This window comes from Xylocopa sonorina, chromosome 11 (assembly GCF_050948175.1).
Source record: "Xylocopa sonorina isolate GNS202 chromosome 11, iyXylSono1_principal, whole genome shotgun sequence".
Classification (NCBI taxonomy): domain Eukaryota; kingdom Metazoa; phylum Arthropoda; class Insecta; order Hymenoptera; family Apidae; genus Xylocopa; species Xylocopa sonorina.
Genome location: NC_135203.1, coordinates 267,600 through 338,124, shown reverse-complemented (window position 1 = coordinate 338,124; position 70,525 = coordinate 267,600). Strand labels below are relative to the sequence as shown.

The 70,525-nt window shown below is 57.5% G+C and overlaps 10 pseudogenes; all 10 read left to right on the top strand.

Moving 5' to 3' along the window:
- The first annotated feature begins 1,733 nt into the window (after positions 1–1,733).
- LOC143429491 (U2 spliceosomal RNA) lies at positions 1,734–1,911 on the top strand (annotated as a pseudogene).
- Positions 1,912–9,352: 7,441 nt separating this feature from the next.
- LOC143429524 (U2 spliceosomal RNA) lies at positions 9,353–9,527 on the top strand (annotated as a pseudogene).
- A 7,109-nt stretch (positions 9,528–16,636) lies between these two features.
- Positions 16,637–16,816, top strand: LOC143429522 (U2 spliceosomal RNA; annotated as a pseudogene).
- A 7,290-nt stretch (positions 16,817–24,106) lies between these two features.
- On the top strand, positions 24,107–24,313 carry LOC143429504 (U2 spliceosomal RNA; annotated as a pseudogene).
- Positions 24,314–31,622: 7,309 nt separating this feature from the next.
- On the top strand, positions 31,623–31,798 carry LOC143429512 (U2 spliceosomal RNA; annotated as a pseudogene).
- Positions 31,799–39,036: 7,238 nt separating this feature from the next.
- Positions 39,037–39,214, top strand: LOC143429529 (U2 spliceosomal RNA; annotated as a pseudogene).
- A 7,120-nt stretch (positions 39,215–46,334) lies between these two features.
- Positions 46,335–46,514, top strand: LOC143429518 (U2 spliceosomal RNA; annotated as a pseudogene).
- Positions 46,515–53,686: 7,172 nt separating this feature from the next.
- LOC143429537 (U2 spliceosomal RNA) lies at positions 53,687–53,864 on the top strand (annotated as a pseudogene).
- Positions 53,865–61,321: 7,457 nt separating this feature from the next.
- On the top strand, positions 61,322–61,499 carry LOC143429490 (U2 spliceosomal RNA; annotated as a pseudogene).
- Positions 61,500–68,834: 7,335 nt separating this feature from the next.
- On the top strand, positions 68,835–69,009 carry LOC143429495 (U2 spliceosomal RNA; annotated as a pseudogene).
- The last annotated feature ends 1,516 nt before the right edge of the window (positions 69,010–70,525 follow it).

The window sequence follows — 70,525 nt, the reverse complement described above, 5'->3', positions numbered from 1 at the left end:
GCGTTGCCGGCGTTGCGGGCATGAGTTCGAGGGCCTTCCCCACGTGCTCTCCCACTGCGGTCCTCACTCCGCTGCCCGGCAGCTGCGGCATGACGGCCTCGTTCATAGGCTCGTGGCGGCTGCCCGTCTGCCGGGGGAGATCCGGGTCAATAAGCGCGTCCCGGGAGTCGACGGCGAGCTGGCAGCCCTGCGTCCCGACATCGTCGTGGAGCACGGGCTGTCGAAAAACATCGTCGTGGTCGACGTGGCCGTGCCTTTCGAGAACACTCTCGAGGCAATTGAGGAGGCGAGGATGGCGAAGATACGTAAGTATCAGCCCCTCGCCGAATCATTGCGGAGGCGCGGCTACCGAGTCCACGTAGATGCGTTCGTCGTCGGCGCCCTGGGCGCGTGGGACCCGGGAAACGAGTTTGTCCTGGACCTGCTGCGCGTCTCTCAGCGTTATGCAGCGCTGATGAGGCGTCTCATGATATCTGAGACAATAGCCTGGTCCAGGGATATTTACGTGGAGCACGTATCCGGGGTGCGTCAGTACCGGGCTCCACGGGGTACGTCCGAGGCGGGGTCGACATCGGCGGCGCTGAGCGGGAGCAGTGGAGGCGCCCGCGTCCCTGGGGTGGTGTCGCCCGCGGATCCTTAGTGCCTCCACACCTGTGAGCTGAGAGGACTGGCCACGAGAGTCTGGAGCAAGTTTGGGTTCGATCGTGATTTTGATTTTGTTTTTCTTTTCTTTTCTTTGTTTGCGCGCTACGTAGCCTCCACTTGAAGTGGGAAGGGGGAAAAGTACATATTATTAGTACTTATATCTGGTTCGAGACAAAAGCAGATCTGGTTAACAAACGACCGTGGTTTCCAGAATCTGTGTTTTCTTATTTTATTCAGTAACTGACTTTAGCTCACCGTATTTTATCTTATTCTACTTTATCTTACCTTATTCTATTTTATCTATTTCACTCTATGATATTGGACTTTATGGTATTTTAATTTTCGTAACGTATCGCAGTCTCTTTTATCATAACTTATTCGTATCCTTTCCCGCTTCAATCTATCTTAGCTACTTACTTTTATTCTCTTTCATACGTCGCGCGCCTAGCTTACTGAACCCTATCTTATGTTATTTTAATCTTAACTTATTTTATCTGTTTATTTATTATTTTATTTACTATTCTATTTATTTTAATTATCTATGTATCTATCTATTCATCTATTTATTTATCTATTTTAATTCATTTTACTCTATCTTAAGTTGAGCACTAATTAGTGATTCTCCGGACCTCTCGGCGGCGGCTGGTACCTCTTGGCTCATCATGAGTGACTACAGTAAGGCGTGTGTCCGCACACTGGCGTCTAAATCCATCTAGTCCATTGAGCTGTGCACTATGCTTATATAATATAATATAATATAATATGATATAATATTACTATGTTTGTTATGTGTATAAGACACATTTAATTTTATTCTATTCTTACTGTTCTTTATTCTACGCTATTATTATTCCATTGAAAAGCTAGTTGCTAATACGTGCCCTATGCCACGTCATTGTCTTAAATTAACTGGATGAACGACACTATGTTCGCCTCATAGTGAGGTTGTTGTAAAATTGATGGACGCTGTGGGGATTTATCCCCCAGCATGATTGTAGTTAGACGGTTTATAATTGAATTCGTGCGGAATCAATGCGAATCTATTGTATAAAACAAGTGTATACCCCTGGGGCCTCGGCCTCAGGGGAACATTTATTGTCAAATAAACGTCTTATCTGTTCTTATCAGCTTAATATCTGATACACTCCTCATTAGGAGTCAGAATATTAACCTGATTTTTGGAAAAAGGCGGACCGCTGGGGCTTGCTCCACCTCCGCCGCGAGTCGACCCAGTATTGCAGTGCCTCTGGGACCGGCTCAATAAGAGTTTCCAAAGATCAGATATATTCTTTTAAACCAATAAACCCACACACTTGGTCTTTCCCATCAGTAGCTTAAGTATTTATTTTATTTGTGTTTTTCCGACTCGCTCACCGGAGTGTCGCGTCTTCATCCGCGTCGCGCGTGCTGTGCTCGTGTTTGGTGCAGTGTTCAGTGCGTTCGGCTTGCTGGTGGACTTCGGACTTGGTAAGTCTGACACTTGGAATTTCGGTGGAGGTCCCATTTCGCGTGATTAGTTTAAAGTGCTCCCGATGCGGTGGTGTTGAACGCATCGGGTAGACGTTAGACGTCCATACGTGACGTCCCTCCTCCTAGGTCGACCATTTCGACCTCCGAGGAGTTTGAATCCGAGTAGATTCGGTTTGTTCGTCCTTGTACCCGGTTATAAGTGTAAATTTTACACTTATAGCCGGTGGGTTTGAATTCGACCTCTCCGTGTTTTGGGTGTTAGACTTTGCACGTACGCCCGTAATTCGAGTTTTTTGCTCGATTTTACGGGTCGTCGCTGCGAAATAGCAGCAATTAGTTAATTAAATTCACCGTTTATTTGTTTTAATTAAGAGATCGGGGTACACGGAGGCCCTTTACACCCCGTGTAACTCGATACGTCGCGGTCCGGAGTTTTCCAGGCCGTGTGGAGTGTCGTGGAAAGTTAAACCGTTTGCGGTTACTAGTCACGTACGCGAAGCACGGTTCGTTCGTGCGGGGCTGTGTCCACCGGGCACAGCGGAATTGTTTTATATTAATTTATTTTAGTTTATTTTATTTTATTAGATTCTCCGTCGTTACTTCGTATTAATATATTAATTTATTCGCGTTCGCGTTCGGGATTGTCCGTTGTGATAAGTGTATATAGTCTTATTTATTCAACCTTGTCCTTTGTCTTCTGTATACGTTTCGTATCGACCGTTACCGTCTGTGTTTCGCTCCGGTGAGCGTATTGTTTTATATCATAACTTATTTATTTTATCGAGACGAGCCGTGTGTTGCGTTGCGACACTATCTTCACGATGGCGGGTAATAGCAGCAAAAACGATAGTACAAATAGTAATAGTGAGCGCGTGGTGTTGCTGCATTACCCGTTCCCGGCAGAATTTCCTTGCCCGTTCTGCTACCTTGGCAGAACCGTGTGCAAAAAGGGAGCGTGTGTCTATCTGAGACACACGGATCTATTCAAACATTTAAAGATCCATCACCCCGGTGCGATCAAAAGGTGGGTGTGCGGTGAGTGCGGCTTCACCGACGAAAGTGCGTATGCACTGAAGCGTGTGAAGTCGCACCACCAAACAAAACACCCGTCCACCGGGGGTCCGTGTGTTCCCGTTAGACACAACTCCCTTGCAGGGAGCGCCGCCCGCGCAACGCCCGGCGATAGCGTTGCCGAGTCGCGACCCGTTGACGCGGTGGAGGTGTTCTCCACCGAGAACGAGGCCTCTTTTCCCCCTCTGGGGGCGTCCCCGGTGACCTGTGGGGGCACGACGACCTGTGCCTCCACAACAACAAAGACAATAACAACAACAACAACGACAACACCAACAATAACAGCCAACACTCGAATTGCTGTTTCTAGAGTATCGGTGACGGCTGCCTCCACTGCAGCCAAGACGACATCGAGAGGGGCCTCCTCCACTAAGTCAACGAGGAGCATTACCACCACGCAACCCCGGCGAGGAACTCGTCCACCCACCGCCGGGATAACAAGGACTACAAGGAACTCCACCACCACAGCAATAACGACCACGACAACGACGGTGGTGGGGAGCAGCGCCGCGACGAGAAGCTCCGTCACCCTCGCGGCGTTCTTACAACGAAGCCGGCGCTCCTCCGCGGACGAGGCGAGCCCCAACTCCACCAGGACCAGCAGCGGGTCGGGGCCCAAGGGGAGGATTTCAGGGGGCTCTACCACCACGCCCCCTGCCCCCGCAAGGGGGAAGAAGAGCCCGGCGGCGCCCGCAGCAGCTGGGAGGAAGAGGCGGGCGTCGACCGAGCCTCCCCAACCCGACCCGCCCCGACGCATTCTACCGGCAAGGAGGGTGACCCCCACAACCACCTTCGCGGAGGTCACCCGGGGCAGCCCGTCCGCCGTGGCTGGAGCGGCGGTGGTGTCAAGGAGTACAAGAGCGACGTCTCTCCCGCCCGCGTTGCCCAGGATAACGCGGGCGGCAGCGAAGAGGATGGGGGGCGCGTCCACCACCTCCAGCGCCCCCCCAGCGACACCACCACTGCAGGGCCCTCCACCAACGCCCTGCAGCGCTCCGGCCACGCTTACTACCACGACGATGACGACATCGGTCCGTGGCTCGCCTATAATGACGGTGGCCGTCGTGTCACCTGTGGCGGTCACCGTCGCGGCGCGGACGCCGCCAGCCACGGGCCGCGCCTCCACCCCGCCAGCCAGGACGACTCGGGCGACGTCCCTCCCGCCCGGGTCGTCCGCGAAGAGGCCCATTCGGGGACGCCTGTCCCCTCCGGGGGTCAGAGGGGGCACCCAGACCACCGGGGTGTCCCTTCGGGTGGAGGCGCGTGGGGAGGGGACCGAGAAGAGGAGGTCCCTACCTTCGCCCAGGCCCCTCCCCACCATCCATGAGTCATCGTCGTCATCGTCGGACGATGAGAGAGCGCCGGCGGCCGTCCCCAAGGAGGGACCGGCCCGGACAAGGCGGAGGCGCCGCTGCTTGGGGAGCAGCGGCAGCAGCAGCAGCAGTAGCAGTAGCAGCAGCAGCAGCAACAGGAACAGGAGCAATACGAGCGCCGCGAGGGGACGGTCTGGAACAACACCAGGAGCGGCGAGGAGGCGGTGGGTGGACCGCACCATTACCTCCACCACGGATTCGTCGGGGGAAGAGGAGGCCCCAAGGCAGCCGTCCCCGCGGGTGGAGGGAACCGGTCCCTCCACTCGAAGGTCACCGAGGCTCCCCAGGGAGGAGGAAGGGGGCCTCAATTTAGATAATTTATTACTAGAAAATAGATTTTATTCGTTGACTGACCGGGCAACTAGTCCGGTCAATAATGACAATTGTACTGACTCCCCCGGGCGAAACCGGGGGTGTATTTGTGTGTGCAGGTGTGGAGGCGCGCGGGACCCGCCCGCGTCATCATCCCGGGGCAGCGTCGTCGTGGAGGCTCCGGTGAGGACGGCCCCGTCGAGCATTCGGGAAAGCCACCCGGTGAGTGTGACACGTGGGTATCGTGCGGGTACCAGAGGCGGTCGTGCACCTGCAGCGACCGTGGGGCGGCGGCGCGGGACAGCGACATCGGGCCTCCCGGCTGCTTGCGAGCGGGTAGGCGGGGCGTTTCAGCCTCGGGCCCCGCGGCAATCCAGGGTGCCCCATCCCCGAGGTGGAGGTCGCGACGCTGCGTCCGGCGCGCCACCAACCGGTAGACCCCGATCTAGGGGACGCCGGGAGGTGGACGTTGCCGCAAGGGCGCGGTTAGTGGCCTTCGCGGAGGGGGTGGGATCACCCGAGCAACTGGAGGCGCTCGCCACGAAGGTGGACGAGTACTTTCAGGGGCGGAGGGCCGCGGGACCCGGGGCTGGCGCACGGAGTGCCGCCTCCAACGGGGGGGCCGGTCGGCGCCGGCCAGTCGCGGGGAGTGAGGGGCGTCGGGGTGATGTGGCCAATTCGATGGTGAGCGATGGCCCTCCCAGCGTCCCGGATCGCGTAGGGGAGGCTACCCGAATCCAACGTCTTTTCAGGGCGGATCGGAAGCGCGCGGTGCGGGAGATTCTCGCCGGAGAATCTCCCCATTGCAGTGTGCCCCTGGAACGGGTCCAGGAGCACTTTACGAACGTTTACTCGCTCCGAGCCCGCCCTGGTAGCCTTCCCTCTCTCTATGGGGAGGACCCGACCACTGAGTCGAACGATGCCCTGGTTTCCCCCTTCACGGAAGCCGAGGTCAGCCGTCGGTTAAAGCGGATGAAGCTTGCTTCTTCCGCCGGACCCGACGGTCTGACCTATGGTGACCTACGGAGGGGGGACCCAGGAGCGGTCCTCCTTACGGCGGTATTCAACACCTGCCGCCGCATGGAGAAGATTCCGGGGCGCTGGAAGCAGTCCAACACCGTCCTCCTTTTCAAGAAGGGTGATCGCGAGGACCTATCGAATTGGAGGCCTATCGCCCTGGGTGATGTCACCCCCAAGCTCTTCGCGGCGGTCGTCGCCGATCGGCTCACTCGTTGGGCCGTAGTCAACAAGCGGCTCAGCCAAGCACAGAAGGGCTTCTTGCCCTTCGAAGGCTGTCTGGAGCACAACTTTGTGCTTCAGCAGGCCATGGCTGCCGCTCGTAAGCAGCGTAGGGAGGTGGTGGTGGCGTGGTTGGATCTGGCCAACGCTTTCGGATCGGTTCCCCACGCCACCATCATCGATTCGCTGGCCGGTGCCGGCGCTCCCCGGCCGCTCATCAACATCGTCGCCAGCCTTTACGACGGCGTGGCGACGCGGGTCCGTACCGCTGAAGGGTACACGCCCTGGATCCCCATGAAGTCGGGGGTGAGGCAGGGCTGCCCACTTAGCCCGATCCTATTCGACCTTTCCATTGAGGCCATGGTTCGCGGGGCCGTGGACTCGGTGGAGGGTCTGAGTGTGAGAGGGCATAGGGTGACAGCCCTGGCGTACGCAGACGACGTGGCACTCGTCGCGTCATCCGTCGACGGAATGGGAAGGCTATTGCAAGCAGCAGAGGGGACGGCTCGGCAGCTGGGGCTCTCCTTCAACCCCTCGAAGTGTGCAACCCTGCACATCAGAGGGGACGGGAGGGTTTCTAGCACCGAGTTCCGTCTAGTCGGGGGACTCGTTCCTGCCCTGTCGGGGGGGCAGAGTTACGAGCATCTGGGAGTGCCGACCGGGGTTCGGATCGACCAAACCCCGTATCCGACGATCCAAGCCTTATTAGTAGATCTTCGCGCGGTCGACGATTCCTTGCTCGCCCCCTGGCAAAAAATCGAGACCGTGGCGACATTCCTGTTGCCACGCCTCGATTTCGCGTTCAGGGGAGGCCACGTGCGAAGAACCGCTTTAGCCGATGCCGACAGGGTCATCAAACGCACGGTAAAGAGGTGGTTGCACCTCCCGCAGCGTGCCAGTGCGGAGCTGGTCTATATCCCCCCCGCTTGGGGTGGGTGCGGCCTTCTCCCGCTGGTGGATCTGGCCGACGTGGCGGCCGTGTCGCACGCGTTCAGGTTATTGAATGCGAGCGATCCGGTCGTTGCGGACTTGGCCAGGTCAGCGCTGTGTGACGCCGTGCGGGAGAAGGCCGGTCGGACCCTTGGGAGCAGGGGCCTTGCCGACTATCTCTCCGGCTCTTTGTCGGGCGAGATGGCGAGGCCATCGGCGGGCCGAGCTTCGTTCTGGTCGCGAGTAAGGAACGTCGGAATTCGTTCATGTGCGCGGCTTGGATTTAGTTGGAGATGGGACGAGGTCCGTGAAGAGCTCTCGGTTGTGTGCCGCTCCCGGAATGGGCGTAGCGTTGTTGTGCCGCCTGCTGCCAAGGGCCAAGTCACGCGGAGGCTGAGGGCAGCAGTGGGAGAGTGCTACCTGGAAAGGCTTCTTCGGAAGCCCGACCAGGGGAAGGTTTTCGACGCGACCTCCCGTTGCGCGGTCAGTAACCACTTTCTGCGCACCGGGGGGTTTGTCCGCTTCGCTGATTGGCGCTTCGTTCACCGGGCCCGCCTCGACGTGTTGCCGCTAAATGGAGCACGTCGGTGGGGGACCGGTGACAAGCGTTGCCGGCGTTGCGGGCATGAGTTCGAGGGCCTTCCCCACGTGCTCTCCCACTGCGGTCCTCACTCCGCTGCCCGGCAGCTGCGGCATGACAACCTCGTTCATAGGCTCGTGGCGGCTGCCCGTCTGCCAGGGGAGATCCGGGTCAATAAGCGCGTCCCGGGAGTCGACGGCGAGCTGGCAGCCCTGCGTCCCGACATCGTCGTGGAGCACGGGCTGTCGAAAAACATCGTCGTGGTCGACGTGGCCGTGCCTTTCGAGAACACTCTCGAGGCAATTGAGGAGGCGAGGATGGCGAAGATACGTAAGTATCAGCCCCTCGCCGAATCATTGCGGAGGCGCGGCTACCGAGTCCACGTAGATGCGTTCGTCGTCGGCGCCCTGGGCGCGTGGGACCCGGGAAACGAGTTTGTCCTGGACCTGCTGCGCGTCTCTCAGCGTTATGCAGCGCTGATGAGGCGTCTCATGATATCTGAGACAATAGCCTGGTCCAGAGATATCTACGTGGAGCATGTATCCGGGGTGCGTCAGTACCGGGCTCCACGGGGTACGTCTGAGGCGGAGTCGACATCGGCGGCGCTGAGCGGGAGCAGTGGAGGCGCCCGCGTCCCTGGGGTGGTGTCGCCCGCGGATCCTTAGGGCCTCCACACCTGCGGGCTGAGAGGACTGGCCGCGAGGGTCTGGAGTAAGCTCTGGGTTATGCTGACCTATTTATTTATTCACCCTACCTTGTTTCATTAGTTATTCTACTTTGTGTTGTTCTGTTAGTTGCTCTGGTTCGCGCCTATATTGCCTCCACGCGAAATGAGGAGTTAATTGACCTATTCTATCTATCTAATTTAAGTTAGCTATTCTATTTCATTTTATTTCATTTTACTTCACTGGACCTTATTCTTTTCTATTTTATCTTTTTCTTTATCTTTTTCTAGCTATTTATTTTACTCACCTGACTATTCTATTTTAGTCCTGTCTACTCACCTCACTCTATGGTGATTTATCTTATAATAAGTTACTTTTCCTCATTTCGCCTTTCAATGCTTTTCTTCTTTCTTCTTTTATCTCTTACGCGCGTACCTTACTCTACAGTACCATATAATATTGTATTTTACTTTACCTGACTTTACCTTCTTACTCTATTTTACTTTATTTTATTTATTTTATTTTATTACATTTATTGGTTTGTCTTACTTTTGGCCACAATCCGAGCACTAATTGCTAATAGCTGTTCCTCTGGACCTCTCGGTGGCGGCTGGTACCTCCTAACCCCACTCGACTGACTACAGGAAGGCGTATATCCGCACACTGACGCTATAAACACGCCAAGTCCATACATATACTTTATGTTACGTTAATATTGCACTTATTATATTTTATTTATCGGCATTAACCATATTTTATAGTTTATACTCTATACTTATTATTTATGTAGTTTACTATATTGACATCTTATTTCATCTATTGAGAAGTTAAGTTGCCTATCCGTGTCTTCTAGCACACGGCTCGTATTATACCTAAGCCAACTTATTGAATGGTGCAATGCTCACCTGATTACAACTATGTCACAATCACAATGGACGCTTTAGGGAGGGATCCCATAGCATTATCCTACGTTATATATTATTCTTATAACCAAATTCGTGCGGAAGCAACATGAATTACTTTGTACTACAAGTGTATACCCCTGGGGCTTCGGCCCCGGGGGAACATTAACTTTTAAATAAACGTCTTATCTGTTCTTATCAGCTTAATATCTGATACACTCCTCATTAGGAGTCAGAATATTAACCTGATTTTTGGAAAAGGGCGGACCGCTGGGGCTTGCTCCACCTCCGCCGCGAGTCGACCCAGTATTGCAGTGCCTCTGGGACCGGCTCAATAAGCCTTTTCCAAGGATCAGATATATTCTTTTAAACCAATAAACCCACACACTTGATCTTCCCCATCAGTAGCTTTTAAGTATCATTTTACTTTGTGTCTTTCCGACTCGCTCACCGGAGTGTCGCGTCTTCATCCGCGTCGCGCGTGCTGTGCTCGTGTTTGGTGCAGTGTTCAGTGCGTTCGGCTTGCTGGTGGACTCTGGACTTGGTAAGTCTAACACTTGGAATTTCGGTGGAGGTCCCTTCCGCGTGATTAGTTTAAAGTGCTCCCGATGCGGTGGTGTTGAACGCATCGGGTAGACGTTAGACGTCCATACGTGACGTCCCTCCTCCTAGGTCGACCATTTCGACCTCCGAGGAGTTTGAATCCGAGTAGATTCGGTTTGTTCGACCTTATACCCGGTTATAAGTGTAAACTTTACACTTATAGCCGTTGGTTTTGAATTCGACCTCTCCGTGTTTTGGGTGTTAGACTTTGCACGTACGCCCGTAATTCGAGTTTTTTGCTCGATTTTACGGGTCGTCGCTGCGAAATAGCAGCATTTAGTTTGATTAAATTCACCGTTTATTTGTTTTAATTAAGAGATCGGGGTACACGGAGGCCCTTTACACCCCGTGTAACTCGATACGTCGCGGTCCGGAGTTTTCCAGGCCGTGTGGAGTGTCGTGGAAAGTTAAACCGTTTGCGGTTACTAGTCACGTACGCGAAGCACGGTTCGTTCGTGCGGGGCTGTGTCCACCGGGCACAGCGGAATTGTTTTATATTATTTTATTTTATTTAATTTATTAAATTCCGCTTCGTTTCGTTAATTCGTATTGTGTGATTTATTGATTTATTAATCGGGTTCGCGTTCGCGTTTGTCCGTTGTGTTCAACTGTATATAGTTTTATTTATTTAACCTTGTCCTTCGTCTTAAGTGTTCCGTTCGTTCCGAATTACCGTTAGTGTTTTGCTCCGGTGAGCGTATTGTTTTATTATCTCGACTATTTGTTTTATTAGACGAGCCGTGTGTTGCGTTGCGACACTATCTTCACGATGGCGGGTAATAGCAGCAACAATTCTAGTAATTCTGAGTGCGTGGTGAAGCTGCTTTACCCGTTCCCGGCAGAATTTCCTTGCCCGTTCTGCTTTGTCGGCAGAACCGTGTGCAAAAAGGGAGCGTGTGTCTATCTGAGACACACGGATCTATTCAAACATTTAAAGATCCATCACCCCGGTGCGATCAAAAGGTGGGTGTGCGGTGAGTGCGGCTTCACCGACGAAAGTGCGTATGCACTGAAGCGTGTGAAGTCGCACCACCAAACAAAACACCCGTCCACCGGGGGTCCGTGTGTCCCCGTTAGACACAACTCCCTTGCAGGGAGTGCCGCCCGCGCAACGCCCGGCGATAGCGTTGCCGAGTCGCGACCTCTTGACGTGACGGAGTTATCCGTCGAGAGCGAGGTCTCCTTTCCCCCCCTGGGTGTTTCCCCGGTGACCTGTGGGGGCGCAACGACGTGCGCCTCCACCAGACCACGAACAACTACTGCTCGCTTAAACGTTTTCAGAGCAACGGGGACGGCTGCCTCAACTGCAGCAACAACAACCACGACGACAACAACAACAACAACAACAACGACATCGTCGAGAGGGGCCTCCTCGACTACGTCAAAGAGGACAACAGCCAATACCACCACGCAACCCCGGCGAGGAACTCGTCCACCCACCGCCGGGACAACAAAAAGGACAACAGGATCCACCCCAACAACAACAACAACAACAACCACGGTGGGCTCGAGTGCCGCTACCAGGAGCACCGTTACCCTCGCGGCGCTATTTCAACGTAGCCGGCGCTCCTCCGCGGACGAGGCGAGCCCCAATACCACGAGGACCAGCAGCGGGTCGGGGGTCAAGGGGAGAAGTTCAGGGGGCACTTCCACCACGCCCCCTGCCCCCTCTAAGGGGAAGAAGAGGAGTCCGGCGGCGCCCGCAGCAGCTGGGAGGAAGAGGCGGGCGTCGACCGAGCCTCCCCAACCCGACCCGCCCAGACGCATTTTACCGTCAAGGAAAGTGACCCCAACCACCACCTTCGCGGAGGTCACAAGGGGCAGCCCGTCCGCCGTGGCCGGAGCGGCGGTGGTGTTGAGGAATACAAGAGCAACGTCTCTTCCGCCCGCGTTGCCCAGGATCACGCGGGCGGCAGCGAAGAGGATGGGGGGCGCGTCCACCACCTCCAGCGCCCCCCCAGCGACACCACCACTGCAGGGCCCTCCACCAACGCCCTGCAGCGCTCCGGCCACGCTTACTACCACGACGATGACGACATCGGTCCGTGGCTCGCCTATAATGACGGTGGCCGTCGTGTCACCTGTGGCGGTCACCGTCGCGGCGCGGACGCCGCCAGCCACGGGCCGCGCCTCCACCCCGCCAGCCAGGACGACTCGGGCGACGTCCCTCCCGCCCGGGTCGTCCGCGAAGAGGCCCATTCGGGGACGCCTGTCCCCTCCGGAGGTCAGAGGGGGCACCCAGACCACCGGGGTGTCCCTTCGGGTGGAGGCGCGTGGGGAGGGGACCGAGAAGAGGAGGTCCCTACCTTCGCCCAGGCCCCTCCCCACCATCCATGAGTCATCGTCGTCATCGTCGGACGATGAGAGAGCGCCGGCGGCCGTCCCCAAGGAGGGACCGGCCCGGACAAGGCGGAGGCGCCGCTGCTTGGGAAGCAGCGGCAGCAGCAGCAGCAGCAGTAGCAGCAGCAGCAGCAACAGCAGGAACAGCCACACGAGCGCCGCGAGGGGACGGACTGGACCAACACCAGGAGCGGCGAGAAGGCGGTGGGTGGACCGCACAATAACCACCACGGATTCGTCGGGGGAAGAGGAGGCCCCAAGGCAGCCGTCCCCGCGGGTGGAGGGAACCGGTCCCTCCACTCGAAGGTCACCGAGGCTCCCCAGGGAGGAGGAGGGGGGCCTCAATTTAGATAATTTATTGGCTAGTAATAGATTTTATTCGTTGACTGACCGGGCAGCTAGTCCGGTCAATAATGACAATTTTATTGACTCCCCCGGGCGAAACCGGGGGTGTATTTGTGTGTGCAGGTGTGGAGGCGCGCGGGACCCGCCCGCGTCATCATCCCGGGGCAGCGTCGTCGTGGAGGCTCCGGTGAGGACGGCCCCGTCGAGCATTCGGGAAAGCCACCCGGTGAGTGCAACACGTGGGTATCGTGCGGGTACCAGAGGCGGTCGTGCACCTGCAGCGACCGTGGGGCGGCGGCGCGGGACAGCGACATCGGGCCTCCCGGCTGCATGCGAGCGGGTAGGCGGGGCGTCTCAGCCTCGGGCCCCGCGGCAATCTAGGGTGCCCCATCACCGAAGTGGAGGTCGCGACGCTGCGTCCGGCGCGCCACCAACCGGTAGACCCCGATCTAGGGGACGCCGGGAGGTGGACGTTGCCGCAAGGGCGCGGCTAGTGGCCTTCGCGGAGGGGGTGGGATCACCCGAGCAACTGGAGGCGCTCGCCACGAAGGTGGACGAGTACTTTCAGGGGCGGAGGGCCGCGGGACCCGGGGCTGGCGCACGGAGTGCCGCCTCCAGCGGGGGGGCCGGTCGGCGCCGGCCGGTCGCGGGGAGTGAGGGGCGTCGGGGCGATGTGGCCAATTCGATGGTGAGCGATGGCCCTCCCAGCGTCCCGGATCGCGTAGGGGAGGCTACCCGAATCCAACGTCTTTTCAGGGCGGATCGGAAGCGCGCGGTGCGGGAGATTCTCGCCGGAGAATCTCCCCATTGCAGTGTGCCCCTGGAACGGGTCCAGGAGCACTTTACGAACGTTTACTCGCTCCGAGCCCGCCCTGGTAGCCTTCCCTCTCTCTATGGGGAGGACCCGACCACTGAGTCGAACGATGCCCTGGTTTCCCCCTTCACGGAAGCCGAGGTCAGCCGTCGGCTAAAGCGGATGAAGCTTGCTTCTTCCGCCGGACCCGACGGTCTGACCTATGGTGACCTACGGAGGGGGGACCCAGGAGCGGTCCTCCTTACGGCGGTATTCAACACCTGCCGCCGCATGGAGAAGATTCCGGGGCGCTGGAAGCAGTCCAACACCGTCCTCCTTTTCAAGAAGGGTGATCGCGAGGACCTATCGAATTGGAGGCCTATCGCCCTGGGTGATGTCACCCCCAAGCTCTTCGCGGCGGTCGTCGCCGATCGGCTCACTCGTTGGGCCGTAGTCAACAAGCGGCTCAGCCAAGCACAGAAGGGCTTCTTGCCCTTCGAAGGCTGTCTGGAGCACAACTTTGTGCTTCAGCAGGCCATGGCTGCCGCTCGTAAGCAGCGTAGGGAGGTGGTGGTGGCGTGGTTGGATCTGGCCAACGCTTTCGGTTCGGTTCCCCACGCCACCATCATCGATTCGCTGGCCGGCGCCGGCGCTCCCCGGCCGCTTATCAACATCGTCGCCAGCCTTTACGACGGCGTGGCGACGCGGGTCCGTACCGCTGAAGGGTACACGCCCTGGATCCCCATGAAGTCGGGGGTGAGGCAGGGCTGCCCACTTAGCCCGATCCTATTCGACCTTTCCATTGAGGCCATGGTTCGCGGGGCCGTGGACTCGGTGGAGGGTCTGAGTGTGAGAGGGCATAAGGTGACAGCCCTGGCGTACGCAGACGACGTGGCACTCGTCGCGTCATCCGTCGACGGAATGGGAAGGCTATTGCAAGCAGCAGAGGGGACGGCTCGGCAGCTGGGGCTCTCCTTCAACCCCTCGAAGTGTGCAACCCTGCACATCAGAGGGGACGGGAGGGTTTCTAGCACCGAGTTCCGTCTAGTCGGGGGACTCGTTCCTGCCCTGTCGGAGGGGCAGAGTTACGAGCATCTGGGAGTGCCGACCGGGGTTCGGATCGACCAAACCCCGTATCCGACGATCCAAGCCTTGTTAGTAGATCTTCGCGCGGTCGACGATTCCCTGCTCGCCCCCTGGCAAAAAATCGAGACCGTGGCGACATTCTTGTTGCCACGCCTCGATTTCGCGTTCAGGGGAGGCCATGTGCGAAGAACCGCTTTAGCCGATGCCGACAGGGCCATCAAACGCACGGTAAAGAGGTGGTTGCACCTCCCGCAGCGTGCCAGTGCGGAGCTGGTCTATATCCCCCCCGCTTGGGGTGGGTGCGGCCTTCTCCCGCTGGTGGATCTGGCCGACGTGGCGACCGTGTCGCACGCGTTCAGGTTATTGAATGCGAGCGATCCGGTCGTTGCGGACTTGGCCAGGTCAGCGCTGTGTGACGCCGTGCGGGAGAAGGCCGGTCGGACCCTTGGGAGCAGGGGCCTTGCCGACTATCTCTCCGGCTCTTTGTCGGGCGAGATGGCGAGGCCATCGGCGGGCCGAGCTTCGTTCTGGTCGCGAGTAAGGAACGTCGGAATTCGTTCATGTGCGCGGCTGGGATTTAGTTGGAGATGGGACGAGGTCCGTGAAGAGCTCTCGGTTGTGTGTCGCTCCCGGAATGGGCGTAGCGTTGTTGTGCCGCCTGCTGCCAAGGGCCAAGTCACGCGGAGGCTGAGGGCAGCAGTGGGAGAGTGCTACCTGGAAAGGCTTCTTCGGAAGCCCGACCAGGGGAAGGTTTTCGACGCGACCTCCCGTTGCGCGGTCAGTAACCACTTTCTGCGCACCGGGGGGTTTGTCCGCTTCGCTGATTGGCGCTTCGTTCACCGGGCCCGCCTCGACGTGTTGCCGCTAAATGGAGCACGTCGGTGGGGGACCGGTGACAAGCGTTGCCGGCGTTGCGGGCATGAGTTCGAGGGCCTTCCCCACGTGCTCTCCCACTGCGGTCCTCACTCCGCTGCCCGGCAGCTGCGGCATGACAACCTCGTTCATAGGCTCGTGGCGGCTGCCCGTCTGCCAGGGGAGCTCCGGGTCAATAAGCGCGTCCCGGGAGTCGACGGCGAGCTGGCAGCCCTGCGTCCCGACATCGTCGTGGAGCACGGGCTGTCGAAAAACATCGTCGTGGTCGACGTGGCCGTGCCTTTCGAGAACACTCTCGAGGCAATTGAGGAGGCGAGGATGGGGAAGATACGCAAGTATCAACCCCTCGCCGAATCATTGCGGAGGCGCGGCTACCGAGTCCACGTAGATGCGTTCGTCGTCGGCGCCCTGGGCGCGTGGGACCCGGGGAACGAGTTTGTCCTGGACCTGCTGCGCGTCTCTCAGCGTTATGCAGCGCTGATGAGGCGTCTCATGATATCCGAGACAATAGCTTGGTCCAGGGATATTTACGTGGAGCACGTATCCGGGGTGCGTCAGTACCGGGCTCCACGGGGTACGTCCGAGGCGGGGTCGACATCGGCGGCGCTGAGCGGGAGCAGTGGAGGCGCCCGCGTCCCTGGGGTGGTGTCGCCTGCGGATCCCTGAAGCCTCCACATCTGCGGGGCGGGCGTGCCGGCTGCTGGGTGACTGGAGCGGTTATTGAGGGCCTCCACGTGATAAGGAAGTTTTGTATTGTATTCTATTTTACTCTACTTACTTAATTTATCTTATTTTATGCACTTGCTCAATTATTATTTTTATTTATATTAACCTACTCTATTTTTACTTATTTTTACTTATTTTAACTTATTTACTTTATTATATATATATATTTTATTCCAAGGTATCCTGATTCTTCTGCTATACTTCCTCTCTTTCTACTCTATTATGACTGTATGGCAGCTATTGGTACCTTAATACCTTAATACCGCTTTGGGAGACCTAAAGGTGGCCGGTACCTTCGGCCCTGACTTGTGTGACTGCAGTAAAACGCCTAATCCGCACACTGAACCGTTGTGATACACACGTCGAAGATACCTATCGTATGACTACTGTAGAGTAATATACATATATAGATTATTATTTTTTTTTATTTATTAATATGACTGATTACGATCCTGTGCAATATGTTATGCACCAGTCGTTGTTAAGTTAAAACTTAAATTTTTCCTTTATATTATATACACACACCAATGTGAGGATAGTAGTTTATAGCTGACGTTGTGTGGGGCTATTCCCCATCATTGTTATGTTATTACCATGTATACTATGTACTTAATTTGTGCGGTAAATACACAAATTGATATTGTAAGACAATTGTATACCCCTGGGGCTTCGGCCTCAGGGGAACATTAGTTGAAAATAAAGAAGCGTTTATCTGTTCTTATCAGCTTAATATCTGATACACTCCTCATTAGGAGTCAGAATATTAACCTGATTTTTGGAAAAAGGCGGACCGCTGGGGCTTGCTCCACCTCCGCCGCGAGTCGACCCAGTATTGCAGTGCCTCTGGGACCGGCTCAATAAGCCTTTTCCAAGAATCAGTTTTTATCTAGTCAAACCCACGCACTTTGATTTATCCATCAGTAGCTATAAGTATTCGTTTTAACCTGTGTTCGACTCGCTCACCGGAGTGTCGCGTTATCATCCGCGTCGCGCGTGCTGTGTCCGTGAGTGGTGCAGTGTTCAGTGCGTTCGACTTAGCTGGTGGAACCCCGGACTTGGTAAGTCTAACACTTGGAACTTCGGTGGAGGTCCCTTTCGCGCGTAGTTAGTTTAAAGTGCTCCCGATGCGGTGGTGTTGAACGCATCGGGTAGACGTTAGACGTCCATACGTGACGTCCCTCCTCCTAGGTCGACCATTTCGACCTCCGAGGAGTTTGAATCCGAGTAGATTCGGTTTGTTCGTCCTTATACCCGGTTATAAGTGTAAACTTTACACTTATAGCCGTTGGGTTTGAATTCGACCTCTCCGTGTTTTGGGTGTTAGACTGTTTGCACGTACGCCCGTAATTCGAGTTTTTTTGCTCGATTTTACGGGTCGTCGCTGCGAAATAACAGCTATTAGATTAATTAAAATCACCGATTTATTTGTTTTAATTAAGAGATCGGGGTACACGGAGGCCCTTTACACCCCGTGTAACTCGATACTTCGCGTTTCCGGAGTTTTCCAGGCCGTGTGGAGTGTATCGTGAAAAGTTAAACCGTCGCGGTTGCTGGTCACGTACGCGAAGCACGGTTCGTTCGTGCGGGGCTGTGTCCACCGGGCACAGCGGAATTGTTTTATATTATTTTATTTTATTTTACTTTATTTTATTAGATTCCGCTTCGTCCGTTAATTCGTGTTAATATATTAATTTATTCGCGTTCGCGTTCGCGTTGTCCCTTGTGATAATTGTATATACTTATTTATTCAACTTGTCCTTCGTCTTACGTGTTCGTCCCGTTCCGACCGTTACCGTCTGTGTTTGCTCCGGTGAGCGTTTTGTTTTATTACTTTGATTATTTATTTTATTTCGACGAGCCGAGTGCTTGCGTTGCGACACTATCGTAACGATGGCGGGTACAAGCAATGGTAATTCGAGCAACAGTGAGTGCGTGGTGAAATTGCTGTACCCGTTCCCTGCCGAATTTCCCTGCCCCTTCTGCTTTGTAGGCAGAACGGTGTGCAGAAAGGGAGCGTGTGTCTATCTGAGACACACGGATTTATTCAAACATCTAAAATTACATCACCCCGGTGCTATCAAAAGATGGACCTGCGCTGAGTGCGGCTTCTCCGACGACAGCGCGTATGCGCTGAAGAAGGTGAAGGCGCACCACCAGGTCCGCCATCCAGCCACCGGGGGTCCGTGTGTCTCCGTTAGACACAACTCCCTTGCAGGGAGTGCCGCCCGCGCAACGCCCGGCGATAGCGTTGCCGAGTCGCGACCTCTTGACGTGGTGGATCTCTCCACCGAGAGTGAGGTCTCCTTTCCCCCCCTGGGTGTTTCCCCGGTGACCTGTGGGGGCGCAACAACGTGCGCCTCCACCAGGCCGCGAACAGTTACTGCTCGTTTAAATGTTTCCAGAGCATCGGGGACGGCTGCCTCAACTGCAGCAACAACAACAACAACAACGACGACAACAACAACAACAACATCTACAGCGTCGAAGGGGGCCTCCTCGAGTACGTCAAAGAGGACAATCGCTAACACCACCACGCAACCCCGGCGAGGAACTCGTCCACCCACCGCCGGAAAAACGACAAGGACAGTGAGATCCACCACCACTACCACTACTACTACTACCACGGTGGGATCCAGCGCCGCGACGAGAAGCTCCGTCACCCTCGCGGCGCTATTCCAGCGAAGCCGGCGCTCCTCCGCGGACGAGGCGAGCCCCAACTCCACCAGGACCAGCAGCGGGTCGGGGCCCAAGGGGAGGATTTCAGGGGGCACTTCCACCACGCCCCCTGCCCCCGCAAGGGGGAAGAAGAGCCCGGCGGCGCCCGCAGCAGCTGGGAGGAAGAGGCGGGCGTCGACCGAGCCTCCCCAACCCGACCCGCCCCGACGCATCCTCCCATCGAGGAAGGTGACCCCCTCCACAACCTTCGCGGAGGTCACCCGGGGCAGCCCGTCCGCCGTGGCTGGAGCGGCGGTGGTGTCAAGAAACACCAGAGCTACGTCTCTCCCGCCCGCGTTGCCCAGGATAACGCGGGCGGCAGCGAAGAGGATGGGGGGCGCGTCCACCACCTCCAGCGCCCCCCCAGCGACACCACCACTGCAGGGCCCTCCACCAACGCCCTGCAGCGCTCCGGCCACGCTTACTACCACGACGATGACGACATCGGTCCGTGGCTCGCCTATAATGACGGTGGCCGTCGTGTCACCTGTGGCGGTCACCGTCGCGGCGCGGACGCCGCCAGCCACGGGCCGCGCCTCCACCCCGCCAGCCAGGACGACTCGGGCGACGTCCCTCCCGCCCGGGTCGTCTGCGAAGAGGCCTATCAGGGGACGCCTGTCCCCTCCGGGGGGCAGAGGGGACACCCAGACCACCGGGGTGTCCCTTCGGGTGGAGGCGCGTGGGGAGGGGACCGAGAAGAGGAGGTCCCTACCTTCGCCCAGGCCCCTCCCCACCATACGGGAATCTTCGTCGTCATCGTCGGACGATGAGAGAGCGCCGGCGGCCGCTCCCAAGGAGGGACCGGCCCGGACGAGACGGAGGCGCCGCTGCCTGGGAAGCAGCGGCAGCAGCAGCAGCAACAGTGGCAGCAGCAGCAGCAACAGCAGGAACAGCCACACGAGCGCCGCGAGGGGACGGACTGGACCAACACCAGGAGCGGCGAGAAGGCGGTGGGTGGACCGCACCATAACCACCACGGATTCGTCGGGGGAAGAGGAGGCCCCAAGGCAGCCGTCCCCGCGGGTGGAGGGAACCGGTCCCTCCACTCGAAGGTCACCGAGGTTCCCCAGGGAGGAGGAGGGGGGCCTCAACTTAGACAATTTAATTGAGAATAATAGATTCTATCCACTGACTGACCGGGCATCCAGTCCGGTCAATTTTAATCATGTTACTGACTCCCCCGGGCGAAACCGGGGGTGTACTTGTGTGGGCAGGTGTGGAGGCGCGCGGGACCCGGCCGCGTCATCATCCCGGGGCAGCGTCGTCGTGGAGGCTCCGGTGAGGATGGCCCCGTCGAGCATTCGGGAAAGCCACCCGGTGAGTGTGACACGTGGGTATCGTGCGGGTACCAGAGGCGGTCGTGCACCTGCAGCGACCGTGGGGCGGCGGCGCGGGACAGCGACATCGGGCCTCCCGGCTGCTTGCGAGCGGGTAGGCGGGGCGTCTCAGCCTCGGGCCCCGCGGCAATCTAGGGTGCCCCATCCCCGAGGTGGAGGTCGCGACGCTGCGTCCGGCGCGCCACCAACCGGTAGACCCCGATCTAGGGGACGCCGGGAGGTGGACGTTGCCGCAAGGGCGCGGTTAGTGGCCTTCGCGGAGGGGGTGGGATCACCCGAGCAACTGGAGGCGCTCGCCACGAAGGTGGACGAGTACTTTCAGGGGCGGAGGGCCGCGGGACCCGGGGCTGGCGCACGGAGTGCCGCCTCCAACGGGGGGGCCGGTCGGCGCCGGCCAGTCGCGGGGAGTGAGGGGCGTCGGGGCGATGTGGCCAATTCGATGGTGAGCGATGGCCCTCCCAGCGTCCCGGATCGCGTAGGGGAGGCTACCCGAATCCAACGTCTTTTCAGGGCGGATCGGAAGCGCGCGGTGCGGGAGATTCTCGCCGGAGAATCTCCCCATTGCAGTGTGCCCCTGGAACGGGTCCAGGAGCACTTTACGAACGTTTACTCGCTCCGAGCCCGCCCTGGTAGCCTTCCCTCTCTCTATGGGGAGGACCCGACCACTGAGTCGAACGATGCCCTGGTTTCCCCCTTCACGGAAGCCGAGGTCAGCCGTCGGCTAAAGCGGATGAAGCTTGCTTCTTCCGCCGGACCCGACGGTCTGACCTATGGTGACCTACGGAGGGGGGACCCAGGAGCGGTCCTCCTTACGGCGGTATTCAACACCTGCCGCCGCATGGAGAAGATTCCGGGGCGCTGGAAGCAGTCCAACACCGTCCTCCTTTTCAAGAAGGGTGATCGCGAGGACCTATCGAATTGGAGGCCTATCGCCCTGGGTGATGTCACCCCCAAGCTCTTCGCGGCGGTCGTCGCCGATCGGCTCACTCGTTGGGCCGTAGTCAACAAGCGGCTCAGCCAAGCACAGAAGGGCTTCTTGCCCTTCGAAGGCTGTCTGGAGCACAACTTTGTGCTTCAGCAGGCCATGGCTGCCGCTCGTAAGCAGCGTAGGGAGGTGGTGGTGGCGTGGTTGGATCTGGCCAACGCTTTCGGTTCGGTTCCCCACGCCACCATCATCGATTCGCTGGCCGGTGCCGGCGCTCCCCGGCCGCTCATCAACATCGTCGCCAGCCTTTACGACGGCGTGGCGACGCGGGTCCGTACCGCTGAAGGGTACACGCCCTGGATCCCCATGAAGTCGGGGGTGAGGCAGGGCTGCCCACTTAGCCCGATCCTATTCGACCTTTCCATTGAGGCCATGGTTCGCGGGGCCGTGGACTCGGTGGAGGGTCTGAGTGTGAGAGGGCATAAGGTGACAGCCCTGGCGTACGCAGACGACGTGGCACTCGTCGCGTCATCCGTCGACGGAATGGGAAGGCTGTTGCAAGCAGCAGAGGGGACGGCTCGGCAGCTGGGGCTCTCCTTCAACCCCTCGAAGTGTGCAACCCTGCACATTAGAGGGGACGGGAGGGTCGCTGGCACCGAGTTCCGTCTAGTCGGGGGACTCGTTCCTGCCCTGTCGGAGGGGCAGAGTTACGAGCATCTGGGAGTGCCGACCGGGGTTCGGATCGACCAAACCCCGTATCCGACGATCCAAGCCTTACTAGTAGATCTTCGCGCGGTCGACGATTCCCTGCTCGCCCCCTGGCAAAAAATCGAGACCGTGGCGACATTCTTGTTGCCACGCCTCGATTTCGCGTTCAGGGGAGGCCACGTGCGAAGAACCGCTTTAGCCGATGCCGACAGGGTCATCAAACGCACGGTAAAGAGGTGGTTGCACCTCCCGCAGCGTGCCAGTGCGGAGCTGGTCTATATCCCCCCCGCTTGGGGTGGGTGCGGCCTTCTCCCGCTGGTGGATCTGGCCGACGTGGCGACCGTGTCGCACGCGTTCAGGTTATTGAATGCGAGCGATCCGGTCGTTGCGGACTTGGCCAGGTCAGCGCTGTGTGACGCCGTGCGGGAGAAGGCCGGTCGGACCCTTGGGAGCAGGGGCCTTGCCGACTATCTCTCCGGCTCTTTGTCGGGCGAGATGGCGAGGCCATCGGCGGGCCGGGCTTCGTTCTGGTCGCGAGTAAGGAACGTCGGGATTCGTTCATGTGCGCGGCTGGGATTCAGTTGGAGATGGGACGAGGTTCGTGAAGAACTCTCGGTCGTTTGTCGCTCCCGGAATGGGCGTAGCGTTGTTGTGCCGCCTGCTGCCAAGGGCCAAGTCACGCGGAGGCTGAGGGCAGCAGTGGGAGAGTGCTACCTGGAAAGGCTTCTTCGGAAGCCCGACCAGGGGAAGGTTTTCGACGCGACCTCCCGTTGCGCGGTCAGTAACCACTTTCTGCGCACCGGGGGGTTTGTCCGCTTCGCTGATTGGCGCTTCGTTCACCGGGCCCGCCTCGACGTGTTGCCGCTAAATGGAGCACGTCGGTGGGGGACCGGTGACAAGCGTTGCCGGCGTTGCGGGCATGAGTTCGAGGGCCTTCCCCACGTGCTCTCCCACTGCGGTCCTCACTCCGCTGCCCGGCAGCTGCGGCATGACAACCTCGTTCATAGGCTCGTGGCGGCTGCCCGTCTGCCAGGGGAGATCCGGGTCAATAAGCGCGTCCCGGGAGTCGACGGCGAGCTGGCAGCCCTGCGTCCCGACATCGTCGTGGAGCACGGGCTGTCGAAAAACATCGTCGTGGTCGACGTGGCCGTGCCTTTCGAGAACACTCTCGAGGCGATTGAGGAGGCGAGGATGGCGAAGATACGTAAGTATCAGCCCCTCGCCGAATCATTGCGGAGGCGCGGCTACCGAGTCCACGTAGATGCGTTCGTCGTCGGCGCCCTGGGCGCGTGGGACCCGGGAAACGAGTTCGTCCTGGACCTGCTGCGCGTCTCTCAGCGTTATGCAGCGCTGATGAGGCGTCTCATGATATCTGAGACAATAGCCTGGTCCAGAGATATCTACGTGGAGCATGTATCCGGGGTGCGTCAGTACCGGGCTCCACGGGGTACGTCTGAGGCGGAGTCGACATCGGCGGCGCTGAGCGGGAGCAGTGGAGGCGCCCGCGTCCCTGGGGTGGTGCCGCCTGCGGATCCTTAGTGCCTCCACACCTGGGTTGGGAGAGTGTGTCGATATGGTCTGGAGTGAGCTTTCTTTTCTTTTCCTTTCTTTGCTTTACTTTCTTTATTTTCTTTATTTTCTTTTTCTTATTCCTTTTCTTTTTCTATATACATAGCCTCCACACTAAGAGATTAATGGCGCCTAGACACAGTCGGTGAAGGACTTTATTAATTAATTTATAATTTGTACTGTATGATATTCTTTTATATTTTACTGTATCCTATTTTACCTTATCTGACTGTTATCTTATTCTGTTTTACTGTTTGGACATTTATCGTAAATTTTAACCACTAACTTATACTATCGCATTTTACTGCAGTAGCCTATTTTATGTTCACTCTTCTTTGTTCTACGCGCCTGTGGGTGTCAATTAAATTATGATTGCACTATTTTATTATTTTACACTATTATTTTACTCATTTAGTGCGAATCATTCTTCTGATTTAGACAATGCATTAATTAATTAAACTATTTATTTCTGCCTAATTTATTCTTGCTGCTCTGGACCGATTGATGGCGCCTAATACCTCCCAACCGGACTCGTATGACTAGGATGAGGCGTATATCCGCACATTGATGCTCTGCTCTAGGCTTTCAAGTGCTGCGTGATACATGGTGTGCCAAATTCTTATAAATGTTATATATATAAAATATGCTTTATACTTTGTATATACTATCTTATTATATTGTTACTTTGTTGTTAAATTAATTTACCGATCCGTGCCTCATGTAACACGGTTGTTATTATATGTACTCAATTTATTGAATGTTATAATTCTCACCTCATTGTAATAGGGGTACGCTCGTAATGGACGCGGAAAAAACTTTCTCCCGCAAGCCTTATATTATAAATGATATATAACTAAATTCGTGCGGAAGCGATGCGAATTATTCTGTAAAATAAGTGTATACCCCTGGGGCTTCGGCCCCGGGGGAACATTAATTGCTAAAATAAACGTCTTATCTGTTCTTATCAGCTTAATATCTGATACACTCCTCATTAGGAGTCAGAATATTAACCTGATTTTTGGAAAAAGGCGGACCGCTGGGGCTTGCTCCACCTCCGCCGCGAGTCGACCCAGTATTGCAGTGCCTCTGGGACCGGCTCAATAAGAGTTCCAAAAATCAGTTTTATCTAGTCAAACCCACACACTTGATCTTTCCCATCAGTAGCTTAAGTATTTATTTTATTTGTGTTTTTCCGACTCGCTCACCGGAGTGTCGCGTCTTCATCCGCGTCGCGCGTGCTGTGCTCGTGTGTGGTGCAGTGTTCAGTGCGTTCGACTTAGCTGGTGGAACCCCGGACTTGGTAAGTCTAGCACTTGGAATATCGGTGGAGGTCCCTTCTCGCGTGATTAGTTTAAAGTGCTCCCGATGCGGTGGTGTTGAACGCATCGGGTAGACGTTAGACGTCCATACGTGACGTCCCTCCTCCTAGGTCGACCATTTCGACCTCCGAGGAGTTTGAATCCGAGTAGATTCGGTTTGTCTGACCTTATACCCGGTTATAAGTGTAAACTTTACACTTATAGCCGTTGGTTTTGAATTCGACCTCTCCGTGTTTTGGGTGTTAGACTTTGCACGTACGCCCGTAAATCGAATTTTTTGCTCGATTTTACGGGTCGTCGCTGCGTAATAGCAGCTCTAGATTAATTAAATTCACCGATTTATTTGCTTTAATTAAGAGATCGGGGTACACGGAGGCCCTTTACACCCCGTGTAACTCGATACGTCGCGGTCCGGAGTTTTCCAGGCCGTGTGGAGTGTCGTGGAAAGTTAAACCGTCGCGGTTGCTGGTCACGTACGCGAAGCACGGTTCGTTCGTGCGGGGCTGTGTCCACCGGGCACAGCGGAATTGTTTTATATTATTTTATTTTATTTTATTTTATTCTATTAGATTCCGTTTCGCCGTTAATCCGTATTAAGATATTTATTTAATCGCGTTCGCGTTCGCGTTGTCCCTTGTCTTCTCTAGTGTATATACTTATTTATTATTGTCCCTTGTCTTACGTGTTCGTCTCGATCGACCGTTAACCGTCTGTGTTTGCTCCGGTGAGCGTATTGTTTTATTATTTTAACTCATAATTTTATTGAGACGAGCCGTGTGTTGCGTTGCGACACTATCGTAACGATGGCGGGTAATAGCAGCAAAAACGATAGTACAAATAGTAATAGTGAGCGCGTGGTGTTGCTGCATTACCCGTTCCCGGCAGAATTTCCTTGCCCGTTCTGCTACCTTGGCAGAACTGTGTGCAAAAAGGGAGCGTGTGTCTATCTGAGACACACGGATCTATTCAAACATTTAAAGATCCATCACCCCGGTGCGATCAAAAGGTGGGTGTGCGGTGAGTGCGGCTTCACCGACGAAAGTGCGTATGCACTGAAGCGTGTGAAGTCGCACCACCAAACAAAACACCCGTCCACCGGGGGTCCGTGTGTCTCCGTTAGACACAACTCCCTTGCAGGGAGTGCCGCCCGCGCAACGCCCGGCGACAGCGTTGCCGAGTCGCGACCCGTTGACGCGGTGGAGGCGTTCTCCACCGAGAACGAGGCCTCTTTTCCCCCTCTGGGGGCGTCCCCGGTGACCTGTGGGGGCACGACGACCTGTGCCTCCACAACAACAAAGACAACAACAACAGTAACTAATACTCGTACCACAACTTCTAGAGTATCGGGGACGACTGCTTACACTGCAGCTAAGACGACAACGAAAGGGGCCTCCTCCACTTCGTCAACAAGGACCAGAGCCACCACCACGCAACCCCGGCGAGGAACTCGTCCACCCACCGCCGGGACGACAGCATCAAGGACCCCAACAACAACAACAACAACGACAGTGGGTTCCAGCGCCGCAACGAGGAGCACCGTCACCCTCGCGGCGCTATTCCAACGAAGCCGGCGCTCCTCCGCGGACGAGGCGAGCCCCAATGCATCGAGGACCAGCAGCGGGTCGGGGCCCAAGGGGAGGACATCAGGGGGCAAATCCATCACGCCCCCTGCCCCCGCAAGGGGGAAGAAGAGCCCGGCGGCGCCCGCAGCAGCTGGGAGGAAGAGGCGGGCGTCGACCGAGCCTCCCCAACCCGACCCGCCCAGAAGAATACTACCGTCCAGGAAAGTGACCCCCAATACCACCTTCGCGGAGGTCACTAGGGGCAGCCCGTCCGCCGTGGCTGGAGCGGCGGTGGTGTCAAGAAACACCAGAGCTACGTCTCTCCCGCCCGCGTTGCCCAGGATAACGCGGGCGGCAGCCAAGAGGATGGGGGGCGCGTCCACCACCTCCAGCGCCCCCCCAGCGACACCACCACTGCAGGGCCCACCACCCACGCCCTGCAGCGCTCCGGCCACACTTACCACCACGACGGTGACGACATCGGTCCGTGGCTCTCCAATTATGACGGTGGCCGTCATTACACCTACGGCGGTCACCGTCGCGGCGCGGACGCCGCCAGCCACGGGCCGCGCCTCCACCCCGCCAGCCAGGACGACTCGGGCGACGTCCCTCCCGCCCGGGTCGTCCGCGAAGAGGCCGATTCGGGGACGCCTGTCCCCTCCGGGGGGCAGTGGGGACACCCAGACCACCGGGGTGTCCCTTCGGGTGGAGGCGCGTGGGGAGGGGACCGAGAAGAGGAGGTCCCTACCTTCGCCCAGGCCCCTCCCCACCATCCATGAGTCATCGTCGTCATCGTCGGACGATGAGAGAGCGCCGGCGGCCGCTCCCAAGGAGGGACCGGCCCGGACGAGACGGAGGCGCCGCTGCATTGGGAGCAGCGGCAGCAGCAGTAGCAGTAGTAGTAGCAGCTCCAGCAGTAGCAACAACAACAACAGGAGCAATACGAGCGCCGCGAGGGGACGGCAGAGCACGACACCAGGAGCGGCGAGAAGGCGGTGGGTGGACCGCACCATAACCACCACGGATTCGTCGGGGGAAGAGGAGGCCCCAAGGCAGCCGTCCCCGCGGGTGGAGGCTCCGGTTACCTCCACCCGAAGGTCACCGAGGCTCCCCAGGGAGGAGGAAGGGGGCCTCAGTAGTGATAATTTATTATTGCAAAATAGATTTTATCCATTGACTGACCGGGCTTCCAGTCCGGTCATTAATGACAATTTTATTGACTCCCCCGGGCGAAACCGGGGGTGTGTATGTGTGTGCAGGTGTGGAGGCGCGCGGGACCCGCCCGCGTCATCATCCCGGGGCAGCGTCGTCGTGGAGGCTCCGGTGGGGACGGCCCCGTCGAGCATTCGGGAAAGCCACCCGGTGAGTGCAACACGTGGGTATCGTGCGGGTACCAGAGGCGGTCGTGCACCTGCAGCGACCGTGGGGCGGCGGCGCGGGACAGCGACATCGGGCCTCCCGGCTGCTTGCGAGCGGGTAGGCGGGGCGTCTCAGCCTCGGGCCCCGCGGCAATCTAGGGTGCCCCATCCCCGAGGTGGAGGTCGCGACGCTGCGTCCGGCGCGCCACCAACCGGTAGACCCCGATCTAGGGGACGCCGGGAGGTGGACGTTGCCGCAAGGGCGCGGTTAGTGGCCTTCGCGGAGGGGGTGGGATCACCCGAGCAACTGGAGGCGCTCGCCACGAAGGTGGACGAGTACTTTCAGGGGCGGAGGGCCGCGGGACCCGGGGCTGGCGCACGGAGTGCCGCCTCCAGCGGGGGGGCCGGTCGGCGCCGGCCGGTCGCGGGGAGTGAGGGGCGTCGGGGCGATGTGGCCAATTCGATGGTGAGCGATGGCCCTCCCAGCGTCCCGGATCGCGTAGGGGAGGCTACCCGAATCCAACGTCTTTTCAGGGCGGATCGGAAGCGCGCGGTGCGGGAGATTCTCGCCGGAGAATCTCCCCATTGCAGTGTGCCCCTGGAACGGGTCCAGGAGCACTTTACGAACGTTTACTCGCTCCGAGCCCGCCCTGGTAGCCTTCCCTCTCTCTATGGGGAGGACCCGACCACTGAGTCGAACGATGCCCTGGTTTCCCCCTTCACGGAAGCCGAGGTCAGCCGTCGGCTAAAGCGGATGAAGCTTGCTTCTTCCGCCGGACCCGACGGTCTGACCTATGGTGACCTACGGAGGGGGGACCCAGGAGCGGTCCTCCTTACGGCGGTATTCAACACCTGCCGCCGCATGGAGAAGATTCCGGGGCGCTGGAAGCAGTCCAACACCGTCCTCCTTTTCAAGAAGGGTGATCGCGAGGACCTATCGAATTGGAGGCCTATCGCCCTGGGTGATGTCACCCCCAAGCTCTTCGCGGCGGTCGTCGCCGATCGGCTCACTCGTTGGGCCGTAGTCAACAAGCGGCTCAGCCAAGCACAGAAGGGCTTCTTGCCCTTCGAAGGCTGTCTGGAGCACAACTTTGTGCTTCAGCAGGCCATGGCTGCCGCTCGTAAGCAGCGTAGGGAGGTGGTGGTGGCGTGGTTGGATCTGGCCAACGCTTTCGGTTCGGTTCCCCACGCCACCATCATCGATTCGCTGGCCGGCGCCGGCGCTCCCCGGCCGCTTATCAACATCGTCGCCAGCCTTTATGACGGCGTGGCGACGCGGGTCCGTACCGCTGAAGGGTACACGCCCTGGATCCCCATGAAGTCGGGGGTGAGGCAGGGCTGCCCACTTAGCCCGATCCTATTCGACCTTTCCATTGAGGCCATGGTTCGCGGGGCCGTGGACTCGGTGGAGGGTCTGAGTGTGAGAGGGCATAAGGTGACAGCCCTGGCGTACGCAGACGACGTGGCACTCGTCGCGTCATCCGTCGGCGGAATGGGAAGGCTGTTGCAAGCAGCAGAGGGGACGGCTCGGCAGCTGGGGCTCTCCTTCAACCCCTCGAAGTGTGCAACCCTGCACATCAGAGGGGACGGGAGAGTCGCTGGCACCGAGTTCCGTCTAGTCGGGGGACTCGTTCCTGCCCTGTCGGAGGGGCAGAGTTACGAGCATCTGGGAGTGCCGACCGGGGTTCGGATCGACCAAACCCCGTATCCGACGATCCAAGCCTTACTAGTAGATCTTCGCGCGGTCGACGATTCCCTGCTCGCCCCCTGGCAAAAAATCGAGATCGTGGCGACATTTTTGTTGCCACGCCTCGATTTCGCGTTCAGGGGAGGCCACGTGCGAAGAACCGCTTTAGCCGATGCCGACAGGGTCATCAAACGCACGGTAAAGAGGTGGTTGCACCTCCCGCAGCGTGCCAGTGCGGAGCTGGTCTATATCCCCCCCGCTTGGGGTGGGTGCGGCCTCCTCCCGCTGGTGGATCTGGCCGACGTGGCGACCGTGTCGCACGCGTTCAGGTTATTGAACGCGAGCGACCCGGTCGTCGCGGACTTGGCCAGGTCAGCGCTGTGTGACGCCGTGCGGGAGAAGGCCGGTCGGACCCTTGGGAGCAGGGGCCTTGCCGACTATCTCTCCGGCTCTTTGTCGGGCGAGATGGCGAGGCCATCGGCGGGCCGGGCTTCGTTCTGGTCGCGAGTAAGGAACGTCGGGATTCGTTCATGTGCGCGGCTGGGATTCAGTTGGAGATGGGACGAGGTTCGTGAAGAACTCTCGGTCGTTTGTCGCTCCCGGAATGGGCGTAGCGTTGTTGTGCCGCCTGCTGCCAAGGGCCAAGTCACGCGGAGGCTGAGGGCAGCAGTGGGAGAGTGCTACCTGGAAAGGCTTCTTCGGAAGCCCGACCAGGGGAAGGTTTTCGACGCGACCTCCCGTTGCGCGGTCAGTAACCACTTTCTGCGCACCGGGGGGTTTGTCCGCTTCGCTGATTGGCGCTTCGTTCACCGGGCCCGCCTCGACGTGTTGCCGCTAAATGGAGCACGTCGGTGGGGGACCGGTGACAAGCGTTGCCGGCGTTGCGGGCATGAGTTCGAGGGCCTTCCCCACGTGCTCTCCCACTGCGGTCCTCACTCCGCTGCCCGGCAGCTGCGGCATGACAACCTCGTTCATAGGCTCGTGGCGGCTGCCCGTCTGCCAGGGGAGCTCCGGGTCAATAAGCGCGTCCCGGGAGTCGACGGCGAGCTGGCAGCCCTGCGTCCCGACATCGTCGTGGAGCACGGGCTGTCGAAAAACATCGTCGTGGTCGACGTGGCCGTGCCTTTCGAGAACACTCTCGAGGCAATTGAGGAGGCGAGGATGGCGAAGATACGTAAGTATCAGCCCCTCGCCGAATCATTGCGGAGGCGCGGCTACCGAGTCCACGTAGATGCGTTCGTCGTCGGCGCCCTGGGCGCGTGGGACCCGGGAAACGAGTTTGTCCTGGACCTGCTGCGCGTCTCTCAGCGTTATGCAGCGCTGATGAGGCGTCTCATGATATCTGAGACAATAGCCTGGTCCAGAGATATCTACGTGGAGCATGTATCCGGGGTGCGTCAGTACCGGGCTCCACGGGGTACGTCCGAGGCGGGGTCGACATCGGCGGCGCTGAGCGGGAGCAGTGGAGGCGCCCGCGTCCCTGGGGTGGTGCCGCCCGCGGATCCTTAGGGCCTCCACACCTGTGAGCTGGGAGGACTGGCCACGAGAGTCTGGAGCAAATTTGGGTTCGATCTTGATTTTGATTTTGTTTTTCCTTTCTTTGTTTGCGCGCTACGTAGCCTCCACTTGAAGTGGGAAGGGGGAAAAGTATATTGACTTTAGCTTACCATATTTTATTTTATCTTATTTTACTTTATTTTACTCTATTTTACCTTATTCTATTTTATCTATTTCACTCTATGATATTGGACTGCATGTATTTTAATTTTCGTAATGTATCGTAGTCTCTTTTATCATAACTTAATCGTACCCTTTCCCGCTTCACTCTATCTTAGCTACTTACTTTTATTCTTTCTCATACGTCGTGCGCCTAGCTTACTGAACCCTATCTTATGCTATTTTAATTTTTTAACTTATTTTATCTGTTCGTTTATTTTAATTATCTATTTATTTATCTACTCATCTATTTATTTACCTATTTTATTTTATTCTACTTTATCTTAAGCTGAGCACTAATTAGTGCTTCTCCGGACCTCTCGGCAGCGGCTGGTACCTCTTGGCTCATCATGAGTGACTACAGTAAGGCGTGTGTCCGCACACTGGCGTCTAAATCCATCTAGTCCATTGAGCTGTGCACTACGCTTATATAATATAATATAATATAATATAATATAATATTACTATGTTTGTTATGTGTATAAGTCACATTCAATTTTATTCTTACTGTTCTTTATTTCACGCTATTGTTATTCCATTGAAAAGCTAGTTGCTAATACGTGCCCTATGCCACGTCATTGTTTTATATTAACTGGCTGAATGACACTATGTTCACCTCATAGTGAGGTTGCTATAAAATTAATGGACGCTGCGGGGATTTATCCCCCAGCATGATTGTAGTTGGACGGTTTATAATTGATTTCGTGCGGAATTAATGCGAATCTATTGTATAAAACAAGTGTACACCCCTGGGGCTTTGGCCCTGGGGGAACATTAATTGCTAAATAAACGTCTTATCTGTTCTTATCAGCTTAATATCTGATACACTCCTCATTAGGAGTCAGAATATTAACCTGATTTTTGGAAAAAGGCGGACCGCTGGGGCTTGCTCCACCTCCGCCGCGAGTCGACCCAGTATTGCAGTGCCTCTGGGACCGGCTCAATAAGCCTTTTCCAAAGATCAGTTTTCTTATCTAGTCAAACCCACACACTTTGATTTATCCATCAGTAGCTTTAAGTATTCGTTTTACTCTGTGTTCTTCCGACTCGCTCACCGGAGTGTCGCGTTATCATCCGCGTCGCGCGTGCTGTGTCCGTGTGTGGTGCAGTGATCAGTGCGTTCGACTCAGCTGGTGGAACCCCGGACTTGGTAAGTCTAGCACTTGGAATATCGGTGGAGGTCCCTTTCGCGTAGTTAGTTTAAAGTGCTCCCGATGCGGTGGTGTTGAACGCATCGGGTAGACGTTAGACGTCCATACGTGACGTCCCTCCTCCTAGGTCGACCATTTCGACCTCCGAGGAGTTTGAATCCGAGTAGATTCGGTTTGTTCGTCCTTGTACCCGGTTATAAGTGTAAACTTTACACTTATAGCCGTTGGTTTTGAATTCGACCTCTCCGTGTTTTGGGTGTTAGACTGTTTGCACGTACGCCCGTAAATCGAATTTTTTGCTCGATTTTACGGGTCGTCGCTGCGAAATAGCAGCAATTAGATTAATTAGAATCACCGTCTATTTGTTTAATCAAGTGATCGGGGTACACGGAGGCCCTTTACACCCCGTGTAACTCGATACGTCGCGGTCCGGAGTTTTCCAGGCCGTGTGGAGTGTATCGTGAAAAGTTAAACCGTCGCGGTTGCTGGTCACGTACGCGAAGCACGGTTCGTTCGTGCGGGGCTGTGTCCACCGGGCACAGCGGAATTGTTTTATATTATTTTATTCTATTTATTTTATTAGATTCCGTCCCGTCGTTAACTAGTATTATCTAATTAATTTATTCGCGTTCGCGTTCGCGTTGTCCCTTGTGATAATTGTATATACTTATTTATTCAACTTGTCCTTCGTCTTACGTGTTCGTCCCGTTCCGACCGTTACCGTTTGTGTTTGCTCCGGTGAGCGTTTTGTTTTATTATTTTGATTTATTTATTTTATCTAGACGAGCCGTGTGTTGCGTTGCGACACTATCTTCACGATGGCGGGTACAAGCAATAACAGTAATACTAGTGGAGGTGAATGCGTGGTGAAATTGCTGTACCCGTTCCCTGCCGAATTTCCCTGCCCCTTCTGCTTTGTAGGCAGAACGGTGTGCAGAAAGGGAGCGTGTGTCTATCTGAGACACACGGATTTATTCAAACATCTAAAATTACATCACCCCGGTGCTATCAAAAGATGGACCTGCGCTGAGTGCGGCTTCTCCGACGACAGCGCGTATGCGCTGAAGAAGGTGAAGGCGCACCACCAGGTCCGTCATCCAGCCACCGGGGGTCCGTGTGTCTCCGTTAGACACAACTCCCTTGCAGGGAGTGCCGCCCGCGCAACGCCCGGCGACAGCGTTGCCGAGTCGCGACCCGTTGACGTGGTGGATCTCTCCACCGAGAGTGAGGTCTCCTTTCCCCCCCTGGGTGTTTCCCCGGTGACCTGTGGGGGCGCAACAACGTGCGCCTCCACCAGGCCGCGAACAGTTACTGCTCGTTTAAATGTTTCCAGAGCATCGGGGACGGCTGCCTCAACTGCAGCAACAACAACAACAACAACGACGACAACAACAACAACAACATCCACAGCGTCGAGGGGGGCCTCCTCGAGTACGTCAAAGAGGACAACCGCTAATACCACCACGCAACCCCGGCGAGGAACTCGTCCACCCACCGCCGGAAAAATAAGGACTACAAGGAGCTCCACCACTACAGCTACAACGACCACGACAACGACAGTGGTGGGGAGCAGCGCCGCAACGAGGAGCACCGTCACCCTCGCGGCGTTCTTACAACGAAGCCGGCGCTCCTCCGCGGACGAGGCTAGCCCGAACACAACGAGGACTAGCAGCGGGTCGGGGGTCAAGGGGAGAAGTTCAGGGGGCACCTCCATCACGCCCCCTGCCCCCTCTAAGGGGAAGAAGAAGAGCCCGGCGGCGCCCGCAGCAGCTGGGAGGAAGAGGCGGGCGTCGACCGAGCCTCCCCAACCCGACCCGCCCAGACGCATTTTACCGTCAAGGAAAGTGACCCCAACCACCACCTTCGCGGAGGTCACAAGGGGCAGCCCGTCCGCCGTGGCCGGAGCGGCGGTGGTGTCGAGGAATACAAGAGCGACGTCTCTCCCGCCCGCATTACCAAGGATCACGCGGGCGGCAGCCAAGAGGATGGGGGGCGCGTCCACCACCTCCAGCGCCCCCCCAGCGACACCACCACTGCAGGGCCCACCACCCACGCCCTGCAGCGCTCCGGCCACACTTACCACCACGACGGTGACGACATCGGTCCGTGGCTCTCCAATTATGACGGTGGCCGTCATTACACCTACGGCGGTCACCGTCGCGGCGCGGACGCCGCCAGCCACGGGCCGCGCCTCCACCCCGCCAGCCAGGACGACTCGGGCGACGTCCCTCCCGCCCGGGTCGTCCGTGAAGAGGCCGATTCGGGGACGCCTGTCCCCTCCGGGGGTCAGAGGGGGCACCCAGACCACCGGGGTGTCCCTTCGGGTGGAGGCGCGTGGGGAGGGGACCGAGAAGAGGAGGTCCCTACCTTCGCCCAGGCCCCTCCCCACCATCCATGAGTCATCGTCGTCATCGTCGGACGACGAGAGAGCGCCGGCGGCCGTTCCTGAGGAGGGACCGGCCAGGACAACGAGGAGGCGCCGCTGCATCAGGAGCAGCGGCAGCAGCAGCAGCAGCAGTAGCAGCAGCAGCAACAACAGCAGGAACAGCCATACGAGCGCCGCGAGGGGACGGACATCCACGACACCAGGAGCGGCGAGGAGAAGGCGGTGGGTGGACCGTACAATAACCACCACGGATTCGTCGGGGGAAGAGGAGGCCCCAAGGCAGCCGTCCCCGCGGGTGGAGGGAACCGGTCCCTCCACTCGAAGGTCACCGAGGCTCCCCAGGGAGGAGGAGGGGGGCCTCAATTCAGATAATTTATTACGTAGTAATAGTTTTTATTTGTTGACCGACCGGGCGTCTAGTCCGGTCAATTCTGAACATTTTATTGACTCCCCCGGGCGAAACCGGGGGTGTACTTGTGTGTGCAGGTGTGGAGGCGCGCGGGACCCGCCCGCGTCATCATCCCGGGGCAGCGTCGTCGGGGAGGCTCCGGTGAGGACGGCCCCGTCGAGCATTCGGGAAAGCCACCCGGTGAGTGTGACACGTGGGTATCGCGCGGGTACCAGAGGCGGTCGTGCACCTGCAGCGACCGTGGGGCGGCGGCGCGGGACAGCGACATCGGGCCTCCCGGCTGCTTGCGAGCGGGTAGGCGGGGCGTCTCAGCCTCGGGCCCCGCGGCAATCCAGGGTGCCCCATCCCCGAGGTGGAGGTCGCGACGCTGCGTCCGGCGCGCCACCAACCGGTAGACCCCGATCTAGGGGACGCCGGGAGGTGGACGTTGCCGCAAGGGCGCGGTTAGTGGCCTTCGCGGAGGGGGTGGGATCACCCGAGCAACTGGAGGCGCTCGCCACGAAGGTGGACGAGTACTTTCAGGGGCGGAGGGCCGCGGGACCCGGGGCTGGCGCACGGAGTGCCGCCTCCAACGGGGGGGCCGGTCGGCGCCGGCCGGTCGCGGGGAGTGAGGGGCGTCGGGGCGATGTGGCCAATTCGATGGTGAGCGATGGCCCTCCCAGCGTCCCGGATCGCGTAGGGGAGGCTACCCGAATCCAACGTCTTTTCAGGGCGGATCGGAAGCGCGCGGTGCGGGAGATTCTCGCCGGAGAATCTCCCCATTGCAGTGTGCCCCTGGAACGGGTCCAGGAGCACTTTACGAACGTTTACTCGCTCCGAGCCCGCCCTGGTAGCCTTCCCTCTCTCTATGGGGAGGACCCGACCACTGAGTCGAACGATGCCCTGGTTTCCCCCTTCACGGAAGCCGAGGTCAGCCGTCGGCTAAAGCGGATGAAGCTTGCTTCTTCCGCCGGACCCGACGGTCTGACCTATGGTGACCTACGGAGGGGGGACCCAGGAGCGGTCCTCCTTATGGCGGTATTCAACACCTGCCGCCGCATGGAGAAGATTCCGGGGCGCTGGAAAAAGTCCAACACCGTCCTCCTTTTCAAGAAGGGTGATCGCGAGGACCTATCGAATTGGAGGCCTATCGCCCTGGGTGATGTCACCCCCAAGCTCTTCGCGGCGGTCGTCGCCGATCGGCTCACTCGTTGGGCCGTAGTCAACAAGCGGCTCAGCCAAGCACAGAAGGGCTTCTTGCCCTTCGAAGGCTGTCTGGAGCACAACTTTGTGCTTCAGCAGGCCATGGCTGCCGCTCGTAAGCAGCGTAGGGAGGTGGTGGTGGCGTGGTTGGATCTGGCCAACGCTTTCGGTTCGGTTCCCCACGCCACCATCATCGATTCGCTGGCCGGCGCCGGCGCTCCCCGGCCGCTTATCAACATCGTCGCCAGCCTTTACGACGGCGTGGCGACGCGGGTCCGTACCGCTGAAGGGTACACGCCCTGGATCCCCATGAAGTCGGGGGTGAGGCAGGGCTGCCCACTTAGCCCGATCCTATTCGACCTTTCCATTGAGGCCATGGTTCGCGGGGCCGTGGACTCGGTGGAGGGTCTGAGTGTGAGAGGGCATAAGGTGACAGCCCTGGCGTACGCAGACGACGTGGCACTCGTCGCGTCATCCGTCGACGGAATGGGAAGGCTGTTGCAAGCAGCAGAGGGGACGGCTCGGCAGCTGGGGCTCTCCTTCAACCCCTCGAAGTGTGCAACCCTGCACATCAGAGGGGACGGGAGGGTTTCTGGCACCGAGTTCCGTCTAGTCGGGGGACTCGTTCCTGCCCTGTCGGAGGGGCAGAGTTACGAGCATCTGGGAGTGCCGACCGGGGTTCGGATCGACCAAACCCCGTATCCGACGATCCAAGCCTTATTAGTAGATCTTCGCGCGGTCGACGATTCCCTGCTCGCCCCCTGGCAAAAAATCGAGACCGTGGCGACATTCCTGTTGCCACGCCTCGATTTCGCGTTCAGGGGAGGCCACGTGCGAAGAACCGCTTTAGCCGATGCCGACAGGGTCATCAAACGCACGGTAAAGAGGTGGTTGCACCTCCCGCAGCGTGCCAGTGCGGAGCTGGTCTATATCCCCCCCGCTTGGGGTGGGTGCGGCCTTCTCCCGCTGGTGGATCTGGCCGACGTGGCGACCGTGTCGCACGCGTTCAGGTTATTGAATGCGAGCGATCCGGTCGTTGCGGACTTGGCCAGGTCAGCGCTGTGTGACGCCGTGCGGGAGAAGGCCGGTCGGACCCTTGGGAGCAGGGGCCTTGCCGACTATCTCTCCGGCTCTTTGTCGGGCGAGATGGCGAGGCCATCGGCGGGCCGAGCTTCGTTCTGGTCGCGAGTAAGGAACGTCGGAATTCGTTCATGTGCGCGGCTTGGGTTTAGTTGGAGATGGGACGAGGTCCGTGAAGAGCTCTCGGTTGTGTGCCGCTCCCGGAATGGGCGTGGCGTTGTTGTGCCGCCTGCTGCCAAGGGCCAAGTCACGCGGAGGCTGAGGGCAGCAGTGGGAGAGTGCTACCTGGAAAGGCTTCTTCGGAAGCCTGACCAGGGGAAGGTTTTCGACGCGACCTCCCGTTGCGCGGTCAGTAACCACTTTCTGCGCACCGGGGGGTATGTCCGCTTCGCTGATTGGCGCTTCGTTCACCGGGCCCGCCTCGACGTGTTGCCGCTAAATGGGGCACGTCGGTGGGGGACCGGTGACAAGCGTTGCCGGCGTTGCGGGCATGAGTTCGAGGGCCTTCCCCACGTGCTCTCCCACTGCGGTCCTCACTCCGCTGCCCGGCAGCTGCGGCATGACGGCCTCGTTCATAGGCTCGTGGCGGCTGCCCGTCTGCCAGGGGAGATCCGGGTCAATAAGCGCGTCCCGGGAGTCGACGGCGAGCTGGCAGCCCTGCGTCCCGACATCGTCGTGGAGCACGGGCTGTCGAAAAACATCGTCGTGGTCGACGTGGCCGTGCCTTTCGAGAACACTCTCGAGGCAATTGAGGAGGCGAGGATGGCGAAGATACGTAAGTATCAGCCCCTCGCCGAATCATTGCGGAGGCGCGGCTACCGAGTCCACGTAGATGCGTTCGTCGTCGGCGCCCTGGGCGCGTGGGACCCGGGAAACGAGTTTGTCCTGGACCTGCTGCGCGTCTCTCAGCGTTATGCAGCGCTGATGAGGCGTCTCATGATATCTGAGACAATAGCCTGGTCCAGAGATATCTACGTGGAGCATGTATCCGGGGTGCGTCAGTACCGGGCTCCACGGGGTACGTCTGAGGCGGAGTCGACATCGGCGGCGCTGAGCGGGAGCAGTGGAGGCGCCCGCGTCCCTGGGGTGGTGCCGCCTGCGGATCCTTAGGGCCTCCACATCTGCGGATCGGGGAGTCTAGCCGCCGGGAGGGGAGCTGGATCTGTATGGCCTCCACGTAACGTATTTATTGGATCTCATTGTATCCTATTTTATTCCATTATATCTTGTCTTAATTTATCTTACTTCACTTAACTTATTTTATATTTATTTTACCTTAGTCTATCTTATTCTATCCTATTTTATTTTACTTTACTTACCTATTCTACTTTGTTTTACCTTACCTTACTTTATTCTATTCTTATTTTTATCTATTTTACCTCATCTATTTTATCCTACCCTATTTTATTTTAACCTGACCAGTTCATTTTAAGATACCTATATACTAGTCAGCTATTTATTTATCTATTCATTTATTTATTTATTTACTCTTCTCTTTCAATTTAGTTAGTAACAGATCCACGTAAATAACTACTATACCCACTATATGGCGGCCTGAATTCTCCCGACCCAACATCTTTGACTTGGATAAAAGCGTACATCCGCACTACGATTGTGAACGAGGACGCTTACATCTAGGGTGCTAGAGCTAGATGCATATTAAACCTACAGTTTGTGTACATATTATGCGATAGACCAATACGCACTGTGCAACACTCTATTTATGGTTATTAATGGTTATCCTGATTTATATATGACTATCTATAAGTCATTTGGTTATATTTATTGAAACATTATGGAGTTTATACTTTGTACACCAAATTCATTGTTATAATTATGCATAAGATGATGCGTCAGGGGTTAGTCCCCAGCATAACTTATGATAAAATATTGTATATCTGTTAAAATTCGTGCGGACAAAACACGGAGTTATATTGTAAATTGACTGTATACCCCTGGGGCTTCGGCCTCAGGGGAACATTAATTGATAAATAAACGCTTTTAATCTGTTCTTATCAGCTTAATATCTGATACACTCCTCATTAGGAGTCAGAATATTAACCTGATTTTTGGAAAAAGGCGGACCGCTGGGGCTTGCTCCACCTCCGCCGCGAGTCGACCCAGTATTGCAGTGCCTCTGGGACCGGCTCAATAAGCCTTTTCCAAAGATCAGATATATTCTTTTAAACCAATAAACCCACACACTTGATCTTCCCCATCAGTAGCTTTTAAGTATCATTTTACTTTGTGTCTTTCCGACTCGCTCACCGGAGTGTCGCGTTATCATCCGCGTCGCGCGTGCTGTGCTCGTGTGTGGTGCAGTGTTCAGTGCGTTCGACTTAGCTGGTGGAACCCCGGACTTGGTAAGTCTAACACTTGGAATTTCGGTGGAGGTCCCTTTCGCGCGTAGTTAGTTTAAAGTGCTCCCGATGCGGTGGTGTTGAACGCATCGGGTAGACGTTAGACGTCCATACGTGACGTCCCTCCTCCTAGGTCGACCATTTCGACCTCCGAGGAGTTTGAATCCGAGTAGATTCGGTTTGTTCGACCTTATACCCGGTTATAAGTGTAAACTTTACACTTATAGCCGTTGGTTTTGAATTCGACCTCTCCGTGTTTTGGGTGTTGGACTGTTTGCACGTACGCCCGTAAATCGAATTTCTTGCTCGATTTTACGGGTCGTCGCTGCGAAATAGCAGCAATTAGTTAATTAAATTCACCGTTTTATTTGTTTAATCAAGAGATCGGGGTACACGGAGGCCCTTTACACCCCGTGTAACTCGATACGTCGCGGTCCGGAGTTTTCCAGGCCGTGTGGAGTGTCGTGAAAAGTTAAACCGTCGCGGTTGCTGGTCACGTACGCGAAGCACGGTTCGTTCGTGCGGGGCTGTGTCCACCGGGCACAGCGGAATTGTTTTATATTATTTTATTTTACTTTATTCTATTAGATTCCGCTCCGTTTCGTTAATCTGTGCTAATATATTAATTTATTCGCGTTCGCGTTCGGGATTGTCCGTTGTGATAAGTGTATATAGTCTTATTTATTCAACCTTGTCCTTTGTCTTCTGTATACGTTTCGTATCGACCGTTACCGTTTGTGTTTCGCTCCGGTGAGCGTATTGTTTGATATCATAACTTATTTATTTTATCGAGACGAGCCGTGTGATTGCGTTGCGACACTATCTTCACGATGGCGGGTAATAGCAGTAATAATACAAGTTCAAGTGAGAATAGCGTGGTGATACTGCATTACCCGTTCCCTGCCGAATTTCCCTGCCCCTTCTGCTTTGTAGGCAGAACGGTGTGCAGAAAGGGAGCGTGTGTCTATCTGAGACACACGGATTTATTTAAACACCTAAAATTACATCACCCCGGTGCGATTAAAAGGTGGACCTGCGCTGAGTGCGGCTTCGCCGACGATAGCGCTTATGCGCTAAAGAAGGTGAAGGCGCACCACCAGGTCCGCCATCCAGCCACCGGGGGTCCGTGTGTCTCCGTTAGACACAACTCCCTTGCAGGGAGTGCCGCCCGCGCAACGCCCGGCGACAGCGTTGCCGAGTCGCGACCCGTTGACGCGGTGGAGGCGTTCTCCACCGAGAACGAGGCTTCCTTTCCCCCTCTGGGGGCGTCCCCGGTGACCTGTGGGGGCACTACAACGTGTGCCTCCACTACAACAAAAACAACAACAACAACAACAACAACAATAACAACACCGACAATAACAGCTAATACTCGACCCGCTGTTTCTAGAGTATCGGGGACGGCTGCTCCTACTGCAACCAAGACGACTACGAGAGGGGCCTCCTCCACCAAGTCAACGAGGATAAATGCAACCACTACCACGCAACCCCGGCGAGGAACTCGTCCACCCACCGCCGGGACAACAAAAAGGACTAATACGACCACGACCACAACAACAACAACGACAGTGGGTTCGAGCGCCGCAACACGAAGCTCCGTCACCCTCGCGGCGCTATTCCAGCGAAGCCGGCGCTCCTCCGCGGACGAGGCGAGCCCCAATACCACGAGGACCAGCAGCGGGTCGGGGGTCAAGGGGAGAAGTTCAGGGGGCACCTCCACCACGCCCCCTGCCCCCTCTAAGGGGAAGAAGAGGAGTCCGGCGGCGCCCGCAGCAGCTGGGAGGAAGAGGCGGGCGTCGACCGAGCCTCCCCAACCCGACCCGCCCCGACGCATTCTACCGGCAAGGAGGGTGACCCCCTCTACAACCTTCGCGGAGGTCACCCGGGGCAGCCCGTCCGCCGTGGCTGGAGCGGCGGTGGTGTCACGCAACACCAGAGCAACGTCTCTCCCGCCCGCGTTGCCCAGGATAACGCGGGCGGCAGCGAAGAGGATGGGGGGCGCGTCCACCACCTCCAGCGCCCCCCCAGCGACACCACCACTGCAGGGCCCACCACCCACGCCCTGCAGCGCTCCGGCCACACTTACCACCACGACGGTGACGACATCGGTCCGTGGCTCTCCAATTATGACGGTGGCCGTCATTACACCTACGGCGGTCACCGTCGCGGCGCGGACGCCGCCAGCCACGGGCCGCGCCTCCACCCCGCCAGCCAGGACGACTCGGGCGACGTCCCTCCCGCCCGGGTCGTCCGCGAAGAGGCCGATTCGGGGACGCCTGTCCCCTCCGGGGGGCAGAGGGGACACCCAGACCACCGGGGTGTCCCTTCGGGTGGAGGCGCGTGGGGAGGGGACCGAGAAGAGGAGGTCCCTACCTTCGCCCAGGCCCCTCCCCACCATCCATGAGTCATCGTCGTCATCGTCGGACGATGAGAGAGCGCCGGCGGCCGTTCCTGAGGAGGGACCGGCCAGGACAACGAGGAGGCGCCGCTGCATCAGGAGCAGCGGCAGCAGCAGCAGCAGTAGCAGCAGCAGCAACAACAGCAGGAACAGCCATACGAGCGCCGCGAGGGGACGGATATCCACGACACCAGGAGCGGCGAGGAGAAGGCGGTGGGTGGACCGCACCATTACCTCCACCACGGATTCGTCGGGGGAAGAGGAGGCCCCAAGGCAGCCGTCCCCGCGGGTGGAGGGAACCGGTCCCTCCACTCGAAGGTCACCGAGGCTCCCCAGGGAGGGGGAAGGGGGCCTCAACCTAGATAATTTATTATCAGAAAATCGTTTTTATCCTTTGACTGACCGGGCAATTAGTCCGGTCATTAATGACAATTTTATTGACTCCCCCGGGCGAAACCGGGGGTGTGTTTGTGTGTGCAGGTGTGGAGGCGCGCGGGACCCGCCCGCGTCATCATCCCGGGGCAGCGTCGTCGTGGAGGCTCCGGTGAGGATGGCCCCGTCGAGCATTCGGGAAAGCCACCCGGTGAGTGCGACACGTGGGTATCGCGCGGGTACCAGAGGCGGTCGTGCACCTGCAGCGACCGTGGGGCGGCGGCGCGGGACAGCGACATCGGGCCTCCCGGCTGCTTGCGAGCGGGTAGGCGGGGCGTCTCAGCCTCGGGCCCCGCGGCAATCTAGGGTGCCCCATCACCGAAGTGGAGGTCGCGACGCTGCGTCCGGCGCGCCACCAACCGGTAGACCCCGATCTAGGGGACGCCGGGAGGTGGACGTTGCCGCAAGGGCGCGGTTAGTGGCCTTCGCGGAGGGGGTGGGATCACCCGAGCAACTGGAGGCGCTCGCCACGAAGGTGGACGAGTACTTTCAGGGGCGGAGGGCCGCGGGACCCGGGGCTGGCGCACGGAGTGCCGCCTCCAGCGGGGGGGCCGGTCGGCGCCGGCCAGTCGCGGGGAGTGAGGGGCGTCGGGGTGATGTGGCCAATTCGATGGTGAGCGATGGCCCTCCCAGCGTCCCGGATCGCGTAGGGGAGGCTACCCGAATCCAACGTCTTTTCAGGGCGGATCGGAAGCGCGCGGTGCGGGAGATTCTCGCCGGAGAATCTCCCCATTGCAGTGTGCCCCTGGAACGGGTCCAGGAGCACTTTACGAACGTTTACTCGCTCCGAGCCCGCCCTGGTAGCCTTCCCTCTCTCTATGGGGAGGACCCGACCACTGAGTCGAACGATGCCCTGGTTTCCCCCTTCACGGAAGCCGAGGTCAGCCGTCGGCTAAAGCGGATGAAGCTTGCTTCTTCCGCCGGACCCGACGGTCTGACCTATGGTGACCTACGGAGGGGGGACCCAGGAGCGGTCCTCCTTACGGCGGTATTCAACACCTGCCGCCGCATGGAGAAGATTCCGGGGCGCTGGAAGCAGTCCAACACCGTCCTCCTTTTCAAGAAGGGTGATCGCGAGGACCTATCGAATTGGAGGCCTATCGCCCTGGGTGATGTCACCCCCAAGCTCTTCGCGGCGGTCGTCGCCGATCGGCTCACTCGTTGGGCCGTAGTCAACAAGCGGCTCAGCCAAGCACAGAAGGGCTTCTTGCCCTTCGAAGGCTGTCTGGAGCACAACTTTGTGCTTCAGCAGGCCATGGCTGCCGCTCGTAAGCAGCGTAGGGAGGTGGTGGTGGCGTGGTTGGATCTGGCCAACGCTTTCGGATCGGTTCCCCACGCCACCATCATCGATTCGCTGGCCGGTGCCGGCGCTCCCCGGCCGCTCATCAACATCGTCGCCAGCCTTTACGACGGCGTGGCGACGCGGGTCCGTACCGCTGAAGGGTACACGCCCTGGATCCCCATGAAGTCGGGGGTGAGGCAGGGCTGCCCACTTAGCCCGATCCTATTCGACCTTTCCATTGAGGCCATGGTTCGCGGGGCCGTGGACTCGGTGGAGGGTCTGAGTGTGAGAGGGCATAAGGTGACAGCCCTGGCGTACGCAGACGACGTGGCACTCGTCGCGTCATCCGTCGACGGAATGGGAAGGCTGTTGCAAGCAGCAGAGGGGACGGCTCGGCAGCTGGGGCTCTCCTTCAACCCCTCGAAGTGTGCAACCCTGCACATCAGAGGGGACGGGAGAGTCGCTAGCACCGAGTTCCGTCTAGTCGGGGGACTCGTTCCTGCCCTGTCGGAGGGGCAGAGTTACGAGCATCTGGGAGTGCCGACCGGGGTTCGGATCGACCAAACCCCGTATCCGACGATCCAAGCCTTACTAGTAGATCTTCGCGCGGTCGACGATTCCCTGCTCGCCCCCTGGCAAAAAATCGAGACCGTGGCGACATTCTTGTTGCCACGCCTCGATTTCGCGTTCAGGGGAGGCCACGTGCGAAGAACCGCTTTAGCCGATGCCGACAGGGTCATCAAACGCACGGTAAAGAGGTGGTTGCACCTCCCGCAGCGTGCCAGTGCGGAGCTGGTCTATATCCCCCCCGCTTGGGGTGGGTGCGGCCTCCTCCCGCTGGTGGATCTGGCCGACGTGGCGACCGTGTCGCACGCGTTCAGGTTATTGAACGCGAGCGACCCGGTCGTCGCGGACTTGGCCAGGTCAGCGCTGTGTGACGCCGTGCGGGAGAAGGCCGGTCGGACCCTTGGGAGCAGGGGCCTTGCCGACTATCTCTCCGGCTCTTTGTCGGGCGAGATGGCGAGGCCATCGGCGGGCCGGGCTTCGTTCTGGTCGCGGGTAAGGAACGTCGGGATTCGTTCATGTGCGCGGCTGGGATTCAGTTGGAGATGGGACGAGGTTCGTGAAGAACTCTCGGTCGTTTGTCGCTCCCGGAATGGGCGTAGCGTTGTTGTGCCGCCTGCTGCCAAGGGCCAAGTCACGCGGAGGCTGAGGGCAGCAGTGGGAGAGTGCTACCTGGAAAGGCTTCTTCGGAAGCCCGACCAGGGGAAGGTTTTCGACGCGACCTCCCGTTGCGCGGTCAGTAACCACTTTCTGCGCACCGGGGGGTTTGTCCGCTTCGCTGATTGGCGCTTCGTTCACCGGGCCCGCCTCGACGTGTTGCCGCTAAATGGAGCACGTCGGTGGGGGACCGGTGACAAGCGTTGCCGGCGTTGCGGGCATGAGTTCGAGGGCCTTCCCCACGTGCTCTCCCACTGCGGTCCTCACTCCGCTGCCCGGCAGCTGCGGCATGACGGCCTCGTTCATAGGCTCGTGGCGGCTGCCCGTCTGCCAGGGGAGATCCGGGTCAATAAGCGCGTCCCGGGAGTCGACGGCGAGCTGGCAGCCCTGCGTCCCGACATCGTCGTGGAGCACGGGCTGTCGAAAAACATCGTCGTGGTCGACGTGGCCGTGCCTTTCGAGAACACTCTCGAGGCAATTGAGGAGGCGAGGATGGGGAAGATACGCAAGTATCAACCCCTCGCCGAATCATTGCGGAGGCGCGGCTACCGAGTCCACGTAGATGCGTTCGTCGTCGGCGCCCTGGGCGCGTGGGACCCGGGGAATGAGTTTGTCCTGGACCTGCTGCGCGTCTCTCAGCGTTATGCAGCGCTGATGAGGCGTCTCATGATATCCGAGACAATAGCTTGGTCCAGGGATATTTACGTGGAGCACGTATCCGGGGTGCGTCAGTACCGGGCTCCACGGGGTACGTCCGAGGCGGGGTCAACATCGGCGGCGCTGAGCGGGAGCAGTGGAGGCGCCCGCGTCCCTGGGGTGGTGTCGCCTGCGGATCCTTAGGGCCTCCACACCTGCGGTTGAGGAGCGCTGGCACTGACTATGGACGGGAAGGATCGCCACAGCCTCCACGACTACTCAGATAAATTCTTTCCTTTATTTATTTTAATTATCTTATTCTTTACCTATTTATTTTATTTTCGCTTATTTTCGTTCTCTTTCATTTATGTTTGTAGTTGCTTATCTATTTATTCTATTTATATATATACTTATCCATGATTTACCTGGTTGGTTAGCTAACTATTCACATATATTTACCCCTTTAGGGATAAACAAAACTAAGCTAAACCAATAGATATGCACGTGTAAACACAAGCAGTGGCGATCCAGTATCAAATCGAGTTTCTTGCCTATTTAGTGAATATGGAGATATGCACTCAACAGCCGTCGCTATGGGATTGCACGCGCCCCTTGACCATGACTGGTTGACTACAGTAAGCGCAGTTCCGCACTTTCGTGACCAGAGGATTATATTATTATTGTTATTACTATTAATATGTTTCGTTCTTCTTGGCTCTATGCCCCCTTCCTTGTTACGTTAACTGTGTAACTTACCAAAGATTCTATATACTTCATACATATTATATTTACCATCGTTAATAATATTGTAATACATAAGACGTTGTTAAGGGGCTACTCCCCCTACAAAGTGTTATTAAAATTATATAAGTATCCATATCGTGCGGAATACCCACGAAATCAAATTGTATAACTCATGTATACCCCTGGGGCTTCGGCCTCAGGGGAACATTAGTTGAAAATAAAGAAGCGTTTATCTGTTCTTATCAGCTTAATATCTGATACACTCCTCATTAGGAGTCAGAATATTAACCTGATTTTTGGAAAAAGGCGGACCGCTGGGGCTTGCTCCACCTCCGCCGCGAGTCGACCCAGTATTGCAGTGCCTCTGGGACCGGCTCAATAAGCCTTTTCCAAAGATCAGTTTTTATCTAGTCAAAACCCACACACTTGATCTTTCCCGTCAGTAGCTTTAAGTGTCATTTTACTTTGTGTTTTTCCGACTCGCTCACCGGAGTGTCGCGTCTTCATCCGCGTCGCGCGTGCTGTGTCCGTGAGTGGTGCAGTGTTCAGTGCGTTCGGCTTGCTGGTGGACTCTGGACTTGGTAAGTCTAACACTTGGAATATCGGTGGAGGTCCCATTTCGCGTGATTAGTTTAAAGTGCTCCCGATGCGGTGGTGTTGAACGCATCGGGTAGACGTTAGACGTCCATACGTGACGTCCCTCCTCCTAGGTCGACCATTTCGACCTCCGAGGAGTTTGAATCCGAGTAGATTCGGTTTGTTCGTCCTTGTACCCGGTTATAAGTGTAAACTTTACACTTATAGCCGTTGGTTTTGAATTTGACCTCTCCGTGTTTTGGGTGTTAGACTGTTTGCACGTACGCCCGTAAATCGAGTTTTTTGCTCGATTTTACGGGTCGTCGCTGCGAAATAGCAGCAATTAGTTTAATTAAATTCACCGTTTATTTGTTTTAATTAAGTGATCGGGGTACACGGAGGCCCTTTACACCCCGTGTAACTCGATACTTCGCGTTTCCGGAGTTTTCCAGGCCGTGTGGAGTGTCGTGAAAAGTTAAACCGTTTGCGGTTGCTAGGCACGTACGCGAAGCACGGTTCGTTCGTGCGGGGCTGTGTCCACCGGGCACAGCGGAATTGTTTTATATTAATTTATTTTAGTTTATTTATTAGATTCATCCGTCCGTTAACCCGTATTAAGTGATTAATTTATTCGCGTTCGCGTTCGCGTTGTCCCTTGTCTTCTCTAGTGTATATACTTATTTATTATTGTCCTTTGTCTTACGTGTTCGTCCCGTTCCGACCGTTATACCGTCTGTGTTTGCTCCGGTGAGCGTTTTGTTTTATTATTCTGATTATTTATTTTATTAGACGAGCCGTGTGTTGCGTTGCGACACTATCTTCACGATGGCGGGTAATAGCAGCAAAAATGATAGTACAAATAGCAATAGTGAGCGCGTGGTGTTGCTGCATTACCCGTTCCCGGCAGAATTTCCTTGCCCGTTCTGCTACCTTGGCAGAACTGTGTGCAAAAAGGGAGCGTGTGTCTATCTGAGACACACGGATCTATTCAAACATTTAAAGATCCATCACCCCGGTGCGATCAAAAGGTGGGTGTGCGGTGAGTGCGGCTTCACCGACGAAAGTGCGTATGCACTGAAGCGTGTGAAGTCGCACCACCAAACAAAACACCCGTCCACCGGGGGTCCGTGTGTCTCCGTTAGACACAACTCCCTTGCAGGGAGTGCCGCCCGCGCAACGCCCGGCGACAGCGTTGCCGAGTCGCGACCTCTTGACGCGACGGAGTTATCCGTCGAGAGCGAGGTCTCTTTCCCCCCCTTGGGTGTTTCCCCGGTGACCTGTGGGGGCGCAACGACGTGCGCCTCCACCAGACCACGAACCGTCATTGCTCGTTCCTCTGTTTCCAGAGCATCGGGGACGGCTGCCTCCACTGCAGCAACAACAACCACGACGACAACAACAACAACAACAACAACGACATCGTCGAGAGGGGCCTCCTCGATTACGTCAAAGAGGACAACAGCCAATACCACCACGCAACCCCGGCGAGGAACTCGTCCACCCACCGCCGGGACAACAAAAAGGACAACAGGATCCACCACCACTACCACTACTACTACTACCACGGTGGGATCCAGCGCCGCGACGAGAAGCTCCGTCACCCTCGCGGCGCTATTTCAACGAAGCCGGCGCTCCTCCGCGGACGAGGCTAGCCCCAAGTCGACGAGGACAAGTGGCGGGCCGGTGTCAATGGGGAGGGCCTCAGGGGGCAAAACCACCACGCCCCCTGCCCCTGCAAGAAACAGGAAGAGTCCGGCGGCGTCCGCGTCAACCGCAAGGAAGGCGCGGGCGTCGACCGAGCCCCCCCAACCCGGTCCGCCCCGACGAACTGGACCAGCCCGGAAAGTGACCCCAACCACCACCTTCGCGGAGGTCACAAGGGGCAGCCCGTCCGCCGTGGCCGGAGCGGCGGTGGTGTCGAGGAATATGAGGGCGACGTCTCTCCCGCCCGTCCCAATGAGAGTGACCAGGGCCACAGCGAAGAGGATGGGGGGTGCGCCCACCACCTCCAGCACCCCCCCAGCGACACCACCACTGCAGGGCCCTCCACCTACGCCCTGCAGCGCTCCGGCCACATTAACAACCACGACGATGACGACCACGGTCCGTGGCTCGCCTATAATGACGGTGGCCGTCCAAACACCTACGGCGGTCACCGTCGCGGCGCGGACGCCGCCAGCCACGGGCCGCGCCTCCACCCCGCCAGCTAGGACGACTCGGGCGACGTCCCTCCCGCCCGGGTCGTCTGCGAAGAGGCCTATCCGGGGACGCCTGTCCCCTCCGGGGGGCAGAGGGGACACCCAGACCACCGGGGTGTCCCTTCGGGTGGAGGCGCGTGGGGAGGGGACCGAGAAGAGGAGGTCCCTACCTTCGCCCAGGCCCCTCCCCACCATACGGGAATCTTCGTCGTCATCGTCGGATGACGAGAGAGCGCCGGCGGCCGTCCCCAAGGAGGGACCGGCCCGGACAAGGCGGAGGCGCCGCTGCTTGGGGAGCAGCGGCAGCAGCAGCAGCAGTAGCGGTAGCAGCTCCAGTAGCAGCAGCAACAACAACAGGAGCAATACGAGCGCCGCGAGGGGACGGCAGAGCACGACACCAGGAGCGGCGAGGAGAAGGTGGTGGGTGGACCGCACAATAACCACTACGGACACGTCGGGGGATGAGGAGGCCCCAAGGCAGCCGTCCCCGCGGGTGGAGGGAACCGGTCCCTCCACTCGAAGGTCACCGAGGCCCCCCAGGGAAGAGGAAGGGGGCCTCAATATAGATAATTTATTAATACAAAATAGATTTTATTCGTTGACCGACCGGGCAACCAGCCCGGTCGCTAATGACAATTTTAATGACTCCCCCGGGCGAAACCGGGGGTGTGTTTGTGTGTGCAGGTGTGGAGGCGCGCGGGACCCGCCCGCGTCATCATCCCGGGGCAGCGTCGTCGTGGAGGCTCCGGTGAGGACGGCCCCGTCGAGCATTCGGGAAAGCCACCCGGTGAGTGCGACACGTGGGTATCGTGCGGGTACCAGAGGCGGTCGTGCACCTGCAGCGACCGTGGGGCGGCGGCGCGGGACAGCGACATCGGGCCTCCCGGCTGCTTGCGAGCGGGTAGGCGGGGCGTCTCAGCCTCGGGCCCCGCGGCAATCTAGGGTGCCCCATCCCCGAGGTGGAGGTCGCGACGCTGCGTCCGGCGCGCCACCAACCGGTAGACCCCGATCTAGGGGACGCCGGGAGGTGGACGTTGCCGCAAGGGCGCGGTTAGTGGCCTTCGCGGAGGGGGTGGGATCGCCCGAGCAACTGGAGGCGCTCGCCACGAAGGTGGACGAGTACTTTCAGGGGCGGAGGGCCGCGGGACCCGGGGCTGGCGCACGGAGTGCCGCCTCCAGCGGGGGGGCCGGTCGGCGCCGGCCAGTCGCGGGGAGTGAGGGGCGTCGGGGTGATGTGGCCAATTCGATGGTGAGCGATGGCCCTCCCAGCGTCCCGGATCGCGTAGGGGAGGCTACCCGAATCCAACGTCTTTTCAGGGCGGATCGGAAGCGCGCGGTGCGGGAGATTCTCGCCGGAGAATCTCCCCATTGCAGTGTGCCCCTGGAACGGGTCCAGGAGCACTTTACGAACGTTTACTCGCTCCGAGCCCGCCCTGGTAGCCTTCCCTCTCTCTATGGGGAGGACCCGACCACTGAGTCGAACGATGCCCTGGTTTCCCCCTTCACGGAAGCCGAGGTCAGCCGTCGGCTAAAGCGGATGAAGCTTGCTTCTTCCGCCGGACCCGACGGTCTGACCTATGGTGACCTACGGAGGGGGGACCCAGGAGCGGTCCTCCTTACGGCGGTATTCAACACCTGCCGCCGCATGGAGAAGATTCCGGGGCGCTGGAAGCAGTCCAACACCGTCCTCCTTTTCAAGAAGGGTGATCGCGAGGACCTATCGAATTGGAGGCCTATCGCCCTGGGTGATGTCACCCCCAAGCTCTTCGCGGCGGTCGTCGCCGATCGGCTCACTCGTTGGGCCGTAGTCAACAAGCGGCTCAGCCAAGCACAGAAGGGCTTCTTGCCCTTCGAAGGCTGTCTGGAGCACAACTTTGTGCTTCAGCAAGCCATGGCTGCCGCTCGTAAGCGGCGTAGGGAGGTGGTGGTGGCGTGGTTGGATCTGGCCAACGCTTTCGGTTCGGTTCCCCACGCCACCATCATCGATTCGCTGGCCGGCGCCGGCGCTCCCCGGCCGCTCATCAACATCGTCGCCAGCCTTTACGACGGCGTGGCGACGCGGGTCCGTACCGCTGAAGGGTACACGCCCTGGATCCCCATGAAGTCGGGGGTGAGGCAGGGCTGCCCACTTAGCCCGATCCTATTCGACCTTTCCATTGAGGCCATGGTTCGCGGGGCCGTGGACTCGGTGGAGGGTCTGAGTGTGAGAGGGCATAAGGTGACAGCCCTGGCGTACGCAGACGACGTGGCACTCGTCGCGTCATCCGTCGACGGAATGGGAAGGCTATTGCAAGCAGCAGAGGGGACGGCTCGGCAGCTGGGGCTCTCCTTCAACCCCTCGAAGTGTGCAACCCTGCACATCAGAGGGGACGGGAGGGTTTCTAGCACCGAGTTCCGTCTAGTCGGGGGACTCGTTCCTGCCCTGTCGGAGGGGCAGAGTTACGAGCATCTGGGAGTGCCGACCGGGGTTCGGATCGACCAAACCCCGTATCCGACGATCCAAGCCTTGTTAGTAGATCTTCGCGCGGTCGACGATTCCCTGCTCGCCCCCTGGCAAAAAATCGAGACCGTGGCGACATTCTTGTTGCCACGCCTCGATTTCGCGTTCAGGGGAGGCCACGTGCGAAGAACCGCTTTAGCCGATGCCGACAGGGTCATCAAACGCACGGTAAAGAGGTGGTTGCACCTCCCGCAGCGTGCCAGTGCGGAGCTGGTCTATATCCCCCCCGCTTGGGGTGGGTGCGGCCTTCTCCCGCTGGTGGATCTGGCCGACGTGGCGACCGTGTCGCACGCGTTCAGGTTATTGAATGCGAGCGATCCGGTCGTTGCGGACTTGGCCAGGTCAGCGCTGTGTGACGCCGTGCGGGAGAAGGCCGGTCGGACCCTTGGGAGCAGGGGCCTTGCCGACTATCTCTCCGGCTCTTTGTCGGGCGAGATGGCGAGGCCATCGGCGGGCCGGGCTTCGTTCTGGTCGCGAGTAAGGAACGTCGGGATTCGTTCATGTGCGCGGCTGGGATTTAGTTGGAGATGGGACGAGGTTCGTGAAGAACTTTCGGTCGTTTGTCGCTCCCGGAATGGGCGTAGTGTCGTTGTGCCGCCTGCTGCCAAGGGCCAAGTCACGCGGAGGCTGAGGGCAGCAGTGGGAGAGTGCTACCTGGAAAGGCTTCTTCGGAAGCCTGACCAGGGGAAGGTTTTCGACGCGACCTCCCGTTGCGCGGTCAGTAACCACTTTCTGCGCACCGGGGGGTATGTCCGCTTCGCTGATTGGCGCTTCGTTCACCGGGCCCGCCTCGACGTGTTGCCGCTAAATGGAGCACGTCGGTGGGGGACCGGTGACAAGCGTTGCCGGCGTTGCGGGCATGAGTTCGAGGGCCTTCCCCACGTGCTCTCCCACTGCGGTCCTCACTCCGCTGCCCGGCAGCTGCGGCATGACGGCCTCGTTCATAGGCTCGTGGCGGCTGCCCGTCTGCCAGGGGAGATCCGGGTCAATAAGCGCGTCCCGGGAGTCGACGGCGAGCTGGCAGCCCTGCGTCCCGACATCGTCGTGGAGCACGGGCTGTCGAAAAACATCGTCGTGGTCGACGTGGCCGTGCCTTTCGAGAACACTCTCGAGGCAATTGAGGAGGCGAGGATGGCGAAGATACGTAAGTATCAGCCCCTCGCCGAATCATTGCGGAGGCGCGGCTACCGAGTCCACGTAGATGCGTTCGTCGTCGGCGCCCTGGGCGCGTGGGACCCGGGAAACGAGTTTGTCCTGGACCTGCTGCGCGTCTCTCAGCGTTATGCAGCGCTGATGAGGCGTCTCATGATATCTGAGACAATAGCCTGGTCCAGAGATATCTACGTGGAGCATGTATCCGGGGTGCGTCAGTACCGGGCTCCACGGGGTACGTCTGAGGCGGAGTCGACATCGGCGGCGCTGAGCGGGAGCAGTGGAGGCGCCCGCGTCCCTGGGGTGGTGCCGCCGACGGATCCTTAGGGCCTCCACACCTGCGGATCGGGGAGTCTAGTCGCCTGGAGGGGAGCTGGAGCTGGATCTGTATGGCCTCCACTTAACGTATTCCATTTTAAATTATGTCAAATCATTTTATTTTATCTAGTCTATAGTATCTTACTCTAGTCTATTCTAGTTGTCTTATTTTATTTTACCTCACTCTACCCTGTCTTATTTTATTTACTCTATCTATTTTATCTATCTCACTTTTCTTGATTTTATTCTATTTTATTTATTTTACCTTAACCTGACTAGTTTACTCATTTTAAGATGTTTATACATTTACTATCTACTCTTATTTATTTATTCGGTTATGGTTAATTTAGTAACAGATACACTACTTCTCCACTCAATATATGGCGGCCTGCATTCTCCCGACCCAACATGTGTGACTTGGATTGAGCGTACATCCGCACTAAGACTGTGAACGAGGACGCGTACATCTAGCGTGCTACAGTGGGATGCATACTGAGCTTAAAATTCGTGCACACACTATGTGATGCACTAATGCATATTGTGCAATATCCTATTTAAACTTATTGACGGTCTTTTTGAATTATATATGACTATCTTATCAGTCATGTAGCTATATTTATTGTAATATTGTTGTGTTCTGTATGCTGTACATCAAATTGTTGTTATAACTATATATAAGATGTTGCGTCAGGGGTTAGCCCCCAACATAATTTATAATAAAATTATTATACTTTTGTTAATTCGTGCGGATTAAACACGGAGATATATTGTAAACTGACTGTATACCCCTGGGGCTCCGGCCCCAGGGGAACATTAATTGATAAATAAACGCTCTTAATCTGTTCTTATCAGCTTAATATCTGATACACTCCTCATTAGGAGTCAGAATATTAACCTGATTTTTGGAAAAAGGCGGACCGCTGGGGCTTGCTCCACCTCCGCCGCGAGTCGACCCAGTATTGCAGTGCCTCTGGGACCGGCTCAATAAGCCTTTTCCAAAGATCAGTTTTTATCTAGTCAAAACCCACACACTTGATCTTTCCCGTCAGTAGCTTTAAGTATTTGTTTTAACTTGTGTTCGACTCGCTCACCGGAGTGTCGCGTTATCATCCGCGTCGCGCGTGCTGTGTCCGTGTGTGGTGCAGTGTTCAGTGCGTTCGGCTTGCTGGTGAACTTCGGACTTGGTAAGTCTAACACTTGGAATTTCGGTGGAGGTCCCATTTCGCGTGATTAGTTTAAAGTGCTCCCGATGCGGTGGTGTTGAACGCATCGGGTAGACGTCAGACGTCCATACGTGACGTCCCTCCTCTTAGGTCGACCATTTCGACCTCCGAGGAGTTTGAATCCGAGTAGAATCGGTTTGTTCGTCCTTATACCCGGTTATAAGTGTAAACTTTACACTTATAGCCGTTGGTTTTGAATTCGACCTCTCCGTGTTTTGGGTGTTAGACTGTTTGCACGTACGCCCGTAATTCGAGTTTTTTTTGCTCGATTTTACGGGTCGTCGCTGCGAAATAGCAGCAATTAGTTTAATTAAATTCACCGTTTATTTGTTTTAATTAAGTGATCGGGGTACACGGAGGCCCTTTACACCCCGTGTAACTCGATACGTCGCGGTCCGGAGTTTCCCAGGCCGTGTGGAGTGTCGTGAAAAGTTAAACCGTTTGCGGTTGCTGGTCACGTACGCGAAGCACGGTTCGTTCGTGCGGGGCTGTGTCCACCGGGCACAGCGGAATTGTTTTATATTATTTTATTTTAGTTTAATTTATTAAATTCCGCTTCGTTTCGTTAATTCGTATTGTGTGATTTATTGATTTATTAATCGGGTTCGCGTTCGCGTTTGTCCGTTGTGTTCAACTGTATATAGTTTTATTTATTTAACCTTGTCCTTCGTCTTAAGTGTTCCGTTCGTTCCGAATTACCGTTAGTGTTTGCTCCGGTGAGCGTATTGTTTTATTATTCTGATTATTTATTTTATTAGACGAGCCGTGTGTTGCGTTGCGACACTATCGTAACGATGGCGGGTACAAGCAATAACAGTAATACTAGTGGAGGTGAATGCGTGGTGAAATTGCTGTACCCGTTCCCTGCCGAATTTCCCTGCCCCTTCTGCTTCGTCGGCAGAACGGTGTGCAGAAAGGGAGCGTGTGTCTATCTGAGACACACGGATTTATTTAAACACCTGAAACTTCATCACCCCGGTGCGATAAAGCGATGGACCTGCGCTGAGTGCGGCTTCTCCGACGACAGCGCGTATGCGCTGAAGAAGGTGAAGGCGCACCACCAGGTCCGTCATCCAGCCACCGGGGGTCCGTGTGTCCCCGTTAGACACAACTCCCTTGCAGGGAGTGCCGCCCGCGCAACGCCCGGCGACAGCGTTGCCGAGTCGCGACCCGTTGACGCGGTGGAGGCGTTCTCCACCGAGAACGAGGCTTCCTTTCCCCCTCTGGGGGCGTCCCCGGTGACCTGTGGGGGCACTACAACGTGTGCCTCCACTACAACAAAAACAACAACAACAACAACAACAATAACTACACCGATAATAACAGCTAATAATCGATCCGCTGTTTCTAGAGCATCGGGGACGGCTGCTTCTACTGCAACCAAGACGACTATGAGAGGGGCCTCCTCCACCAAGTCAACGAGGATAAGTGCAACCACCACCACGCAACCCCGGCGAGGAACTCGTCCACCCACCGCCGGGACAACAAAAAGGACAAATACGACCACGACCACAACAACAACAACGACAGTGGGTTCGAGCGCCGCAACGAGGAGCACCGTCACCCTCGCGGCGCTATTTCAACGAAGCCGGCGCTCCTCCGCGGACGAGGCGAGCCCCAATACCACAAGGACCAGCAGCGGGTCGGGGGCCAAGGGGAGAAGTTCAGGGGGCATCTCCACCACGCCCCCTGCCCCCTCTAAGGGGAAGAAGAGGAGTCCGGCGGCGCCCGCAGCAGCCGGGAGGAAGAGGCGGGCGTCGACCGAGCCTCCCCAACCCGACCCGCCCCGGAGAATATTACCGGCAAGACGGGTCACACCCTCCACCACTTTCGCCGAAGTGACCCGGGGCAGCCCGTCCGCGGTGGCCGGGGCGACGACGGTGGTGTCGCGAAATGTGAGAGCGACGTCACTCCCGCCCGCTCCACTCAGAGTGACCAGAGCGACAGCCAAGAGGATGGGGGGCGCGTCCACCACCTCCAGCGCCCCCCCAGCGACACCACCACTGCAGGGCCCACCACCCACGCCCTGCAGCGCTCCGGCCACACTTACCACCACGACGGTGACGACATCGGTCCGTGGCTCTCCAATTATGACGGTGGCCGTCATTACACCTACGGCGGTCACCGTCGCGGCGCGGACGCCGCCAGCCACGGGCCGCGCCTCCACCCCGCCAGCCAGGACGACTCGGGCGACGTCCCTCCCGCCCGGGTCGTCCGCGAAGAGGCCGATTCGGGGACGCCTGTCCCCTCCGGGGGGCAGAGGGGACACCCAGACCACCGGGGTGTCCCTTCGGGTGGAGGCGCGTGGGGAGGGGACCGAGAAGAGGAGGTCCCTACCTTCGCCCAGGCCCCTCCCCACCATCCATGAGTCATCGTCGTCATCGTCGGACGATGAGAGAGCGCCGGCGGCCGCTCCCAAGGAGGGACCGGCCCGGACAAGGCGGAGGCGCCGCTGCCTGGGAAGCAGCGGTACCAGCAGCAGCAGCAGTAGCAGCAGCAGCAGCAACAGGAGTAACACGAGCGCCGCGAGGGGACGATCCACGGCAACACCAGGTGCGGCGAGGAGAAGGCGGTGGGTGGACCGTACCATAACCACCACGGATTCGTCGGGGGAAGAGGAGGCCCCAAGGCAGCCGTCCCCGCGGGTGGAGGGAACCGGTCCCTCCACTCGAAGGTCACCGAGGCTCCCCGGGGAGGAGGAGGGGGGCCTCAATGTTAATAATTTAATAAATAATAATAGATTTTATTTATTGACCGATCGGGCAACCAGCCCGGTCAATTCCGAACATTTTATTGACTCCCCCGGGCGAAACCGGGGGTGTGTTTGTGTGTGCAGGTGTGGAGGCGCGCGGGACCCGCCCGCGTCATCATCCCGGGGCAGCGTCGTCGTGGAGGCTCCGGTGAGGACGGCCCCGTCGAGCATTCGGGAAAGCCACCCGGTGAGTGTGACACGTGGGTATCGTGCGGGTACCAGAGGCGGTCGTGCACCTGCAGCGACCGTGGGGCGGCGGCGCGGGACAGCGACATCGGGCCTCCCGGCTGCTTGCGAGCGGGTAGGCGGGGCGTCTCAGCCTCGGGCCCCGCGGCAATCCAGGGTGCCCCATCCCCGAGGTGGAGGTCGCGACGCTGCGTCCGGCGCGCCACCAACCGGTAGACCCCGATCTAGGGGACGCCGGGAGGTGGACGTTGCCGCAAGGGCGCGGTTAGTGGCCTTCGCGGAGGGGGTGGGATCACTCGAGCAACTGGAGGCGCTCGCCACGAAGGTGGACGAGTACTTTCAGGGGCGGAGGGCCGCGGGACCCGGGGCTGGCGCACGGAGTGCCGCCTCCAGCGGGGGGGCCGGTCGGCGCCGGCCAGTCGCGGGGAGTGAGGGGCGTCGGGGTGATGTGGCCAATTCGATGGTGAGCGATGGCCCTCCCAGCGTCCCGGATCGCGTAGGGGAGGCTACCCGAATCCAACGTCTTTTCAGGGCGGATCGGAAGCGCGCGGTGCGGGAGATTCTCGCCGGAGAATCTCCCCATTGCAGTGTGCCCCTGGAACGGGTCCAGGAGCACTTTACGAACGTTTACTCGCTCCGAGCCCGCCCTGGTAGCCTTCCCTCTCTCTATGGGGAGGACCCGACCACTGAGTCGAACGATGCCCTGGTTTCCCCCTTCACGGAAGCCGAGGTCAGCCGTCGGCTAAAGCGGATGAAGCTTGCTTCTTCCGCCGGACCCGACGGTCTGACCTATGGTGACCTACGGAGGGGGGACCCAGGAGCGGTCCTCCTTACGGCGGTATTCAACACCTGCCGCCGCATGGAGAAGATTCCGGGGCGCTGGAAGCAGTCCAACACCGTCCTCCTTTTCAAGAAGGGTGATCGCGAGGACCTATCGAATTGGAGGCCTATCGCCCTGGGTGATGTCACCCCCAAGCTCTTCGCGGCGGTCGTCGCCGATCGGCTCACTCGTTGGGCCGTAGTCAACAAGCGGCTCAGCCAAGCACAGAAGGGCTTCTTGCCCTTCGAAGGCTGTCTGGAGCACAACTTTGTGCTTCAGCAGGCCATGGCTGCCGCTCGTAAGCAGCGTAGGGGGGTGGTGGTGGCGTGGTTGGATCTGGCCAACGCTTTCGGTTCGGTTCCCCACGCCACCATCATCGATTCGCTGGCCGGTGCCGGCGCTCCCCGGCCGCTCATCAACATCGTCGCCAGCCTTTACGACGGCGTGGCGACACGGGTCCGTACCGCTGAAGGGTACACGCCCTGGATCCCCATGAAGTCGGGGGTGAGGCAGGGCTGCCCACTTAGCCCGATCCTATTCGACCTTTCCATTGAGGCCATGGTTCGCGGGGCCGTGGACTCGGTGGAGGGTCTGAGTGTGAGAGGGCATAAGGTGACAGCCCTGGCGTACGCAGACGACGTGGCACTCGTCGCGTCATCCGTCGACGGAATGGGAAGGCTATTGCAAGCAGCAGAGGGGACGGCTCGGCAGCTGGGGCTCTCCTTCAACCCCTCGAAGTGTGCAACCCTGCACATCAGAGGGGACGGGAGGGTTTCTAGCACCGAGTTCCGTCTAGTCGGGGGACTCGTTCCTGCCCTGTCGGAGGGGCAGAGTTACGAGCATCTGGGAGTGCCGACCGGGGTTCGGATCGACCAAACCCCGTATCCGACGATCCAAGCCTTATTAGTAGATCTTCGCGCGGTCGACGATTCCCTGCTCGCCCCCTGGCAAAAAATCGAGACCGTGGCGACATTCCTGTTGCCACGCCTCGATTTCGCGTTCAGGGGAGGCCACGTGCGAAGAACCGCTTTAGCCGATGCCGACAGGGTCATCAAACGCACGGTAAAGAGGTGGTTGCACCTCCCGCAGCGTGCCAGTGCGGAGCTGGTCTATATCCCCCCCGCTTGGGGTGGGTGCGGCCTTCTCCCGCTGGTGGATCTGGCCGACGTGGCGACCGTGTCGCACGCGTTCAGGTTATTGAATGCGAGCGATCCGGTCGTTGCGGACTTGGCCAGGTCAGCGCTGTGTGACGCCGTGCGGGAGAAGGCCGGTCGGACCCTTGGGAGCAGGGGCCTTGCCGACTATCTCTCCGGCTCTTTGTCGGGCGAGATGGCGAGGCCATCGGCGGGCCGGGCTTCGTTCTGGTCGCGGGTAAGGAACGTCGGGATTCGTTCATGTGCGCGGCTGGGATTTAGTTGGAGATGGGACGAGGTTCGTGAAGAACTTTCGGTCGTTTGTCGCTCCCGGAATGGGCGTAGTGTCGTTGTGCCGCCTGCTGCCAAGGGCCAGGTCACGCGGAGGCTGAGGGCAGCAGTGGGAGAGTGCTACCTGGAAAGGCTTCTTCGGAAGCCCGACCAGGGGAAGGTTTTCGACGCGACCTCCCGCTGCGCGGTTAGTAACCACTTTCTGCGCACCGGGGGGTATGTCCGCTTCGCTGATTGGCGCTTCGTTCACCGGGCCCGCCTCGACGTGTTGCCGTTAAATGGAGCACGTCGGTGGGGGACCGGTGACAAGCGTTGCCGGCGTTGCGGGCATGAGTTCGAGGGTCTTCCCCACGTGCTCTCCCACTGCGGTCCTCACTCCGCTGCCCGGCAGCGGCGGCATGACGACCTCGTCCATAGGCTCGTAAAGGCTGTCCGTCTGCCAGGTGAGCTCCGGGTCAACAAGCGCGTCCCGGGAGTCGACGGCGAGCTGGCAGCCCTGCGTCCCGACATCGTCGTGGAGCACGGGCTGTCGAAAAACATCGTCGTGGTCGACGTGGCCGTGCCTTTCGAGAACACTCTCGAGGCAATTGAGGAGGCGAGGATGGGGAAGATACGCAAGTATCAACCCCTCGCCGAATCATTGCGGAGGCGCGGCTACCGAGTCCATGTAGATGCGTTCGTCGTCGGCGCCCTGGGCGCGTGGGACCCGGGGAACGAGTTTGTCCTGGACCTGCTGCGCGTCTCTCAGCGTTATGCAGCGCTGATGAGGCGTCTCATGATATCCGAGACAATAGCTTGGTCCAGGGATATTTACGTGGAGCACGTATCCGGGGTGCGTCAGTACCGGGCTCCACGGGGTACGCCCGAGGCGGAGTCGACATCGGCGGCGCTGAGCGGGAGCAGTGGAGGCGCCCGCGTCCCTGGGGTGGTGTCGCCCGCGGATCCTTAGTGCCTCCACACCTGTGAGCTGAGAGGACTGGCCACGAGAGTCTGGAGCAAGTTTGGGTTCGATCGTGATTTTGATTTTGTTTTTCTTTTCTTTTCTTTGTTTGCGCGCTACGTAGCCTCCACTTGAAGTGGGAAGGGGGAAAAGTACATATTATTAGTACTTATATTTGGTTCGAGACAAAAGCAGATCTGGTTAACAAACGACCGTGGTTTCCAGAATCTGTGTTTTCTTATTTTATTCAGTAACTGACTTTAGCTCACCGTATTTTATCTTATTCTACTTTATCTTACCTTATTCTATTTTATCTATTTCACTCTATGATATTGGACTTTATGGTATTTTAATTTTCGTAACGTATCGCAGTCTCTTTTATCATAACTTATTCGTATCCTTTCCCGCTTCAATCTATCTTAGCTACTTACTTTTATTCTCTTTCATACGTCGCGCGCCTAGCTTACTGAACCCTATCTTATGTTATTTTAATCTTAACTTATTTTATCTGTTTATTTATTATTTTATTTACTATTCTATTTATTTTAATTATCTATGTATCTATCTATTCATCTATTTATTTATCTATTTTAATTCATTTTACTCTATCTTAAGTTGAGCACTAATTAGTGATTCTCCGGACCTCTCGGCGGCGGCTGGTACCTCTTGGCTCATCATGAGTGACTACAGTAAGGCGTGTGTCCGCACACTGGCGTCTAAATCCATCTAGTCCATTGAGCTGTGCACTATGCTTATATAATATAATATAATATAATATGATATAATATTACTATGTTTGTTATGTGTATAAGACACATTTAATTTTATTCTATTCTTACTGTTCTTTATCCTACGCTATTATTATTCCATTGAAAAGCTAGTTGCTAATACGTGCCCTATGCCACGTCATTGTCTTAAATTAACTGGATGAACGACACTATGTTCGCCTCATAGTGAGGTTGTTGTAAAATTGATGGACGCTGTGGGGATTTATCCCCCAGCATGATTGTAGTTAGACGGTTTATAATTGAATTCGTGCGGAATCAATGCGAATCTATTGTATAAAACAAGTGTATACCCCTGGGGCCTCGGCCTCAGGGGAACATTTATTGTCAAATAAACGTCTTATCTGTTCTTATCAGCTTAATATCTGATACACTCCTCATTAGGAGTCAGAATATTAACCTGATTTTTGGAAAAAGGCGGACCGCTGGGGCTTGCTCCACCTCCGCCGCGAGTCGACCCAGTATTGCAGTGCCTCTGGGACCGGCTCAATAAGCCTTTTCCAAGAATCAGTTTTATTTATTTATCTAGTCAAACCCACACACTTTGATTTATCCATCAGTAGCTTAAGTATTTATTTAATCTGTGTTTTTCCGACTCGCTCACCGGAGTGTCGCGTCTTCATCCGCGTCGCGCGTGCTGTGTCCGTGAGTGGTGCAGTGTTCAGTGCGTTCGACTTAGCTGGTGGAACCCCGGACTTGGTAAGTCTAACACTTGGAATTTCGGTGGAGGTCCCTTTCGCGCGTAGTTAGTTTAAAGTGCTCCCGAGGCGGTGGTGTTGAACGCATCGGGTAGACGTTAGACGTCCATACGTGACGTCCCTCCTCCTAGGTCGACCATTTCGACCTCCGAGGAGTTTGAATCCGAGTAGATTCGGTTTGTTCGTCCTTGTACCCGGTTATAAGTGTAAACTTTACACTTATAGCCGTTGGTTTTGAATTCGACCTCTCCGTGTTTTGGGTGTTAGACTTTGCACGTACGCCCGTAATTCGAGTTTTTTGCTCGATTTTACGGGTCGTCGCTGCGAAATAGCAGCATTTAGTTTGATTAAAATCACCGTTTATTTGTTTTAATTAAGAGATCGGGGTACACGGAGGCCCTTTACACCCCGTGTAACTCGATACGTCGCGGTCCGGAGTTTTCCAGGCCGTGTGGAGTGTATCGTGGAAAGTTAAACCGTTTGCGGTTACTAGTCACGTACGCGAAGCACGGTTCGTTCGTGCGGGGCTGTGTCCACCGGGCACAGCGGATTTGTTTTATTTTATTTTATTTTATTTTATTTTATTCTATTAGATTCCGTTTCGCCGTTAATCCGTATTAAGATATTTATTTAATCGCGTTCGCGTTCGCGTTGTCCCTTGTCTTCTCTAGTGTATATACTTATTTATTATTGTCCCTTGTCTTACGTGTTCGTCTCGATCGACCGTTAACCGTCTGTGTTTGCTCCGGTGAGCGTATTGTTTTATTATTTTAACTCATAATTTTATTGAGACGAGCCGTGTGTTGCGTTGCGACACTATCTTCACGATGGCGGGTAATAGCAGCAAAAACGATAGTACAAATAGTAATAGTGAGCGCGTGGTGTTGCTGCATTACCCGTTCCCGGCAGAATTTCCTTGCCCGTTCTGCTACCTTGGCAGAACTGTGTGCAAAAAGGGAGCGTGTGTCTATCTGAGACACACGGATCTATTCAAACATTTAAAGATCCATCACCCCGGTGCGATCAAAAGGTGGGTGTGCGGTGAGTGCGGCTTCACCGACGAAAGTGCGTATGCACTGAAGCGTGTGAAGTCGCACCACCAAACAAAACACCCGTCCACCGGGGGTCCGTGTGTCTCCGTTAGACACAACTCCCTTGCAGGGAGTGCCGCCCGCGCAACGCCCGGCGATAGCGTTGCCGAGTCGCGACCTCTTGACGTGACGGAGTTATCCGTCGAGAGCGAGGTCTCTTTCCCCCCCTTGGGTGTTTCCCCGGTGACCTGTGGGGGCGCAACGACGTGCGCCTCCACCAGACCACGAACCGTCACTGCTCGTTTAAATGTTTCCAGAGCATCGGGGACGGCTGCCTCAACTGCAGCAACAACAACAACAACAACGACGACAACAACAACAACGACATCGTCGAGAGGGGCCTCCTCCAAAATGTCAATGAGGACATCTGTAACCACCACCACGCAACCCCGGCGAGGAACTCGTCCACCCACCGCCGGAAAAACAACAAGGACAACCAGACCCACCACTACCACTACTACTACCACTACCACGGTGGGTTCGAGCGCCGCGACGAGAAGCTCCGTCACCCTCGCGGCGCTATTCCAGCGAAGCCGGCGCTCCTCCGCGGACGAGGCGAGCCCCAATACCACAAGGACCAGCAGCGGGTCGGGGGCCAAGGGGAGAAGTTCAGGGGGCACTTCCACCACGCCCCCTGCCCCCTCTAAGGGGAAGAAGAGGAGTCCGGCGGCGCCCGCAGCAGCTGGGAGGAAGAGGCGGGCGTCGACCGAGCCTCCCCAACCCGACCCGCCCCGGAGAATATTACCGGCAAGACGGGTCACACCCTCCACCACTTTCGCCGAAGTGACCCGGGGCAGCCCGTCCGCGGTGGCCGGGGCGACGACGGTGGTGTCGCGAAATGTGAGAGCGACGTCACTCCCGCCCGCTCCACTCAGAGTGACCAGAGCGACAGCCAAGAGGATGGGGGGCGCGTCCACCACCTCCAGCGCCCCCCCAGCGACACCACCACTGCAGGGCCCTCCACCTACGCCCTGCAGCGCTCCGGCCACCCTTACCACCACGACGATGACGACCACGGTCCGTGGCTCGCCAATTATGACGGTGGCCGTCATTACACCTACGGCGGTCACCGTCGCGGCGCGGACGCCGCCAGCCACGGGCCGCGCCTCCACCCCGCCAGCCAGGACGACTCGGGCGACGTCCCTCCCGCCCGGGTCGTCTGCGAAGAGGCCTATCAGGGGACGCCTGTCCCCTCCGGGGGGCAGAGGGGACACCCAGACCACCGGGGTGTCCCTTCGGGTGGAGGCGCGTGGGGAGGGGACCGAGAAGAGGAGGTCCCTACCTTCGCCCAGGCCCCTCCCCACCATTCATGAGTCATCGTCGTCATCGTCGGACGATGAGAGAGCGCCGGCGGCCGTTCCCAAGGAGGGACCGGCCCGGACAAGGCGGAGGCGCCGCTGCATAGGCAGCAGCGGCAGCAGCAGCAGCAGCAGTGGCAGCAGCAGCAGCAACAGCAGGAACAGCCACACGAGCGCCGCGAGGGGACGGACTGGACCAACACCAGGAGCGGCGAGAAGGCGGTGGGTGGACCGCACTATAACCACCACGGATTCGTCGGGGGAAGAGGAGGCCCCAAGGCAGCCGTCCCCGCGGGTGGAGGGAACCGGTCCCTCCACTCGAAGGTCACCGAGGCTCCCCAGGGAGGAGGAAGGGGGCCTCAATTTAGATAATCTATTATTAGAAAATAGATTTTATCCGTTGACTGACCGGGCAACTAGTCCGGTCAATAATGACAACTTTAATGACTCCCCCGGGCGAAACCGGGGGTGTGTTTGTGTGTGCAAGTGTGGAGGCGCGCGGGACCCGCCCGCGTCATCATCCCGGGGCAGCGTCGTCGTGGAGGCTCCGGTGAGGACGGCCCCGTCGAGCATTCGGGAAAGCCACCCGGTGAGTGTGACACGTGGGTATCGTGCGGGTACCAGAGGCGGTCGTGCACCTGCAGCGACCGTGGGGCGGCGGCGCGGGACAGCGACATCGGGCCTCCCGGCTGCTTGCGAGCGGGTAGGCGGGGCGTCTCAGCCTCGGGCCCCGCGGCAATCTAGGGTGCCCCATCCCCGAGGTGGAGGTCGCGACGCTGCGTCCGGCGCGCCACCAACCGGTAGACCCCGATCTAGGGGACGCCGGGAGGTGGACGTTGCCGCAAGGGCGCGGTTAGTGGCCTTCGCGGAGGGGGTGGGATCACCCGAGCAACTGGAGGCGCTCGCCACGAAGGTGGACGAGTACTTTCAGGGGCGGAGGGCCGCGGGACCCGGGGCTGGCGCACGGAGTGCCGCCTCCAACGGGGGGGCCGGTCGGCGCCGGCCAGTCGCGGGGAGTGAGGGGCGTCGGGGTGATGTGGCCAATTCGATGGTGAGCGATGGCCCTCCCAGCGTCCCGGATCGCGTAGGGGAGGCTACCCGAATCCAACGTCTTTTCAGGGCGGATCGGAAGCGCGCGGTGCGGGAGATTCTCGCCGGAGAATCTCCCCATTGCAGTGTGCCCCTGGAACGGGTCCAGGAGCACTTTACGAACGTTTACTCGCTCCGAGCCCGCCCTGGTAGCCTTCCCTCTCTCTATGGGGAGGACCCGACCACTGAGTCGAACGATGCCCTGGTTTCCCCCTTCACGGAAGCCGAGGTCAGCCGTCGGTTAAAGCGGATGAAGCTTGCTTCTTCCGCCGGACCCGACGGTCTGACCTATGGTGACCTACGGAGGGGGGACCCAGGAGCGGTCCTCCTTACGGCGGTATTCAACACCTGCCGCCGCATGGAGAAGATTCCGGGGCGCTGGAAGCAGTCCAACACCGTCCTCCTTTTCAAGAAGGGTGATCGCGAGGACCTATCGAATTGGAGGCCTATCGCCCTGGGTGATGTCACCCCCAAGCTCTTCGCGGCGGTCGTCGCCGATCGGCTCACTCGTTGGGCCGTAGTCAACAAGCGGCTCAGCCAAGCACAGAAGGGCTTCTTGCCCTTCGAAGGCTGTCTGGAGCACAACTTTGTGCTTCAGCAGGCCATGGCTGCCGCTCGTAAGCAGCGTAGGGAGGTGGTGGTGGCGTGGTTGGATCTGGCCAACGCTTTCGGTTCGGTTCCCCACGCCACCATCATCGATTCGCTGGCCGGCGCCGGCGCTCCCCGGCCGCTTATCAACATCGTCGCCAGCCTTTACGACGGCGTGGCGACGCGGGTCCGTACCGCTGAAGGGTACACGCCCTGGATCCCCATGAAGTCGGGGGTGAGGCAGGGCTGCCCACTTAGCCCGATCCTATTCGACCTTTCCATTGAGGCCATGGTTCGCGGGGCCGTGGACTCGGTGGAGGGTCTGAGTGTGAGAGGGCATAGGGTGACAGCCCTGGCGTACGCAGACGACGTGGCACTCGTCGCGTCATCCGTCGACGGAATGGGAAGGCTGTTGCAAGCAGCAGAGGGGACGGCTCGGCAGCTGGGGCTCTCCTTCAACCCCTCGAAGTGTGCAACCCTGCACATTAGAGGGGACGGGAGGGTCGCTAGCACCGAGTTCCGTCTAGTCGGGGGACTCGTTCCTGCCCTGTCGGAGGGGCAGAGTTACGAGCATCTGGGGGTGCCGACCGGGGTTCGGATCGACCAAACCCCGTATCCGACGATCCAAGCCTTACTAGTAGATCTTCGCGCGGTCGACGATTCCCTGCTCGCCCCCTGGCAAAAAATCGAGACCGTGGCGACATTCTTGTTGCCACGCCTCGATTTCGCGTTCAGGGGAGGCCACGTGCGAAGAACCGCTTTAGCCGATGCCGACAGGGTCATCAAACGCACGGTAAAGAGGTGGTTGCACCTCCCGCAGCGTGCCAGTGCGGAGCTGGTCTATATCCCCCCCGCTTGGGGTGGGTGCGGCCTTCTCCCGCTGGTGGATCTGGCCGACGTGGCGACCGTGTCGCACGCGTTCAGGTTATTGAATGCGAGCGATCCGGTCGTTGCGGACTTGGCCAGGTCAGCGCTGTGTGACGCCGTGCGGGAGAAGGCCGGTCGGACCCTTGGGAGCAGGGGCCTTGCCGACTATCTCTCCGGCTCTTTGTCGGGCGAGATGGCGAGGCCATCGGCGGGCCGGGCTTCGTTCTGGTCGCGAGTAAGGAACGTCGGGATTCGTTCATGTGCGCGGCTGGGATTCAGTTGGAGATGGGACGAGGTTCGTGAAGAACTCTCGGTCGTTTGTCGCTCCCGGAATGGGCGTAGCGTTGTTGTGCCGCCTGCTGCCAAGGGCCAAGTCACGCGGAGGCTGAGGGCAGCAGTTGGAGAGTGCTACCTGGAAAGGCTTCTTCGGAAGCCCGACCAGGGGAAGGTTTTCGACGCGACCTCCCGTTGCGCGGTCAGTAACCACTTTCTGCGCACCGGGGGGTTTGTCCGCTTCGCTGATTGGCGCTTCGTTCACCGGGCCCGCCTCGACGTGTTGCCGCTAAATGGAGCACGTCGGTGGGGGACCGGTGACAAGCGTTGCCGGCGTTGCGGGCATGAGTTCGAGGGCCTTCCCCACGTGCTCTCCCACTGCGGTCCTCACTCCGCTGCCCGGCAGCTGCGGCATGACGGCCTCGTTCATAGGCTCGTGGCGGCTGCCCGTCTGCCAGGGGAGATCCGGGTCAATAAGCGCGTCCCGGGAGTCGACGGCGAGCTGGCAGCCCTGCGTCCCGACATCGTCGTGGAGCACGGGCTGTCGAAAAACATCGTCGTGGTCGACGTGGCCGTGCCTTTCGAGAACACTCTCGAGGCAATTGAGGAGGCGAGGATGGCGAAGATACGTAAGTATCAGCCCCTCGCCGAATCATTGCGGAGGCGCGGCTACCGAGTCCACGTAGATGCGTTCGTCGTCGGCGCCCTGGGCGCGTGGGACCCGGGAAACGAGTTTGTCCTGGACCTGCTGCGCGTCTCTCAGCGTTATGCAGCGCTGATGAGGCGTCTCATGATATCTGAGACAATAGCCTGGTCCAGAGATATCTACGTGGAGCATGTATCCGGGGTGCGTCAGTACCGGGCTCCACGGGGTACGTCCGAGGCGGGGTCGACATCGGCGGCGCTGAGCGGGAGCAGTGGAGGCGCCCGCGTCCCTGGGGTGGTGTCGCCTGCGGATCCCTGAAGCCTCCACACTTGCAGGTTGGGAAGACTGGCCGATGGGTACTGGAGCAACTCGCGACAGCCTCCATGCTAAGGGAGAAAGAGCGCAGGGGCACATTTGGTGAGAGATGAGTGCGAACTTAACTGGATAATAATTGCCAATGGCTCTAAGTTACGCACGTCCATATACTCTACCTATTTAATCTGTTTTACTCTATTTGACTCTATTTATACAACGTAATTTATGCTATGCTACCTTACTTTATTTACTTGTGCTATTCTGCGCTCTATATTGTTCTTAAACTTATTATTTCAAACCATGGTACTCTAGGTATTACTATGAACCTCTCTTAGCTTAATTCTTAATTCTTAATTCGTAATTCTTCTCTTTTTTCTGTTGATTTTTCTTTTTCCTTTAGTTCTTAATTTTTGTTTTTTTGCTTTCTCTTATGGTGGGTTCCTCTTCTTCTTCTTCTCTGTCCTTCACGTGCCCACATATATCAATATGAGTACTAACTCATGCTGCTCTGGACCATTCGGTGACGGCCGGTACTTCCTGACCCACCTGGATTGACTGCAGTAAGGCGTAAATCCGCGCACTGACGCTACAAACATGTCAAACTTATCGCGCCACATGCTACTGTATATACTAGTCATTCTATTTGTACAAATACATACATATAGTTTAAGTTTTATACAAATTGTATAATTCATGCTATCTATGAATATGTTCTGGTAAAAACTAATCTGTTTAACCGGGCCTATGTCACGCCTATGTTTCTATATATTTATATACTTGGTATGCTACCGAACGATATTATGTTCACTTTTTGTAAAATTGATACATTTATAATGGACGCGATAGAAATTTCTCTCGCTGCATTATTATACTATATACATTATATAACGAAATGTGTGCGGAAGCAACATAAATTTCTATGTAATACAAGTGTACACCCCTGGGGCTTCGGCCCCGGGGGAACATTAACTGTTAAATAAACGTCTTATCTGTTCTTATCAGCTTAATATCTGATACACTCCTCATTAGGAGTCAGAATATTAACCTGATTTTTGGAAAAAGGCGGACCGCTGGGGCTTGCTCCACCTCCGCCGCGAGTCGACCCAGTATTGCAGTGCCTCTGGGACCGGCTCAATAAGCCTTTTCCAAGAATCAGTTTTATTTATTTATCTAGTCAAACCCACACACTTTGATTTATCCATCAGTAGCTTAAGTATTCGTTTTAACTTGTGTTCGACTCGCTCACCGGAGTGTCGCGTTATCATCCGCGTCGCGCGTGCTGTGCTCGTGTGTGGTGCAGTGATCAGTGCGTTCGGCTTGCTGGTGGACTCTGGACTTGGTAAGTCTGGCACTTGGAATTTCGGTGGAGGTCCCTTTCGCGCGTAGTTAGTTTAAAGTGCTCCCGATGCGGTGGTGTTGAACGCATCGGGTAGACGTTAGACGTCCATACGTGACGTCCCTCCTCCTAGGTCGACCATTTCGACCTCCGAGGAGTTTGAATCCGAGTAGATTCGGTTTGTTCGACCTTATACCCGGTTATAAGTGTAAACTTTACACTTATAGCCGTTGGTTTTGAATTCGACCTCTCCGTATTTTGGGTGTTAGACTGTTTGTACGTACGCCCGTAATTCGAGTTTTTTGCTCGATTTTACGGGTCGTCGCTGCGAAATAGCAGCAATCAGTTTGATTAAAATCACCGTTTATTTGCTTTAATTAAGAGATCGGGGTACACGGAGGCCCTTTACACCCCGTGTAACTCGATACGTCGCGGTCCGGAGTTTTCCAGGCCGTGTGGAGTGTCGTGGAAAGCTAAACCGTCGCGGTTGCTAGTCACGTACGCGAAGCACGGTTCGTTCGTGCGGGGCTGTGTCCACCGGGCACAGCGGAATTGTTTTATATTAATTTATTTTAGTTTATTTATTCTAGTAGATTCCGTCTCGTTCGTTAATTCGTACTGATTTATTAATTTATTCGCGTTCGCGTTCGCGTTGTCCGTTGTGATATCTGTATATACTTATTTATTTAATCGTGTCCTTCGTCTTTTGTGTACGTCCCGTTCCGACCGTTACCGTCTGTGTTTCGCTCCGGTGAGCGTTTGTTTTATTATTGATATTATTTATTTTATTAGACGAGCCGTGTGTTGCGTTGCGACACTATCTTCACGATGGCGGGTAATAGCAGTAATAATACAAGTTCAAGTGAGAATAGCGTGGTGATACTGCATTACCCGTTCCCTGCCGAATTTCCCTGCCCCTTCTGCTTTGTAGGCAGAACGGTGTGCAGAAAGGGAGCGTGTGTCTATCTGAGACACACGGATTTATTTAAACACCTAAAATTACATCACCCCGGTGCGATTAAAAGGTGGACCTGCGCTGAGTGCGGCTTCGCCGACGATAGCGCTTATGCGCTAAAGAAGGTGAAGGCGCACCACCAGGTCCGCCATCCAGCCACCGGGGGTCCGTGTGTCTCCGTTAGACACAACTCCCTTGCAGGGAGTGCCGCCCGCGCAACGCCCGGCGATAGCGTTGCCGAGTCGCGACCTCTTGACGTGACGGAGTTATCCGTCGAGAGCGAGGTCTCTTTCCCCCCCTTGGGTGTGTCCCCGGTGACCTGTGGGGGCGCAACGACGTGCGCCTCCACCAGACCACGAACCGTC